Source organism: Oncorhynchus clarkii, chromosome 16, assembly GCF_045791955.1.
Source record: "Oncorhynchus clarkii lewisi isolate Uvic-CL-2024 chromosome 16, UVic_Ocla_1.0, whole genome shotgun sequence".
NCBI classification, from domain to species: Eukaryota; Metazoa; Chordata; class Actinopteri; order Salmoniformes; family Salmonidae; genus Oncorhynchus; species Oncorhynchus clarkii.
In genome coordinates this window covers 69,601,966-69,673,568 of record NC_092162.1, presented here as the reverse complement: position 1 = coordinate 69,673,568, position 71,603 = coordinate 69,601,966, and the positions used below count along the sequence as shown (strand labels likewise).

At 41.2% G+C, this 71,603-nt stretch overlaps 1 protein-coding gene, 19 non-coding genes and 1 pseudogene across 20 annotated transcripts in view; all 21 read right to left on the bottom strand.

Moving 5' to 3' along the window:
* LOC139367775 (aerolysin-like protein) overlaps positions 1–1,940 on the bottom strand; it is a 3,652-nt gene extending 1,712 nt beyond the window's left edge. The window contains exon 1 of the mRNA XM_071106106.1: positions 1,423–1,940. The gene's annotated coding sequence lies outside the window, so the exon portion shown is untranslated. The remainder of the gene's footprint in view (positions 1–1,422) is intronic.
* Positions 1,941–14,896: 12,956 nt separating this feature from the next.
* LOC139367774 (aerolysin-like protein) lies at positions 14,897–16,110 on the bottom strand (annotated as a pseudogene).
* Positions 16,111–33,976: 17,866 nt separating this feature from the next.
* Positions 33,977–34,050, bottom strand: trnat-agu (transfer RNA threonine (anticodon AGU)). Its single transcript has one exon. It is a non-coding gene; the product is annotated as a tRNA-Thr (tRNA).
* Positions 34,051–34,901: 851 nt separating this feature from the next.
* On the bottom strand, positions 34,902–34,975 carry trnat-agu (transfer RNA threonine (anticodon AGU)). The gene has a single exon. It is a non-coding gene; the product is annotated as a tRNA-Thr (tRNA).
* An 856-nt stretch (positions 34,976–35,831) lies between these two features.
* trnat-cgu (transfer RNA threonine (anticodon CGU)) lies at positions 35,832–35,905 on the bottom strand. The gene has a single exon. It is a non-coding gene; the product is annotated as a tRNA-Thr (tRNA).
* An 852-nt stretch (positions 35,906–36,757) lies between these two features.
* On the bottom strand, positions 36,758–36,831 carry trnat-cgu (transfer RNA threonine (anticodon CGU)). The gene has a single exon. It is a non-coding gene; the product is annotated as a tRNA-Thr (tRNA).
* Positions 36,832–37,687: 856 nt separating this feature from the next.
* Positions 37,688–37,761, bottom strand: trnat-cgu (transfer RNA threonine (anticodon CGU)). The gene has a single exon. It is a non-coding gene; the product is annotated as a tRNA-Thr (tRNA).
* Positions 37,762–38,607: 846 nt separating this feature from the next.
* On the bottom strand, positions 38,608–38,681 carry trnat-cgu (transfer RNA threonine (anticodon CGU)). The gene has a single exon. It is a non-coding gene; the product is annotated as a tRNA-Thr (tRNA).
* Positions 38,682–39,563: 882 nt separating this feature from the next.
* trnat-agu (transfer RNA threonine (anticodon AGU)) lies at positions 39,564–39,637 on the bottom strand. The gene has a single exon. It is a non-coding gene; the product is annotated as a tRNA-Thr (tRNA).
* Positions 39,638–40,652: 1,015 nt separating this feature from the next.
* trnat-agu (transfer RNA threonine (anticodon AGU)) lies at positions 40,653–40,726 on the bottom strand. Its single transcript has one exon. It is a non-coding gene; the product is annotated as a tRNA-Thr (tRNA).
* A 1,009-nt stretch (positions 40,727–41,735) lies between these two features.
* Positions 41,736–41,809, bottom strand: trnat-agu (transfer RNA threonine (anticodon AGU)). The gene has a single exon. It is a non-coding gene; the product is annotated as a tRNA-Thr (tRNA).
* Positions 41,810–42,825: 1,016 nt separating this feature from the next.
* On the bottom strand, positions 42,826–42,899 carry trnat-agu (transfer RNA threonine (anticodon AGU)). Its single transcript has one exon. It is a non-coding gene; the product is annotated as a tRNA-Thr (tRNA).
* Positions 42,900–43,897: 998 nt separating this feature from the next.
* On the bottom strand, positions 43,898–43,971 carry trnat-agu (transfer RNA threonine (anticodon AGU)). The gene has a single exon. It is a non-coding gene; the product is annotated as a tRNA-Thr (tRNA).
* A 997-nt stretch (positions 43,972–44,968) lies between these two features.
* On the bottom strand, positions 44,969–45,042 carry trnat-agu (transfer RNA threonine (anticodon AGU)). Its single transcript has one exon. It is a non-coding gene; the product is annotated as a tRNA-Thr (tRNA).
* A 992-nt stretch (positions 45,043–46,034) lies between these two features.
* trnat-ggu (transfer RNA threonine (anticodon GGU)) lies at positions 46,035–46,108 on the bottom strand. Its single transcript has one exon. It is a non-coding gene; the product is annotated as a tRNA-Thr (tRNA).
* A 1,009-nt stretch (positions 46,109–47,117) lies between these two features.
* On the bottom strand, positions 47,118–47,191 carry trnat-agu (transfer RNA threonine (anticodon AGU)). Its single transcript has one exon. It is a non-coding gene; the product is annotated as a tRNA-Thr (tRNA).
* Positions 47,192–48,207: 1,016 nt separating this feature from the next.
* trnat-agu (transfer RNA threonine (anticodon AGU)) lies at positions 48,208–48,281 on the bottom strand. Its single transcript has one exon. It is a non-coding gene; the product is annotated as a tRNA-Thr (tRNA).
* A 998-nt stretch (positions 48,282–49,279) lies between these two features.
* On the bottom strand, positions 49,280–49,353 carry trnat-agu (transfer RNA threonine (anticodon AGU)). The gene has a single exon. It is a non-coding gene; the product is annotated as a tRNA-Thr (tRNA).
* A 997-nt stretch (positions 49,354–50,350) lies between these two features.
* trnat-agu (transfer RNA threonine (anticodon AGU)) lies at positions 50,351–50,424 on the bottom strand. Its single transcript has one exon. It is a non-coding gene; the product is annotated as a tRNA-Thr (tRNA).
* Positions 50,425–51,416: 992 nt separating this feature from the next.
* Positions 51,417–51,490, bottom strand: trnat-ggu (transfer RNA threonine (anticodon GGU)). The gene has a single exon. It is a non-coding gene; the product is annotated as a tRNA-Thr (tRNA).
* Positions 51,491–52,854: 1,364 nt separating this feature from the next.
* On the bottom strand, positions 52,855–52,928 carry trnat-cgu (transfer RNA threonine (anticodon CGU)). Its single transcript has one exon. It is a non-coding gene; the product is annotated as a tRNA-Thr (tRNA).
* Positions 52,929–71,603: the final 18,675 nt, after the last annotated feature.

Below are 71,603 nucleotides of genomic sequence, written 5' to 3'. Positions count from 1 at the left end.
TGGACTAGATTGGGATTGGAATTAAAAAATACAGGACGGTAGCTCTGGTCTAGGGTGAGTAAATCGCTGCACAATCCACAGGTCACTGAGAATGACACGTTCTTAAATTGCTCCTAACTCCTCCTTGTCCTCCACCCTTCTCTGATTTTTATATCTGTATTCATCCGGAATCTATCACACCCATTCCTTCCTCCTCAGCTTGGAACTACAACCTGTTTTTTTGTCGAGATAGCACCAGTCACCTAGTTTGAAAATCGACAACATTTCAGCTACCTTGATGGACTATTGTCAGCAAAGTCTGATTTCTACAGACTTACCTACTGCAGCTTTAACAGGGCAAAATTGCTCACATGAAGTACTTCCTCTCTCATTTCACATTTCCCTGTAGTTCAATCATTTGGAACATGACATTTCAGAACTCAATGCTAGATGTGTCAATCAGTGTATTCAAGGTTAAGAGACAGCTTGATGTAAAGCACTACACTCAACAGTCTACTCACCTCACATTAAACATCATACTAACGTAATACTTTTGAATTCAAAACAGAACAATAGGAGGCTAAAGGCAACCACGTGGAAACAAGGCAAACAGTAAACATGTCGTCCCCCACGAATGACGCACTACCCCCTTATTTATTTCACGATGGCGCCGGAGTGGAGGGCTGCAGTTATTAAAAAGCATGTAAAGATACATATCCTAAAACGTATTTTTAAAGAAAATTTGTATTTTACGATAAAAGGAACATCACATTTTTTGATAGTGGTCTGACTGGTTCTTAATAATAATATTCTTAATATTGGTCTTGTTAGTCAAGTAATTCCTAACCAAGCTATTTTGTTTGTTTTTACATTATGTTTCTGCTATTATGTTATTCTCATCTTACTGTTAAATTTTTTTTAGGTATTTTTTTTCTGAACTGCATTGTTGGTTAAGCGCTCGTAAGTAAGAATTTCATTAAGGTCTACAACTGTTGTATTCGGCGCAATTGACAAATAACATTTGATTTGATTTGGGCAAGTTGAGATATTGCGTGTGACTAAGACATTTCAGTCAATTGCCATAGCTCCCGCCTTGGGCCAATCAGTGTAATTTTGTAAATGTTGGATCTCTATGACAAGATGAATCATTCACCTAAGCTTTGTCAAAATCAGCCCAGTGCTCTCAGAGATCTTGTTTTACTAACGTACAAACAAACGTACAGAGACAGATCCGTAGTCCCCTCCCAAATTTCATTGTGGGGGACAACAAACCCATATCATGTTTGTTCAGATAGACTTTATAACTGATTAAGAAACTGTTTCAGAATTTAGAAAACATTTGTTGCTGAAATGTTTTGTAAATTAGTTGGTAAAAATAGAAATGTAGCTCTCAAACATTCCTCATATAGCAAGAATAGTTATTTAGGGACATTGTGCACTTACGTATAATGATATGCAGGCCTCAGCGTTAAGGATGACTATAGAAGATCTTGATGGAAGAAAACTGATTGGTTCTGAGATTCCGAGTGAAGTTCAATTGTTTAACACCAAAAGATGCAACAGCGGAATATGTGTCTCTGGAGTGGAGAAGCATTCTCTTATATAGCAGCAAAACTCCCCTCACGCCCATACAAAGATATGCATCAGTAGTTTTCTATTGAAATTAACACCAACCCTTTGACCCTGATTAAGACGTTGTATTGTGCTAATCATGACAAACGTGTATCAACAGTTTCAACCACTCTTGGTACCACTTCCTCTTCTTGATGTTGAGCCAGAGAGCATATCGGTAGTTTCCAGTCACTAACCAAAACATGTTCACTAATATGCAACAGCACCTTTCTCTGTAGTTTTGTTCGTCATAACATCCTATAAGTTTAAAGTCTATGTGGTGGAAAATGTCTAATACTGAAGACATAGCAGTGAATTGTACAAGCTGTAATGCATCCTCTGTTCTGTTTATCATGGTTCATGCAGGCGACTGGATAAATACACAAAGGGACACAGTCATAACCTCCCCTCAGACCAATTGGTAGAATGCCCAGTATATGTTCTGGAAGTTAAGAAGCAGTGAATTGTACAAGCTGTATCCATCCTCTGTTCTGTTTATCATGGTTCATGCAGGCGACAGGATAAATACACAAAGGGACACGGTCATAGCCTCCCCCTCAAATCAAATCAAATCAAATGTATTTGTCACATACACATGGTTAGCAGATGTTAATGCGAGTGTAGCGAAATGCTTGTGCTTCTAGTTCCGACAATGCAGTAATAACCAACGAGTAATCTAACCTAACAATTCCAAAACTACTACCTTATACACACAAGTGTAAAGGGATAAAGAATATGTACATAAATATATATGAATGAGTGATGGTACAGAACGCCATAGGCAAGATGCAGTAGATGGTATCGAGTACAGTATATACATATGAGATGAGTAAAGTGGCATAGTTTAAAGTGGCTAGTGATACATGTATTACATAAAGATGCAGTAGATGATAGAGTACAGTATATACATATACATATGAGATGAATAATGTAGGGTATGTAAACATTATATTACATTATATTAAGTAGCATTGTTTAAAGTGGCTAGTGATATATTTTACATCAATTTCCTTCAATTCCCATTATTAAAGTGGCTGGAGTTGAGTCAGTGTGTTGGCAGAAGCCACTCAATGTTAGTGGGGCGGCCTGTCAGGAAGTCCAGTACCCAGTTGCACAGGATGGGGTCGAGACCCAGGGTCTGGAGCTTGATGACGAGTTTGGAGGGTACTATGGTGTTGAATGCTGAGCTGTAGTCGATGAACAGCATTCTCACATAGGTATTCCTCTTGTCCAGATGCGTTAGGGCAGTGTCCAGTGTGGTTGAGATTGCATCGTCTGTGGACCTATTTGGGCGGTAAGCAAATTGGAGTGGGTCTAGGGTGTCAGGTAGGGTGGAGGTGATATGGTCCTTCACTAGTCTCTCAAAGCACTTCATGATGACGGAAGTGAGTGCTACGGGGCGGTAGTCGTTTAGCTCAGTTACCTTAGCTTTCTTGGAAACAGGAACAATGGTGGCCCTCTTGAAGCATGTGAGAACAGCAGACTGGGTCAAGGGTTGAATGAATATGTCCGTAAACACACCAGCCAGCTGGTTTGAGCATGCTCTGAGGGCGCGGCTGGGGATGCCGTCTGGGCCTGCAGCCTTGCGAGGGTTAACACGTTTAAATGTTTTACTCACATCGGCTGCAGTGAAGGAGAGACCGCATGTTTTCGTTGCAGGCCGTGTCAGTGGCACTGTATTGTCCTCAAAGCGGGCAAAAAAGTTATTTAGTCTGCCTGGGAGCAAGACATCCTAGTCCGTGACTGGGCTGGTTTTCTTTTTGTAATCCGTGATTGACTGTAGACCCTGCCACATGCTTCTTGTGTCTCAGCTGTTGAATTGCGACTCTACTTTGTCTCTATACTGACGCTTAGCTTGTTTGATTGCCTTGCGGAGGGAATAGTTACACTGTTTGTATTCGGTCATGTTTCCAGTCACCTTGCAGTGGTTCGGCGCTTTCAGTTTCACGCGAATGCTGCCATCAATCCACGGTTTCTGGTTTGGAATGTTTTAATCGTTGCTATGGGAACGACATCTTCAATGCACGTTCTAATGAACTCGCACACCGAATCGGCGTATTCGTCAATGCTGTTGTTCGTCGCAATGTGGAACATATCCCAGTCCACGTGATGGAAGCAGTCTTGGAGCTTGAAATCAGATTGGTCGGACCAGCTTTGAACAGACCTCAGCGCCGGGAGCTTCTTGTTTTAGCTTCTGTCTGTAGGCAGGGAGCAACAAAATGGAGTCGTGGTCAGCTTTTCTTATATGCGTCGCGGAAGTTAGAATAGCAATGATCCAAGGTTTTACCAGCCCTGGTTGCGCAATCGATATGCTGATACAATTTAGGGAGTCTTGTTATCAGATTAGCCTTGTTTAAATCCCCAGCTACAATGAATACAGCCTCAGGATATGTGGTTTCCAGTTTGCAAAGAGTCAAATTAAGTTCGTTCAGAGCCATCGATGTGTCTGCTTGGGGGGGGAATATATATACGGCTGTGATTATAATCGAAGATAATTGGTAGAATGCCCAGTATATGTTCTGGAAGTTAAGATATGAGACCTTGCTCAATTTATTTGGGAACTGAGCCCTCATGATAACAGCCAGTCGTATGCAAAAACCAACCCATAAATGCCTACATTTCTAAAAAAACGTTTTGCTTTGCCCCTTCAGAGCTTCAGTAGACCTATACCAAGGTATGTGAACCTCTCCGTACATTAAACAAATAATGATCGCTTCATTTGCTTTGTGTTTCTGAGTCCTTAGTAGTACATTTCCACTCCAATTATGGCGTCACAAACTTATGGTTGATTTCTCCGTGGTCCAACAGCGAAGGTCTGGCTTGGAACACCAGAGGTTAACTTCTTGTAACTATGGGGGCGCTATTTCATTATTGGATAAAAAAAAACGTTCCCGTTTTAAGCGCAATATTTTGTCGCGAAAAGATGCTTGACTATGCATATAATTGACAGCTTTGGAAAGAAAACACTCTGACGTTTCCAAATCTGCAAAGATATTGTCTGTGAGTGCCAAAGACACACTGGTTGATTCTTATTTATAAAAACCTATTAGGCCTCACTCCCCCCTATCTGAGATATCTACTGCAGCCGTCATCCTTCACATGCAACACCCATGCTGCCAGTAACATTATGTTAAATGTCCCCAAAGCACACACATCCTTGGGTCGCTTGTCTTTTCAGTTCGCTGCAGCTAGTGACTGGAACGAGCTGCAACAAACACTCAAACTGAACAGTTTTATCTCAATCTCTTCATTCAAAGACTCAATCATGGACACTCTTATCAGACAGTTGTGGCTGCTTTGCATGATGTGTTGCTCTCTCTACCTTCTTGCCCTTTGTGCTGTTGTCTGTGTCCAATAATCTTTGTACTATGTTTTGTGCTGCCACCATGTTGTGCTGCTGCCATGTTGTGTTGCTACCATGTTGTTGTCATGTTGTGTTGCTACCATGTTGTTGTCATGTTGTGTTGCTGCCATGCTATGTTGTTGTCTTAGGTCTCTCTTTATGCTGTGTTGTGGTGTCTCTCTTGTTGTGATGTGTGTTTTGTCCTATATTTTAATTTAATTGATTTATATTTTTAATCCCTGCCCCCGCAGGAGGGCTATTGCCTTTTGGTAGGCCGTCATTGTAAATATGAATTTGTTCTTAAATGACTTGCCTAGTTAACTAAAGGTTAAATAAAATTAAATAAACATTTAAAGACCATGAATTAACAGGGTTAAAAAGTGAATATTATGTAAACACGTAACATACATTACGTTAACACTGAATGTGTGTCTGTGCATATACATGTATGATCGTGTCTGCCTGGTGTGTGTGTGTGTGTGTGTCCGTTTGTGCGTGTGTGTGAGGTGGAGACTGCGTGTGTGTGTGGGTGGGTGGTAACACTTAAATACACCTCCTGGGAGGAATGTGGCTGAGAGCACTCCTCTGCCAATAATAGGCTTCCTCCTCTTCAATCTACCCACTAGTAACACTTAAATACACCTCCTGGGAGGAATGTGGCTGAGAATGGAGTCATCATTACAATACATTTATAACAGTGTTTACCTTTGATGTTATCACTTAGGTAATAGGCAGTCATAACACTTAGGTAATAGGCAGTCATAACACTTAGGTAATAGGCAGTCATAACACTTAGGTAATAGTATATATGTATATATGTATTTATACCTGCGTTTTCTGTTTTTCTGTTGCCAGTTCGTTTTGTATTGTCAGGTCGTCCCAGTGTGTTTACAGTTTTTCCCTGCTCTCTAGTTTTTTGTTTCTAGCTTTTCCAGTTCTAACGTTTCTGCCTGCCCTGACCCTGAGCCTGCCTGTCGTCCAGTACTTGTTGGACTCTGATCTGGTTACGAACCTCTGCCTGTCCTCAAACTTCCTTTTGCCTGCTCCCCTTATTATAATAGATTATCTGAGAACTGAACCATCCGCCTTCTGTGTCTGCATCTGGATCATATCCTGACTCATGATAGGATATTCATTTAATATACACTGCACGTTTGTTATAGTAGATAAGAATAGAGTATAATATAATACCATAGCCATTAGCTATTACAATAGCGTTTTCGTTTTTCATTTTAGCTAAAATAGTGCCATAGTGTTTAAATGAATTTACAAAGTGAAAAAAGTTAGGTTTAGATTTTAGACTATGAAATGAACCTATTATTAGTATTAGTAGTTTTAGACTATGAAATGAACCTATTATTAGTATTAGTAGTTGAATTAAATATACTTTATTCGATGTCAGAATTTCTGAAATTAATAATTATATCAAAACCACAACCTGTCCTGTTTTATTTGTAACTAAGTTCTGTATGTCAAATCCCCAAAATTCTACCTTAAATACAGGTGAAAAAAAACAAATATAAAATTGTCTGCTTCTGTCACGTTCGTCGTATACATAATGAGCGGACCAAGGCGCAGCGCGAGTAGAGTTCCACATATTTATTAAAGTGAACCTTCAAAAAACAACAAAGAATAAACTAATTTAAAGTTCGTAGCGCACATAGCACTAAACCAGAACGAAACAATATCCCACAAACGTAGGTGGGAAAAGGACCACACTAAGTATGATCCCCAATTAGAGGCAACGATCATCAGCTGCCTCCAATTGGGAACCATACTCACACCAACATAGAATTTCAAGACTAGAACACCCCCTCATCACGCTCTGACCTATTGCACCATAGAGAACCCCAAGGGCTCTCTATGGTCAGGGCGTGACACCTTCTCCATTCCACAGAAATCCCAATTATAGTCAATATTCAGCTTGAATCTTTCCAAAACATGTTTCACAGGATAAATTCTATGTAACGTTTTAAATGAAACTTATGGATACAATATTGTTCAGAATTGTTCACGCTTGCCCCCATTGTATATCACCATATATTACTCATCATTAAATATATCAATTCCAAAATAAGTTACCTGGTCTTCAATTGGGATACCATATACTTCCTGTAAAACACAGTCCTTGAGTGAAAATAAGACTGACTTATCGATATTCATTTTCCAACCTGAAACCAAGGAAAAGTCTTCAATACAGGAAAATGCTGTAGAAACCTCATTCCTGTCTTTCAAAAATATGGTGGTGTCATCAGCCAGTTGACTTCGTTTAAATTCCTTGCCAAGTGCTGAAAAAGCTTTAAAATGTCCCTTTCTTGATATAAACAGCTATAACTTGAGTAACCAATAAAAAATATAAAAAAGGACTAATTGGGCAGCCCTGCCTAATGTCACGCCCAATATCAAATCTTTGCAATATCCCATGAGCAAATGCATAAAACCAGATTGTTCTTCATCAATTACTGTATATGATGTAAGCCTTGTTTGAACCTCATAGCAAATACAAGGACAAATAACTTTCCACCATTATTCAACAGGCTAATGGGCCTCCAGTTGTTTATATAAAGTCATCATCACTCTGGGACTGCTCAAAGATGAGATCGGTAGCTCTCAGATTGCATCTTTTACCCGCTCACATTAAACGATGGTCGGTGACGGCCGCATGCCCCGAGTAAGGGCAATGACGTAGGATTTTGTCTCCAATCTGAAAAAACTTGTCTGGGACAGCTAAATCGTGTCCAAAAATGTCTAGTGTACATCTGGCTTTAAACATGAAGAGAACATCTTGACAGGATGTACAGCGCCTTCAGAAAGAATTCACACTCCCCTTTACTTTTTACACATTTTCTTATGTTATAGCCTGAATTTAAAATAGATAAAATTGAGATTTGGTGTTACTGATCTCCACACAATACCCCATAATGTCAAACTGAAATGTCTTGAGCCAGTATGTGTTCAATCCCTTTACTATGGCAAAATAAGTTCAGGAGTAAAAATGTGCTAAACAAATCGCATAATAAATTGTATTGACTCATTCTGTGTTAAATGATAACGGTTAACATGATTTTTGAATTTACTACCCCATCTCTGTATCCCACAATAACATTTATCTGTCGAGTAGTGAATTTCAAGCGAAGATTCAATCATAAAGACCAGGGAAGTTTTCCAGTGTCTCTTAAAGAAGGGCACTGATTGGTAGATGTGTAAAAAATACAAAAAATCAGACACTGAATATCCTTTTAAGCATGGTGAAGTTATTAATGAGGCTTTGGATGGTGTATCAATACACACAGTTACTACAAAGATACAGTACTTCCTACCTCAGTTTCTGGAGAGGAACAAAACTGCTCAGGGATTTCACCATGAGGCCAATGGTGACTTTAAAACAGTTACAGAGTTTAATGGTTGTGATATGAGGAAACTGAGGATGGATCAACAACATTGTAGTTACTCCACAATACCAAAATAAATGACAGAGTGAAAAGAAGGAAACCTGTACAGAATAAACATATTCCAAAGATGCATCATGTTTGCAACAAGGTTTTAAAGTGATACTGCAAAAAATGTGGCAAAGAAACTAACTTTTTGTCCTGAATACTAAGCATTATGTTTGGGTCAAATCCAACACAACACATCACCGAGTACCCTACAACATATTTTCAATCATGGTGGTGGCTGCATCATGTTATGTGTATGCTTGTCATCGGCAACGACTAGGGAGTGATGGTAGGCTTTGAATACAAATTCACGGAATAAGCACATGCAAAATCCTAGAGGAAAACCTGGTTCAGCCTGCTTTCCAACAGACACTGGGAGATGGATTCACCTTTCAAGAGGACAATAACCTAAAACAAAAGGCCAAATCTATACTGGAGTTGCTTACCAAGACGACATTGCATGTTGAGTGTCCTAGTTACAGTTGAGACTTAAATTATCTTGAAAATCTATGGCAAGACTTGAAAATGGCTGTCTAGCAATAATCAACAATCAACTTGACAGAGCTTGAAGAATGTTAAAAATAATAAGGGGAAATTATTGTACAATCCAGGTGTGCAAAGCTCTTAGAGACTTACCCAGAAAGACTCGCAGCTGTAATTGCCGCCAAAGGTGCTTCTACAAAGTATTGACGCAGGGGTGTGAATACTTCTGTAAATAGATATTTCTGTATTTCATTTTCAATAAATGTGCTGTTAATGCCTACAAACATGTTTTCTCTTTGTCATTATGGAGTACTGTCTGTAGATGGGTGAACAAATTCCGTTAATAATGCCTTTTGTCTTCAGGCTGTCTGTGGAAATGTGGAAAAACTCATCGAGTATTAGTCAATGCTGAAGGCAGGTCATTAAGGTCATTAAATGTTGATTCCTTGTTTACTACTGATATGCTGACACTAATTAGTTTCAAATATGCCACAGACACTTTAACAATGAGGATAAAGATATGGGTGTTCGGAATGTTGGACAGCCAGGGCAACTCCAGACGTTCCAGTCTTTCAGCATGTAAAAGCGTCAGAGTATGGTAGTCAGAGATGAATAGAGAGCGTATGCAAGTCTCTCACAGGACTGCAGGCATGTGAAGGTCAAACACATTCCGGATTATGGAGACCCGTGTATGTATTTATTGTACCTTTATTTAACCAGCAAGTCAGTTAAAAACAAGTTCTTATTTTCAATGACAGCCAAGGAACACTGGGTTAACTGCCTTGTTCAGGCTGCAGAACAACAGATTTTGACCTTGTCAGATACGGGGACTCGTTCTTGCAACCTTGTGGTTACAAGTCCAATGCTCTAACCACTAGGCTATCTGCCACATAGGTCTGCCCTATCTGAATATCTCATGGGTGTGGCAGACTTATAAGAAGGAAATGTGACATCTTCGTGGGAAACTGACCAGAGAAGTCCCTAAAGAGGCTACTCTGCTTCATAGAGTCCTTGGTAGACTTTTCAATGACATCATGTGAATGTGAAAAAAACTGAGGCTGTGATCCATATAGTTGTGATTTTGAAACACAAATCACACACACCATACACATACACAATCGCTCTTTGGGTCACTGTGATCACACTGTTCTTCAACTGGTCGTTCAGTAGTGTTTCCTTTGAATGAAACGTTGCACACTATTCTGTCAAACTGGATATTTCCCTGGCAACACAATGCACAGAATGGTAGGTGATATTCAAGTAAAGGTCACAGAGATGAAGAGGAAGGGGGAGTTACTTACCTTCCAAGTAAGATACTTGGACAAACATGTTTTTCTTGTTGCAGGACAACAGTATCTTGTTACATTCGATAGTACCGGTAAAAAAGTATATATATTGAACATTTGTTTGTGGTGGAGGCAAACACACATTCAGGGGCACATTTACTGTAGTGTTTACTGTAGTGTTTACTGTATACTGAAACTTTGATAGTATTGTGATACCATAGTTTGACAAAATGTTCAACATCAGATTTTTATCAGGTTCAGCAAGGTTGGAGCTGGTTTCAGTGACTGCACCCTGTGTTCTGGGTAAAACGTGTGTCCTTTGTGTGTGCATTTCGTGTGCCAATTATGGTACTGTGATACTACTGAAGTTTCTGTTTAACACTTCAGGAAACAAAAGTGTGTGGTGGAGACTCAATGTATACAATAACTTAGTGTTGGTTGAATTAAACTATGATACCTTGGTGCTGCAATCTCTCTCTCTCTCTCTCTCTCGCTCTCTCTCTCTCTCTCTCTCTCTCTCTCGCAGCCTGTCGCCATTAGGCCAACAATGTTGATAGACATGATTGTGATTTTTTGATAATTTAAATATTTTGTGTTTTTTTCATGTGTTTTTTCATCACCAATAGGAAAGACAATTGAAATGAATTCTTTAGGCTCTAATCTTTGGATTTCACATGACTGGGAGTGTTGGTCCCAGATACATAAAACAATGGTACGGTCGTGGATCAGAAAACCAGTCAGTATCTGGTGTGACCACCATTTGATCTATTCAATGTGACATGTTTCCTCCGCATAGAGTTGATCGCCTGTTTATTGTGGCCTGTCGACCCAGAGCATCCCAAACATGCTCAATTGGTGACATGTCTGCTGAGTATACAGGCCATGGGTAAACTGGGCCATTTTCAGCTTCCAGGAATTGTGCACAGACCCTTGCAACAGGCAGTGCATAATCATGCTGAAACATCAGGTGATGGAGGCGGATGAATGGCATGACAATGGGCCTCTGGATATCATCATGGTATCTCTGTGCATTCAAATTACCCTTGATAAAATGCAATTGTGTTAGTTGTCCGTAGCTTATGCCTGCCCATACCATAACCCCACCACCACCATGGGAAACTCTATTTACAATGTTAACATCAGCAAACCGCTCACCCATACACATGGTCTGCAGTTGTGAGGCCAGTTGGACGTACTGCCAAATTCTCTAAAACCACGTCATTCTCTGGCAACAGCTCTGGTGGACATTCCTGTAGTCATCATGCCAATTGCACGCTCCCTCAAAACTTGAGAAATGTTTGGCATTTTGTTGTGTGTCAAAACTGCACATTTTAGAGTGGCCTTTTATTGTCCCCAGCACAAGGTGCACCTATGTAATGATCATACTGTTTAATCAGCTTCTTGATATGCCACACCTATCAGGTGGATGGATTATCTTGGCAAAGGATACATTCTTACTGACAGGGATGTAAACAAACTCGTGCACAAAATTCGAGAGAAATATGTTTTTTTTGTGCATATGGAACATTTCTGGGATATTTTCAGTACAAAAGCTGAAGAACATACGCACATCCAGGTATACTATCCGCAAGTGCTGGTGGTGTTGTCAAACTCGTGGAAAACAGAAAGGAAAACACTGCTGCTTATGCTCCCAGGTGATATTTATTTACAACAACATTATCACCTGGGAGCATGAGCAGCAGTGTGCGGCATTTTCCTTTCTGTTTTCCATCTTTTATTTCAGCTCATGAAACATGGAACCAACATTTTACGTATTGCATTTATATTTTTGTTCAGTGTATTCCCCCACGTGATGCAGTGGGACCAACCCTTTACATGGTGATATATATTATTGTTCAGTGTATTCCCCCACGTGATGCAGTGGGACCAACCCTTTACATGGTGATATATATTATTGTTCAGTGTATTCCCCCAGGTGATGCAGTGGAACCAACACCTTACATGGTGATATATATTAGTGTTCAGTGTATTCCCCCAGGTGATGCAGTGGGATCAACACTTTACATAGTGATATATATTATTGTTCAGTGTATTCCCCCAGGTGATGCAGTGGAACCAACACTTTACATGGTGATATATATCATTGTTCAGTGTATTCCCCCAGGTGCTGCAGTGGGACCAACACTTTACATGGTGATATATATTAGTGTTCAGTGTATTCCCCCAGGTGATGCAGTGGGATCAACACTTTACATAGTGATATATATTATTGTTCAGTGTATTCCCCCAGGTGATGCAGTGGAACCAACACTTTACATGGTGATATATATCATTGTTCAGTGTATTCCCCCAGGTGATGCAAGGGACCAACACTTTACATGGTGATATATATTTTTGTTCAGTTTATTCCCCCAGGTGATGCAGTGTCAAAACGTAATTTCACTCATCCCAACCGTTTTACATTTGGATGTGTTTAGTGATTATTGCATATTAATTTAAACAGTCTTTCACTTCATTTAGATCGTCCCAATGGATATCTGTTTAGTGATTATTGCATATTAATTTAAACAGTCTTTCACTTCATTTAGATAGTCCTGATGCATTTCTATTGAGTGATTAATGCATATTAATTTAAACAGCCTTTCACTTCATTTAGAGATTCCCAATTCATATCTACAGAGAGTTACTAGTATTAGTAAATGCACTGAACATGCTCATCAGTTGATACATAGTTGAATGTGGAGTAGATAATCTGTAGACACAAACTCAGCTCAACTTGTGTTTCACTTTATTTGGAGAGATCCAAATCATATCTACACAGTTAGTAGACTTACAACAAATAAGCTGATAAATTGAAACTGAGATGCTGCTGATATTCTCCACAATTTCTAATCCAATATTTACATGTCTTTTGGGAAAGGGGGAGGGTTTAAGTTGTGCAGTATTTAGCCATTATAATAAGAGTCTGTTAGTAGCAGTTGTGATGTGTGAGTAGCATGAATGTGAGTGACTGCATGTGTGCTAACAAACACATTGGATGATTCTTATATTAAATAATAAATGAATCATGATAAACAATTCTTAAGAAAGAGAACAACTCTGTCAGGACCCGGTTACGAACTCAGGTCTCCGGTGAGAGAAACAGTCACTTAGTAAACTGAGCCACTAATAGTCGGCACAACCCAGAAGATGAGGCAGACACAGCAGTACTAGAGACGGTGATTTATCTATCTATATATACAGTGCCTTGCGAAAGTATTCGGCCCCCTTGAACTTTGCGACCTTTTGCCACATTTCAGGCTTCAAACATAAAGATATAAAACTGTATTTTTTGTGAAGAATCAACAACAAGTGGGACACAATCATGAAGTGGAACGACATTTATTGGATATTTCAAACTTTTTTAACAAATCAAAAACTGAAAAATTGGGCGTGCAAAATTATTCTTTCGCAAGGCACTGTATATATATGTTTTTGAATTTTTATCCCTTTTTCTCCCCAATTTCGTGGTATCCAATTGTTGTAGTAGCTACTATCTTGTCTCATCGGTACAACTCCCGTACGGGCTCGGGAGAGACGAAGGTTGAAAGTCATGCGTCCTCCGATACACAACCCAACCAAGCCGCACTTCTTCTTAACACAGCGCGCATCCAACCCGGAAGCCAGCCGCACCAATGTGTCGGAGGAAACACTGTGCACCTGGCAACCTTGGTTAGCGCGCACTGCGCCCGGCCCGCCACAGGAGTCGCTGGTGCGCGATGAGACAAGGACATCCCCACCGACAAAGCCCTCCCTAACCCGGACGACGCTGGGCCAATTGTGCGTAGAGACGGTGATTTAATAAAGAAAAAAGGAAAAGATCTTCAGGCAAAAATATAAATCCACAACGTCAAAAGTAATTCCAAGATAAAAAAATGTATATCCTCCAAGACACAAGGAAAATCCACAAAGTGGTAAGAACAGCAGGGAAAAAACAAACCTCAAAAGAATAATCCAAAAATAGACAAGAACAAAACCAGAGTACCTCAAGTTCACAGCATGGCTGGGGCTGGATGCTAACATACAAACACAGAACAAAGAACTGAGGAAAACTAAGGGTTTAAATACAATCAAGGGAAACGAGGCACAGGTGCAAATAATAACTGGGAACAAGGGAAAACAAAAGGGTCAAAAAGCACAATGGGGGCAGCTAGTGACCAAAACCGGAACAACCCTGGCCAAATCCTGACAAACTCAACTTAATGATAATTTAAATATTTGTGAATTTTATGAATAGTATATCCAATGGAAGTTGAATAAACTTAACTGGGGATATGGCAAAAGGTTACTGACACACAAGGTAAATAGTTTAACATTCATGAAATTAAGTTACAGTTACATACCATTTTTTTAAATGGTAAATGGGGGTCTAACTGTATAACAAAACATTTTGTAATGAATGTTGTTCAATAATTCACACAAAACATGTGTTAACATGTTATTGGACACAAAAGGCACCGGATTGTGGGAATGACCCACCTGTTGTTATACCCTCTGCTGAGACAGAAATAAAGAGCTGAGTCAACATGGTTCAATTAGAATCACTCAAAGAAGATCATAATAACAGAAAGTGCTGAGTCAACATGGTTCAATTAGAATCACTCAAAGTAGATAATAATAACAGAAAGTGCTGAGTCAACATGGTTCAATTAGAATCACTCAAAGAAGATCATAATAACAGAAAAGGCACACATAGATTTAGTAATGGTGTCACATTCTATCACTGTGCATACTATTCATGATGTCATACACTTGTCTCATGTCTCCTTTGTGGATACCCTCGCTGAAGTGTCAGTCACACCAGTGTAGATGCCGTTGGATAGGAAGACCAGCTGGCTGCCATTCATGCAGGTGACATTCACTGTGGCCCTGTAGTCGAGGTCGATATTTGCTCTCCCCACTGTGATCTCAACATTCATGGTCTTCCCTGGCGGGATCTTCAGGTTGATGGTATCTGATTCTGTTATGGTCTCTGTCTTCTGCAGGCTGGTGGATTGCTCCACTCCCACGGTCAAGCTGAACCCTGATGTCACCTCGACCAGATCCGGGATCCCTGCTTTGACCAACACACTCAAGGTGGATTCTATATTTTTGCTGACGGACCAGGAGGAAGTATTGGTCAGTCTCTTGCTGTATGTAATGGACTCTTCTTGAACCAAGGAAGTGTCGTTGTGGTGAGACATGGACTTCACATATTCTGGGGTCACCTAAAATCAACACACACACAAAGATACAAATTGTTCAGACAAGACAAAGACAATTTAAGAACTAATCATCAGTGAGGAACTGATCAATTGATTTTTAGAAAGCTAACAATATAATCTAATGTGTGTGTATGTGTGTGTGACTGTCCTAGAAATTAGATGCCTGATGAATGTCAACCCCCATATTGGATTATATGTTTTAAAGTGGACAGCCCCCTCAATGTTAGAGCATCGGTAGAGTTTTCCTGAGTCGCCTACACACACCTGGGGTTTGAAGAGGGACAGGGTGGGATACTTCATGTCGGTCAGCTCGGACGACTTGACGGTGTTGATGAAGAGGAAGCCCATGCAGTCGATGTCCGAGCCAGACCTGCCCTCCAGCCCCAGGCAGATTCCGGACCCCACATCTATGGTGTACTCAGTCTTCAGTGGCCAGCTGGTCATTTAAAAAAAAACTGCCGGTTCTTACTCATGGTGAACTTGCCGGCACCCAGACGTGTGCCGATGCCGTTACCCCACAGAGACAGCTTGGTGATGCGCTCGCCGAGGTTGAACTCAAACTCATTGAAAGTGTGTGAATTTCCAAAGGTCTCAACGCGCCCGTCGGTAAGCTCCGCCCGCACAGCTTTGACCTGCCAGCCTTCCACCGCCACTCCGATCTTCTTGAGGGTGGCACCGTTTTTCATGCCGTGGAATTCAAAGGAGCTGCCTCCTCCACCACCGATCAACTGCAGTGTGGTTGCCATGTTGAGAGTTTGAGTGTGCGTCAAGTAAACTGAAATACAAATTTGTACAGATAAATTTAAGAAACCTCCAACTCAAACTCAGGTCTGATTCAGACATTCAAAGCACCAAAAAGCACCTCACTCTTTTGTTTGGGTTACACCCCTGTGTTTCTGTATACGTGTTTGTTTTGGGCTTCGTCCCCGTGCCTTTTCACGACATGTTGTATATTTTGGGTGGAGTATTAAACCCCCCAATTACGAATTCCTGCGCCTATCTCCAATCATTTATACAACAGGTCACATATCAACATTTAGACAGCATAATAAACATATTGCATAACAAATAATGATCACACATTTATCATCCATAGAGATGCACTATACGTGTTACTTCCTGATCTCACTGAATCTGGTTCTAATTCTCCAGTCCCCTTCTTCCTGGCTCCTCTCCAGCTAATGTCATCTGGCTCAGTGCAGCTCACAGTGTAAAAGATAAAGGTCACATGTTTCATTAGTGGTTACAGGATAAGCTGCTGTCTGTGTTTTGCCCTGGGGCAGACGCAGGGGGACAGAGAAGAAGCATTGCCTGAGTTCCAAAATAGCACCCTACTCCATATATGGTGCAAAGGGCCTTAGTAAAAAGTAATGCACTAAATAGGGAATAGGGTGCCAACTGGGAGGATGCCAGAGAGTTGTGAACCTGCTGGTGCTGCAGTGACAGACAGATCCACATCTCTGTAATGTAGCAGACCTGGGTTCAAATAGTATTGCATTTCTTTCAGGTTCATTACATACATAAATCAAATAAATTACAATAAAATGGCGCCGGAAGAAATGGCAGCAGTGTTACGGGCGCCCAACCAATTGTGCTATTATGTGGGGGTTTTCACGATATTTGTAACTTATTTTGTTCATAATGTTTCTGCAACCGTATTTTACGGCAGAAAAGAGCTTCTGGATATCAGGACAGCGATCACTCACCTCGGATTAGACAAAGAGCTTCTGGATATCAGGACAGCGATCACTCACCTCGGATTAGACAAAGAGCTTCTGGATATCAGGACAGCGATCACTCACCTCGGATTAGACAAAGAGCTTCTGGATATCAGGACAGTGATCACTCACCTCGGATTAGACAAAGAGCTTCTGGATATCAGGACAGTGATCACTCACCTCGGATTAGACAAAGAGCTTCTGGATATCAGGACAGCGATCACTCACCTCGGATTAGACAAAGAGCTTCTGGATATCAGGACAGTGATCACTCACCTCGGATTAGACAAAGAGCTTCTGGATATCAGGACAGCGATCACTCACCTCGGATTAGACAAAGAGCTTCTGGATATCAGGACAGAGATCACTCACCTCGGATTAGACAAAGAGCTTCTGGATATCAGGACAGCGATCACTCACCTCGGATTAGACAAAGAGCTTCTGGATATCAGGACAGAGATCACTCACCTCGGATTAGACAAAGAGCTTCTGGATATCAGGACAGCGATCACTCACCTCGGATTAGACAAAGAGCTTCTGGATATCAGGACAGCGATCACTGACCTCGGATTAGATGAAGATTTTTTCTTCAACAAGCAAGATGCACAGGACATTCTCCAAACACCCGACAGGGCCAACATCCCCATTATTTGCAAGAGGAAGCGACGCAGGTACAGAGGACAAAGAGCCAGATGCCTGGTCAGCACCCGGAAAAGGTGAGTGGGAAAGCTACCGTTACCATCAATACTACTCGCCAACGTGCAATCATTGTACAATGTATTAGACGAGGTACGATCACAAATATCCTACCAACGGGACATCAAAAACTGTAATATCCTATGTTTCACGGAATGGTGACTGAATGATGACATGGATATTCAGCTAGCGGGATATACGCTGCACCGGCAGGATAGAACAGCACACGAGGGGGGAGTCGGGGGGTCTGTGCATATTTGTAAACAACAGCTGGTGCACGAAATCTAAGTAAGCCTCTAGATTTTGCTCGCCTGAAGTAGAGTATATTGTTATAAATTGCATGCCACTACTTGCCTAGAGAGTTTTCAGCTATACTTTCGTGGCTGTTTATTTACCACCACAGACAGATGCTGGCACTAAGACCGCACTCAGTCAGCTGTATAAGGAAATAAGCAAACTCACCCAGAGGCGGCGCTCCTAGTGGCCGGAAACTTTAATGCAGGGAAACTTTTATCAGTTCTACCAAATTTCCATCAACATGGTAAATGTGCAACCAGAGGGAAATAAATTCTAGATCACCTGTACTCTACACACAGAGACGCGTAAAAAGCTCTCCCTCGCCCTCCATTTGGTATATCCGACCACAACGCTATCCTCCTGATTCCTGCCTACAAGCCAAAATCTACGCAGGAAGCACCAGTGACTCGGTCTATAAAAAAGTGGTCAGATGAAGCAGATGCTAAACTACAGGACTGTTTTGCTATCACAGACTGGAGCATGTTCCTGGATTTTTCCGATGGCATTGAGGAGTACACAACATCAGTCACTGGCTTTATCAATAAGTGCATCGAGAACATCGTACCCACAGTGACTGTATGTACATACCCCAACCAGAAGCCATGGATTACAGGCAACATCCGCACTGAGCTAAAGGATAGACCTGACACTTTCAAGGTGCGGGACTCTAACCCGGAAGCTTACAAGAAATTCTGCTATTCTGCTAAATTCTGCTACGCCCCCATTCTCATCGATGGGGCTGTAGTTGAGCATGTTGAGAGCTTCAAGTTCCTTGGTATCCTCATTAACAACAAACTAGAATGGTCCAAACACACCAAGACAGTTGTGAAGAGGGCACGACAAAGCCTATTCCTCCTCAGGAAACTAAAAAGATTTGGCATGGGTCCTGAGATCCTCAAAAGGTTCTACAGCTGCAACATCGAGCGCATGGTTGCATGGTTGCATCACTGCCTGGTACGGCAATTGCTCAGCCTCTGACCGCTAGGCACTACAGAGGGTAGTGCGTATGGCCCAGTACATCACTGGGGCTAAGCTGCCTGCCGTCCAGGACCTCTACACCAGGCGTTGTCAGAGGAAGGCACTAAAAATGGTCAAAGTCCCCAGCCACCCCAGTCATAGACTGTTCTCACTACTACCGCATGGCAAGCAGTATCGGAGTGCCAAGTCTAGGGCAAAAAGGCTTCTCAACAGTTTTTACCCCCAAGTCATAAGACTCCTGAACAGGTAATCAAATGGCTATCTGGACTATTTGCATTGTGTGCCACCCCCAACCCCTCTTTTTATGCTGCTGCAACTCTCTGTTTATCATATACACTGCTCAAAAAAATAAAGGGAACACTTAAACAACACAATGTAACTCCAAGTCAATCACACTTCTGTGAAATCAAACTGTCCACTTAGGAAGCAACACTGATTGACAATACATTTCACATGCTGTTGTGCAAATGGAATAGACAACAGGTAGAAATTATAGGCAATTAGCAAGACACCCCCAATAAAGGAGTGGTTCTGCAAATGTTTTGGTCACTTTTGAATGCTGGCGGTGCTTTCACTCTAGTGGTAGCATGAGACGGAGTCTACAACCCACACAAGTGGCTCAGGGAGTGCAGCTCATCCAGGATGGCACATCAATGCGAGCTGTGGCAAGAAGGTTTGCTGTGTCTGTCAGCGTAGTGTCCAGAGCATGGAGGCACTACCAGGAGACAGGCCAGTACATCAGTAGACGTGGAGGAGGCCGTAGGAGGGCAACAACCCAGAAGCAGGACAGCTACCTCCGCCTTTGTGCAAGGAGGAGCACTGCCAGAGCCCTGCAAAATGACCTCCAGCAGGCCAGAAATGTGCATGTGTCTGCTCAAACGGTCAGAAACAGACTCCATGAGGGTGGTATGAGGGCCCGACGTCCACAGGTGTGCCTACAGCCTAAAACTGTGCAGGACGTTTGGCATTTACCAGAGAACACCAAGATTGGCAAATTCACCACTGGCGCCCTGTGCTCTTCACAGATGAAAGCAGGTTCACACTGAGCACGTGACAGACGTGACAGTCTGGAGACGCCGTGGAGAACGTTCTGCTGCCTGCAACCTCCTCCAGCATGACCGGTTTGGCGGTGGGTCAGTCATGGTGTGGGGTGGCATTTCTTTGGGGGGCCGCAAAGCCCTCCATGTGCTCGCCAGAGGTAACCTGACTGCCATTAGGTACCGAGATGAGATCCTCAGACCCCTTGTGAGACCATATGCTGGTGCGGTTGGCCCTGGATTCCTCCTAATGCAAGACAATTCTAGACCTCATGTGGCTGGAGTGTGTCAGCAGTTCCTGCAAGAGGAAGGCATTGATGCTATGGACTGGCCCGCCCGTTCCCCAGACCTGAATCCAATTGAGCACATCTGGGACATCATGTCTCGCTCCATCCACCAACAGGCTGTCCAGGAGTTGGCGGATGCTTTAGTCCAGGTCTGGGAGGAGATCCCTCAGGAGACCATCCACCACCTCATCAGGAGCATGCCCAGGCATTGTAGGGAGGTCATACAGGCACATGGAGGCCACACACACTACTGAGCCTCATTTTGACTTGTTTTAAGGACATTACATCAAAGTTGGATCAGCCTGTACTGTGGTTTTCCACTTTAATTTTGAGTGTGACTCCATATCCAGACCTCCATGGGTTGATAAATTTGATTTCCATTGATAATTTTTGTGTGATTTTGTTGTCAGCACATTCAACTATGTAAAGAAAAACTTATTTAATAAGAATATTGTATTCATTCAGATCTAGGATGTGTTATTTTAGTGTTCCCTTTATTTTTTTGAGCAGTGTATGTCACTTTAACTATACATTCATGTGCATACTACCTCAATTGGGCCAACCAACCAGTGCTCCCGCACATTGGCTAACCAGGCTATCTGCATTGTTTTCCACCCACCACCCACCAACCCCTCTTTTACGCTACTGCTACTCTCTGTTCATCACATATGCATAGTCACTTTAACCATATATACATGTACATACTACCACAATCAGCCTGACTAACCTATGTCTGTAAGTAGCCTACTTTTAAGCCTCGCCGCTGTATATAGCCTGTCTTTTTACTGTTGTTTTATTTCTTTACCTACCTATTGTTCACGTAATACCTTTTTTGCACTATTGGTTAGAACCTGTAAGTAAGCATTTCACTGTAAGGTCTGTTGTATTCGGCGCACGTGACAAATAAACTTTGTTTTGATTTGATACATATACTACATACGGTTTTTGTGAGAAAATACAAGATATTTGAAAGAAGGTTTACGTATTTATATGGGTTGTGAGATGGAACCCCTTTCTCACCAGGGTTGGTCTAAATTCCAAATAGAGCCGAGAATGACAAATAAATTCCAATTCAATTATTGAATTGAAGTAGCAAACACGATACAGAATTTGAATTAAATGAAAGGAAATAGAATTTAATTCAGTGAAATTCAAATTCTTCTTCTATTTTATATAAGGTGTAGTTTATACAAATATACATATTGTACATAAAACATCAAACATGTCGTTAATTACAATATAATGTTGTTGAAACAATAGATTTTTCAGGACAAACTCTTAAAGTGAACGTTCAAGGTAAACTAAACCTGTATGAGAATATTCAAAATTTTTCTATTTCATTATTCACCAAACAAAATCCTGTATTGATCTAAATTCTTCCCAGAATGCATTAGTTTAATGCTCAAATTGACAGTGAGGCCTTCAAAAAGAAGCAAAACAAATTAAATTGTTGTTGGAAATATAATTGGCTATTCTAAGCAGTAAGGTTAAAAGGGTATGTGAACATTGTTTCCAGAGAAAAGTTATGGAATTTTTTGTATCAAATGAAGAAAAGAAACAACACACCACAGCTTCTGGGGAAACACCAGAACATATTCACTCTATCAGCAATCTACTGCCTCCTTCTGGCCAAGTGTTGTAATTACAAGCTAATGGGGAAACACCCGAATATATTCACTCAAGTATGACTCTACTGCCTCCTACTGGTCAAGTGTTGTAATTACCAGTTTTTGGGAGAATCTTTCCATCGGCACTGGAAACTACAGTATTTGACTGAGTAACTTTGTACAGGAGCCATCAACAGTAATTCAACATTTTAAACTGTATTTAATATTATTTCTCCCTATATTTCAAAACTAGAGTAACACCACTTTTTAAATCAACAGTAAACTGTGAGAAGTGTTAAAAAGCATATACACAACATGACCAAAAGTATGTGGACACCTGCTAGTCGAACATCTCATTCCAAAATCATGGCCATTAATATGGAGTTGGTGTCCTCTTTGCTGCTATTACAGCCTCCACTCTTATGGGAAGGCTTTACACAAGATGTTGGAACATTGTTGCAGGGACTTGCTTCCATTCAGCCACAAGAGCATTAGTGAGGTTTGGCGATTAGGCCAGGCTCACAGTCGGCGTTCCAAAAGTGTTCGATGGGGATTGAGGTCAGGGCTCTGTGCAGGCCTGCCAAATTCTTCCACACATTTCTCAGCAAACTATTTCTGTATGGACCTTGCTTTGTGCACAGCACAGGGAGCATTGTCATGGTGAAAAAAGGGCCTTCCCCAAACTGTTGCCACAAAGTTGGAAGCACAGAATTGTCTAGAGTGTCATTGTATACCGTTGCTTTAAGATTTCCCTTCACTGGAACTAAGGGGACTAGCCCGAACCATGAAAAACATTCCCAGACCATCATTCCTCCTCCACCAAACTTTACAGTTGGCACTATGCATTTGGTCAGGTGGCGTTCTGATGGCATCCGCCAAACCCAAATTTGTCCGTAGGACTGCCAGATGGTGAAGGGTGATTCATCACTCCAGAGAACGTATTTAGAATGTTCCAGAGTCCAATGGCGGTAAGCTTTACACCACTCCATCCGACGCTTGGCATTGTTCATGGTGATCTTAGGCTTGAGTGTAGATTTCGGCCATGGAAACCCATTTCCTGAAGCTCCCGATGAACAGTTAGTGTGCTGACGTTGCTTCCAGAGGCAGATTGGAACTCAGTAGTGAATGTTGCAACCGAAGATAAGATGATTTCTTCAGCACTCGGCAGTCCCATACTATGGGCTTGTGTGGCCTACCACTTCGCAGCTGAGCTGTTGTTGCTGCTAGAATTTTCCACTTCACAATAACAGCTCTTGACCACTTGACTAGCAGTGCAGAAATTTGACGAACTGACTTGTTGGACAGGTGGCATCCTATGACGGTGCCACGTTGAAAGTCACTGAGCTTTTCAGTAAAGCCATTCTACTGCCAATGTTTGTCTATGGAGATTGCATGGCTGTGTACTCGATTTTCTACACCTGTAGCTAAAATAACTGGATAACTAAACAACTTTAATCGTTTCATCTGCTTGTCCAGGAGATCTTAAACCCGTTCAGCTCGAGACGCACCAAAGTGTCCACATAGTTTTTAATCTATGGTGGAACGTCGGCTACAGTATGTAGTCTTTTACCAGTGATTCACATTTAAAACATGATTCAATCACTGTGGCACATTATGGGAAATTAAATGAATCCATGTAACATGTAGCCTACAACCTAGCCATAACATTGAGTAGGTGAGAGCTGAGTAAATACTGCACCTGTATAAATACCAACCATGTCATACATTAAATGACACAGTGCACTTCAAATGTGCACTTGACCTCAAGTCAACGTAACGGCGTGGTTTCCCGGATAACGATTAAGCCTAGTCCTGAGCAAGCTCAGTGGAGAATCTCAAACTTGAACATACTTTTCTACTATATACAACTGAAGTGTTTTTTTTAAATAGAAAAACACTACAACAAGAAGAGGCCTCTTAAGAACCTCTCTGGTACAAGTGGAACGGTAGCGTCCCACCTCGACAAAAGCCAGTGAAATTGCAGGGCGCCAAATTCAAAACAACAGAAATACCATAATTAAAATTCCTCAAACATACAAGTATTATACACCATTTTAAAGATAAACTTCTTGTAAATCCAACCACAGTGTCCGATTTCAAAAAGGCTTTACTGCCAAGGCACACCATGCGATTATGTTAGGTCAGCGCCTAGTCACAGAAAACCATACAGCCATTTTCCAGCCAAGGAGAGGGCTCACAAAAGTCAGAAATAGCAATTAAATTAATCACTTACCTTTGATGATCTTCATCTGATGGCACTCCCAGGTCTCCATGTTAGACAACAAATGTTAGTTTTGTTCGCTAAAGTCCATCATACCTCCTTTTTAGACGAAAAGTCAAAAAAGTTCTAATACAGTTTGTAGAAACATGTCAAACGATGTGTAGAATCAATCTTTAAGATGTTTTTATCACGAATCTTCAATAATACTCCAACCAGACAATTCCTTTGTCTTTAGAAATGAAAAGGAATGGAGCTTGCGCTCACGGCCGTGTGCGTGACTAAATTAATGGCTTTCAGCCAGACCCCTGATTCAAACAGCTCTTATTCTCTCCCCCTTCATAGTAGAAGCCTGAAACAAAGTTCTAAAGACTGTTGCCATCTAGTGGAAGCCTTATGAAGTGCAATATGACCCCATAGACACAGTACATTGGATAGGCAATCACTTGAAAAACTACAAACCTCAGATTTCCCACTTCCTGGTTGGATTTTTCTCAGGTGTTCGCCTGCCGTATGAGTTCTGTTATACTCACAGACATCATTCAAACAGTTTTAGAAATGTCAGTGTGTTTTCTATCCAAATCTACTAATAATATGCATATCCTAGCTTCTGGGCCTGAGTAGCAGGCAGTTTAATTTGGGCACGCTTTCATCCACATTTCCGAATGCTGCCCCCTACCCTAGTGAAGTTTTAAGGAATACGAAAGAAAAGACTTTGATGAGTTAGTTTTCACATTGTCCTGTCTAGCGTTAGCAGCTAAGCTACCTCTCCACAGCGGAGTGGACCTGAGAAGCTCTATTCCCTCACTGGAACATATACAAATCAAATCAAAGTGTATTTGTCACGTGCGCCGAATACAACAGGTGTAGGTAGACTTTACAGTGAAATGCTTACTTACAGGCTCTAACCAACAGTGCAATTTTTTAGTAAAACATAGGTATTACATAAACAATAGTAAAGAAATAAAAAAAACAGTAGAATGACAGTGAAAATAACAGTAGCGAGGCTCTATTCAGGTGGTACAGGTACAGAGTCAATGTGCGGGGGGCACCGGTTAGTCGGGCTAATTGAGGTAATATGTACATGAATTTACAGTTAAAGTGACTGTGCATAGATGATAAACAGAGAGTAGCAGCAGCATAAGAGAGGGGTTGGCGGGGGGGATGACGGGACACAATGCAAATAGTCAGAGGTAGCCAATGTGCGGGGGCACCGCTTAGTCAGGATAATTGAGGTAATATCTACATTAATGTATAGTTAAAGTGACTATATATGATAAACAGAGAGTAGCAGCAGGGTAAAAGAGGTGTTAAATAAGAAAATCTGAGAAAAATAATAGAAAAAAACCTAGGAAATGTAGAAACCTGCAGTTTTGTAGGAGCTTGTGGCGAGACGGATCTATTCATCACCACCACACCATTTTATCTAATTCAAAATGGGCACTTTCACCATGACATTGAGTAACACAATGCCATGACCCGGATCTCCTGCAGCCACAACGCAGAGTACTAACTACTATACGATCACGGCGAGCTACCAGAGCATGCTTGTAGAGGCTATTCATGCTGGGACAGTGATGTGTATAAGCTGACTAAATGCTGAGTTGGGTAGTTAGCCAGTTCAGCTAATGCTACAGTTTGTAGTTAGATTAAAAATGTAGATGACGCAGTGCGTTTGAACTTATTCAGAAGGAGCCCTTTTGCCAGGACATTGTGTGCTGCAATGCTCTGACACAGATTTTAAACCTGGGTTGCTGCAGCCACAGCACAAAGTACTAGCGAGTAGCATACAGTGACATGGACATACTCCTCGCGTTCTATCTCCGTCCTATCTCCTCGCCTCTTTCTCAAAACCCATTATATGAGAAAGCCAGAGGTCGATAGAAAATTACATATTTACCTGATTTGTTTAATATTAATAGTTAGCAATTATTTAATTAACAAACGGTGAGATATTTCTGTTCTGTTTAATTCTGTGTTTCTGTAAACAGATGGTTTCCACTCTATCTTCCTGCAGTTAGTCTGGACGTGTGGTAAAGAAATGGGTTTTGCTGGAGATTGCTTGAGCTGATAATGAATGACTTAAAAACCTAAAAGTTGGCATTCAATAGACAAGATGTTGTGTGTGACCCGAGATAGAGATAGCCTGGAAAGGTTTATTGTCTCATCTTCCTGGCATCTGGGAAACTAAGCCAGGTTGGAAGTAAATAAACATCCCATGCAGATAACCAGGACATGAACCAAGATGGCTTATGTGAAGGTTGGAACCAGGCTGACTAAGCATTTTTTTTTTTCTATGGCTATTCTAAGCAGTAAGGTTAAAAGGGTATGTGAACATTGTTTCCAGAGAAAAGTTATGGAATTTTTTGTATCAAATGAAGAAAAGAAACAACACACCACAGCTTCTGGGGAAACACCAGAACATATTCACTCTATCAGCAATCTACTGCCTCCTTCTGGCCAAGTGTTGTAATTACAAGCTAATGGGGAAACACCCGAATATATTCACTCAAGTATGACTCTACTGCCTCCTACTGGTCAAGTGTTGTAATTACCAGTTTTTGGGAGAATCTTTCCATCGGCACTGGAAACTACAGTATTTGACTGAGTAACTTTGTACAGGAGCCATCAACAGTAATTCAACATTTTAAACTGTATTTAATATTATTTCTCCCTATATTTCAAAACTAGAGTAACACCACTTTTTAAATCAACAGTAAACTGTGAGAAGTGTTAAAAAGCATATACACAACATGACCAAAAGTATGTGGACACCTGCTAGTCGAACATCTCATTCCAAAATCATGGCCATTAATATGGAGTTGGTGTCCTCTTTGCTGCTATTACAGCCTCCACTCTTATGGGAAGGCTTTACACAAGATGTTGGAACATTGTTGCAGGGACTTGCTTCCATTCAGCCACAAGAGCATTAGTGAGGTTTGGCGATTAGGCCAGGCTCACAGTCGGCGTTCCAAAAGTGTTCGATGGGGATTGAGGTCAGGGCTCTGTGCAGGCCTGCCAAATTCTTCCACACATTTCTCAGCAAACTATTTCTGTATGGACCTTGCTTTGTGCACAGCACAGGGAGCATTGTCATGGTGAAAAAAGGGCCTTCCCCAAACTGTTGCCACAAAGTTGGAAGCACAGAATTGTCTAGAGTGTCATTGTATACCGTTGCTTTAAGATTTCCCTTCACTGGAACTAAGGGGACTAGCCCGAACCATGAAAAACATTCCCAGACCATCATTCCTCCTCCACCAAACTTTACAGTTGGCACTATGCATTTGGTCAGGTGGCGTTCTGATGGCATCCGCCAAACCCAAATTTGTCCGTAGGACTGCCAGATGGTGAAGGGTGATTCATCACTCCAGAGAACGTATTTAGAATGTTCCAGAGTCCAATGGCGGTAAGCTTTACACCACTCCATCCGACGCTTGGCATTGTTCATGGTGATCTTAGGCTTGAGTGTAGATTTCGGCCATGGAAACCCATTTCCTGAAGCTCCCGATGAACAGTTAGTGTGCTGACGTTGCTTCCAGAGGCAGATTGGAACTCAGTAGTGAATGTTGCAACCGAAGATAAGATGATTTCTTCAGCACTCGGCAGTCCCATACTATGGGCTTGTGTGGCCTACCACTTCGCAGCTGAGCTGTTGTTGCTGCTAGAATTTTCCACTTCACAATAACAGCTCTTGACCACTTGACTAGCAGTGCAGAAATTTGACGAACTGACTTGTTGGACAGGTGGCATCCTATGACGGTGCCACGTTGAAAGTCACTGAGCTTTTCAGTAAAGCCATTCTACTGCCAATGTTTGTCTATGGAGATTGCATGGCTGTGTACTCGATTTTCTACACCTGTAGCTAAAATAACTGGATAACTAAACAACTTTAATCGTTTCATCTGCTTGTCCAGGAGATCTTAAACCCGTTCAGCTCGAGACGCACCAAAGTGTCCACATAGTTTTTAATCTATGGTGGAACGTCGGCTACAGTATGTAGTCTTTTACCAGTGATTCACATTTAAAACATGATTCAATCACTGTGGCACATTATGGGAAATTAAATGAATCCATGTAACATGTAGCCTACAACCTAGCCATAACATTGAGTAGGTGAGAGCTGAGTAAATACTGCACCTGTATAAATACCAACCATGTCATACATTAAATGACACAGTGCACTTCAAATGTGCACTTGACCTCAAGTCAACGTAACGGCGTGGTTTCCCGGATAACGATTAAGCCTAGTCCTGAGCAAGCTCAGTGGAGAATCTCAAACTTGAACATACTTTTCTACTATATACAACTGAAGTGTTTTTTTTAAATAGAAAAACACTACAACAAGAAGAGGCCTCTTAAGAACCTCTCTGGTACAAGTGGAACGGTAGCGTCCCACCTCGACAAAAGCCAGTGAAATTGCAGGGCGCCAAATTCAAAACAACAGAAATACCATAATTAAAATTCCTCAAACATACAAGTATTATACACCATTTTAAAGATAAACTTCTTGTAAATCCAACCACAGTGTCCGATTTCAAAAAGGCTTTACTGCCAAGGCACACCATGCGATTATGTTAGGTCAGCGCCTAGTCACAGAAAACCATACAGCCATTTTCCAGCCAAGGAGAGGGCTCACAAAAGTCAGAAATAGCAATTAAATTAATCACTTACCTTTGATGATCTTCATCTGATGGCACTCCCAGGTCTCCATGTTAGACAACAAATGTTAGTTTTGTTCGCTAAAGTCCATCATACCTCCTTTTTAGACGAAAAGTCAAAAAAGTTCTAATACAGTTTGTAGAAACATGTCAAACGATGTGTAGAATCAATCTTTAAGATGTTTTTATCACGAATCTTCAATAATACTCCAACCAGACAATTCCTTTGTCTTTAGAAATGAAAAGGAATGGAGCTTGCGCTCACGGCCGTGTGCGTGACTAAATTAATGGCTTTCAGCCAGACCCCTGATTCAAACAGCTCTTATTCTCTCCCCCTTCATAGTAGAAGCCTGAAACAAAGTTCTAAAGACTGTTGCCATCTAGTGGAAGCCTTATGAAGTGCAATATGACCCCATAGACACAGTACATTGGATAGGCAATCACTTGAAAAACTACAAACCTCAGATTTCCCACTTCCTGGTTGGATTTTTCTCAGGTGTTCGCCTGCCGTATGAGTTCTGTTATACTCACAGACATCATTCAAACAGTTTTAGAAATGTCAGTGTGTTTTCTATCCAAATCTACTAATAATATGCATATCCTAGCTTCTGGGCCTGAGTAGCAGGCAGTTTAATTTGGGCACGCTTTCATCCACATTTCCGAATGCTGCCCCCTACCCTAGTGAAGTTTTAAGGAATACGAAAGAAAAGACTTTGATGAGTTAGTTTTCACATTGTCCTGTCTAGTGTTAGCAGCTAAGCTACCTCTCCACAGCGGAGTGGACCTGAGAAGCTCTATTCCCTCACTGGAACATATACAAATCAAATCAAAGTGTATTTGTCACGTGCGCCGAATACAACAGGTGTAGGTAGACTTTACAGTGAAATGCTTACTTACAGGCTCTAACCAACAGTGCAATTTTTTAGTAAAACATAGGTATTACATAAACAATAGTAAAGAAATAAAAAAAACAGTAGAATGACAGTGAAAATAACAGTAGCGAGGCTCTATTCAGGTGGTACAGGTACAGAGTCAATGTGCGGGGGGCACCGGTTAGTCGGGCTAATTGAGGTAATATGTACATGAATTTACAGTTAAAGTGACTGTGCATAGATGATAAACAGAGAGTAGCAGCAGCATAAGAGAGGGGTTGGCGGGGGGGATGACGGGACACAATGCAAATAGTCAGAGGTAGCCAATGTGCGGGGGCACCGCTTAGTCAGGATAATTGAGGTAATATCTACATTAATGTATAGTTAAAGTGACTATATATGATAAACAGAGAGTAGCAGCAGGGTAAAAGAGGTGTTAAATAAGAAAATCTGAGAAAAATAATAGAAAAAAACCTAGGAAATGTAGAAACCTGCAGTTTTGTAGGAGCTTGTGGCGAGACGGATCTATTCATCACCACCACACCATTTTATCTAATTCAAAATGGGCACTTTCACCATGACATTGAGTAACACAATGCCATGACCCGGATCTCCTGCAGCCACAACGCAGAGTACTAACTACTATACGATCACGGCGAGCTACCAGAGCATGCTTGTAGAGGCTATTCATGCTGGGACAGTGATGTGTATAAGCTGACTAAATGCTGAGTTGGGTAGTTAGCCAGTTCAGCTAATGCTACAGTTTGTAGTTAGATTAAAAATGTAGATGACGCAGTGCGTTTGAACTTATTCAGAAGGAGCCCTTTTGCCAGGACATTGTGTGCTGCAATGCTCTGACACAGATTTTAAACCTGGGTTGCTGCAGCCACAGCACAAAGTACTAGCGAGTAGCATACAGTGACATGGACATACTCCTCGCGTTCTATCTCCGTCCTATCTCCTCGCCTCTTTCTCAAAACCCATTATATGAGAAAGCCAGAGGTCGATAGAAAATTACATATTTACCTGATTTGTTTAATATTAATAGTTAGCAATTATTTAATTAACAAACGGTGAGATATTTCTGTTCTGTTTAATTCTGTGTTTCTGTAAACAGATGGTTTCCACTCTATCTTCCTGCAGTTAGTCTGGACGTGTGGTAAAGAAATGGGTTTTGCTGGAGATTGCTTGAGCTGATAATGAATGACTTAAAAACCTAAAAGTTGGCATTCAATAGACAAGATGTTGTGTGTGACCCGAGATAGAGATAGCCTGGAAAGGTTTATTGTCTCATCTTCCTGGCATCTGGGAAACTAAGCCAGGTTGGAAGTAAATAAACATCCCATGCAGATAACCAGGACATGAACCAAGATGGCTTATGTGAAGGTTGGAACCAGGCTGACTAAGCATTTTTAGGTTCTATATAACATCTGTTTTTTCATGATCAGTTAAGCACTATGCAACACACTTTGGAGTGTGGGGTCAACGGTTTCATTATTGCAATAATGAATCGATATAAAAAAACAGATGATTGTTTGAAGAAATGACAAAGTCTCTCTCAGTACTGAATTTCCATGACACACTCCCTTCTGAACTTCTCCAGCAATGGGTTTTGAGAAGGAGGAGAGAGGACACGAGGAGTATGCAATTGAGATTCTCTACTTGTGTATCACAATGCTGTGACACGGTACAATAAAATGCTTTAAAACCGTGGTTCTCAACTGGACGGTGCGCAACCTAAATTTGGGTCGCGGGAGTTTTGAATGGGTCACGGGGGTCTGTGTAAAAAAATGAAATAAAATACCACTGGACAGCTTTGTAAATGATACACTTTATGAGTGGAACCTTGCTTCTGTGATTCCAAAGTCTGAGAAATGTACAGTTGAAGTCGGAAGTTTACATACACCTTAGCCAACTACATTTAATCTCAGTATTTCACAATTCCTGACATTTAATTCTAGTAAAAATTCTCTGTCTTAGGTCAGTTAGGATCACCACTTTATTTTAACAATTTGAAATGTCAGCATAATAGTAGAGAGAATTATTTATTTCAGCATTTCTTTCTTTCATCACATTCCCAGTGGGTCAGAGGTTTACATTCACTCAATTAGTATTTGGTAGCATTGCCTTTAAATTGTTTAACTTGGGTCAAATGTTCCGGGTTGCCTTCCACAAGCTTCCCACAATGAATTGGGTGAATTTTGGCCCCTTCCTCCTGACAGAGCTGGTGTAACTAAGTCAGGTTTGTAGGCCTCCTTGCTCGCACACACTTTTTCAAATTTTCTATGGGATTGAGGTCAGGGCTTTGTGATGGCCACTCCAATACCTTGACTTGGTTGTCCTTAAAACTTCTTAGGGATCGGATCCCTCTTGCGGGATCAAAATGTCCAGTGAAATTATGCAAATTGTTGACACTACAACACAGTAAAGACTTGGATACTGTAAGGGGTGCGTACGTACTGGTGGCAGAGAAGTCAGAAGTCAGTACCAACAGCAGTCCCAAAATCTTACCACTACTACACCTGACATCAGCGGAGTCTTGTCTGGCAGAGAAACAGTTAATTCACCCTTATTTACTGCCTTTTAAAAAACATAGCTGATATCGCAGACTTGCTTAAACAAATGTGGTTTCTAATGACAATTGAGATGTATGAACTATGACGCATTCAATATAACTATTTGTTTAGCACTTTTGAAATGTACAGTGACAGAATTCAAAACATGGGTCGTTCTTATAGTGTTCTCCTTGTACACCAAGTCAGAACCATAGGATAAATAAAAGGGGCATATAAGCAGACAATTAAAGCTCTTACAATGTTCAATAACTAAATTTCTCTAAAACAGGTTATAGGCTACATGTGCACTAACAAGTCAGAACAGTAGGTGAAATGAAGAGGGGTAAATAGACCAAATTATTAAGGGGTGAGGCTCATGGGCTACTAACATCTTACTTCACAACTTTAATTTACTTTCTTAGCTACAGTATACATATCTCCCTGGCATATTACATAATTTATGCAGTAGCATACAATACGTTTTTCGACTCACCTTGTTGTGCTGTCCACACTTCAACAGGAAGGTGATGTGGCAGTCCTTCATGGGCTAATTTTGTCATCAGTCTGGCATTCTCTGGATTTATGGTGCATTCAAAACAACTGGGAACTCGGAAAAAAACAAGGTCGAATCATAATGACGTCAATGATCTTCAGGTCGTAGCTCTAGAAAGAGGCCGGATTTACAATTCCAAGTTGGATGATCGTTCATAATGTAGTTTCCTAGTCGGAGATTGTTTATTCCCGACATCCCAGTTGTATGGAACTCACTGAAGTCAAGTTTTCACAGTTCCAAGTTAACAGTTGTTTTGAGGGCGGCATAAATCATGCTTCATTGACAGCATGGCCAATGCTGAATGTTTATCATTTTAAAATTGGAAATTAATCCCAGATTTGTGACCACACAGACACACCACTGAATAGCAGGCTAGTGATTGCTTTGCAATAATTGCAGTTAGCCACTGTCACTGATTCCTTCCTAACAACTCATTGTTGAATTTACGATTTCCAACTTGTTGTGTTTCGAGATGAATAAACTCAAGAACCTCTGACATGGATTCTTAAACTATGATTTGGGACCCAAAGCAGTTATTAACATGTCATAGGTGGGTCGCAAGATATGAGTAAACATTCAGAATCATACACTATTTCTTCACAATGTTGGTCGTTCGAGGACACTGCATTTCTCATTTGGCTCTCGAGCTTAAAAATGTTAAAAACCTCTGAAACAGCAGATGAATCAGTTCATGTAAGTAATTAACCTACGATATGCTGGGTAACTTTGTCAAAAGGCAGAGTTGCTGAGTTTCTAAGCTAAGCTAAGTCTTAACTTGTTAAAAAAAAAAACTTCTGAAAGTACATTGCAGTGCCGTGAACCGGATTCGAACCAGGGTTGCTGCTGCCACAACGCAGAGTACTAACCACTATACTATCACGGCTGGCTACAAGAGGTGGCTTTGTAAAGCCTACATAGGCTGTGAAAGTGATGTGCACAAGCTGGATAAACACTTTTCATATTGGTCTCGATAATGAATAAAGTGAAGAAACAGTCGAGCTATACACATTCAAAAAGTGCTCATTTTCCGTGACATTGGAATATCTCAATTGCATCCTCCTCACATCATCTCTAATTCTCTAAACCGATTGGTGAGAAAATCTGAGTGCCCTCCCCTCTGACCTTCTCCACCAATGTGTACAATAAAATGCTTGGAAAGATACTGCTGAGATTTGAACTCAGGATCTCCTGTTTACTAGACAGGCACTTTAACCAACTAAGCCACAGCACCCATGAAAGAGATATATTTTGCAGATGTGAACACCTTCACCTATTTGAATCAAACCAGTCTGATTAATTTAACCCACATCTCTGTCTAGCAAAATCACATCACAAAAGAGATGTATTTTGCTAATATTGGTCATTCGAGGACAGTACATTTTTCACTTGGGTTTCGAGATGAATAAACTCAAGAACCTCTGACATGGATTCTTAAACTATGATTTGGGACCCAAACCAGTAATTAACATGTCATAGGTGGGTCGCGAGATATGAGTAAACATTCAGAATAATACACTATTTCTTCATAATGTTGGTCGTTCGAGGACACTGCATTTCTCATTTGGCTCTCGAGCTTAAAAATTGTAAAAACCTCTGAAACAGCAGATGAATCAGTTTGTGTAAGTAATTAACCTACGATATGCTGGGGAACTTTGTCAGAAGGCAGAGTTGCTGAGTTTCTTAGCTTTCAGAGTAAGTCTTAACCTGTTCAAAAAACAACCCTTCTGAGATTACATTGCAGTGCCCCGGATTCGAACCGGGGTTGCTGCTGCCACAACGCAGAGTACTAACCACTATACGATCACGGCTGGCTAAAAGAAGTGGCTTTGTAAAGCCTACATAGACTGTGAAATTGATGTGCACAAACTGGCTAAACACTTTTCATATTGGTCTCGATAATGAATAAAGTGAAGAAACAGTTGAGGTTTACACATTCAAAAAGTGCCATTTTTCCGTGACATTGAAATATCTCAATTGCATCCTCCTCACATCATCTCTAATTCTCTAAACAGATTGGTGAGAAAACCTGAGTGCCCTCCCCTCTGACCTTCTCCACCAATGTGTACAATAAAATGCTTGAAATGGTACTGCTGAGATTTGAACTCAGGATCTCCTGTTTACTAGAAAGGCACTTTAACCAACTAAGCCACAGCACCCATGAAAGAGATATATTTTGCAGATGTTAACACCCACACCTATTTGAATCAAACCAGTCTCATTAATTTATCCCACATCTCTGTCTAGCAAAATCACATCACAAAAGAGATGTCTTTTACTAATATTGGTCATTCGAGGACAGTACATTTTTCATTTGGGTCTCGAGATGAATAAACTCAAGAACCTCTGACATGGATTCTTAAACTATGATTTGGGACACAAAGCAGTTATTATTATGTCATAGGTGGGTCGCGAGATATGAGTAAACATTCAGAATCATACACTATTTCTTCATAATGTTGGTCGTTCGAGGACACTGCATTTCTCATTTGGCTCTCGAGCTTAAAAATGGTAAAAACCTCTGAAACAGGAGATGAATCAGTTTGTGTAAGTAATTAACCTACAATATGCTGGGGAACTTTGTCAAAAGGGAGAGTTGCTGAGTTTCTTAGATTTCAGAGTAAGTCTTAACCTGTTCAAAAAACAACCCTTCTGAAATTACATTGCAGTGACGTGACCCGGATTCGAACCGGGGTTGCTGCGGCCACAACGCATAGTACTAAGCACAGTACTATCACGGCTGGCTACAAGAAGTGGCTTTGTAACGGCTACATAGGCTGTGAAAGTGATGTGCACAAACTGGATAAACACTTTTCATATTGGTCTCGATAATGAATAAAGTGAAGAAACAGTTGAGCTTTACACATTCAAAAAGTGCCCTTTTTCCGTGACATTGGAATATCTCAATTGCATCCTGCTCACATCATCTCTAATTCTCTAAACCGATTGGTGAGAAAACCTGAGTGCCCTCCCCTCTGACCTTCTCCACCAATGTGTACAATAAAATGCTTGAAAAGGTACTGCTGAGATTTGAACTCAGGATCTCCTGTTTACGAGACAGGGACTTTAACCAACTAAGCCACAGCACCCATGTAACAGATATATTTATCAGATGTGAACACCCACACCTATTTGAATCAAACCAGTCTCATTAATTTATCCCACATCTCTGTCTAGCAAAATCACATCACAAAAGAGATGTCTTTTACTAATATTGGTCATTCGAGGACAGTACATTTTTCATTTGGGTCTCGAGATGAATAAACTCAAGAACCTCTGACATGGATTCATAAACTATGATTTGGGACCAAAAGCAGTTATTAACATGTCATGGGTGGGTCGCGAGATATGAGTAAACATTCAGAATCATACACCATTTCTTCATAATGTTGGTCGTACGAGGACACTGCATTTCTCATTTGGCTCTCGAGCTTAAAAATGGTAAAAACCTCTGGAACAGCAGTTGAATCATTTCGTGTAAGTAATTAACCTACGATATGCTGGGGAACTTTGTCAAAAGGCAGAGTTGCTGAGTTTCTTAGCTTTCAGAGTAAGTCTTAACCTGTTCAAAAAAACAACCCTTCTGAGATTACATTGCAGTGCCCCGGATTCGAACCGGGGTTGCTGCTGCCACAACGCAGAGTACTAACCACTATACGATCACGGCTGGCTAAAAGAAGTGGCTTTGTAAAGCCTACATAGACTGTGAAATTGATGTGCACAAACTGGCTAAACACTTTTCATATTGGTCTCGATAATGAATAAAGTGAAGAAACAGTTGAGGTTTACACATTCAAAAAGTGCCATTTTTCCGTGACATTGAAATATCTCAATTGCATCCTCCTCACATCATCTCTAATTCTCTAAACAGATTGGTGAGAAAACCTGAGTGCCCTCCCCTCTGACCTTCTCCACCAATGTGTACAATAAAATGCTTGAAATGGTACTGCTGAGATTTGAACTCAGGATCTCCTGTTTACGAGACAGGCACTTTAACCAACTAAGCCACAGCACCCATGAAAGAGATATATTTTGCAGATGTTAACACCCACACCTATTTGAATCAAACCAGTCTCATTAATTTATCCCACATCTCTGTCTAGCAAAATCACATCACAAAAGAGATGTCTTTTACTAATATTGGTCATTCGAGGACAGTACATTTTTCATTTGGGTCTCGAGATGAATAAACTCAAGAACCTCTGACATGGATTCTTAAACTATGATTTGGGACACAAAGCAGTTATTATTATGTCATAGGTGGGTCGCGAGATATGAGTAAACATTCAGAATCATACACTATTTCTTCATAATGTTGGTCGTTCGAGGACACTGCATTTCTCATTTGGCTCTCGAGCTTAAAAATGGTAAAAACCTCTGAAACAGGAGATGAATCAGTTTGTGTAAGTAATTAACCTACAATATGCTGGGGAACTTTGTCAAAAGGGAGAGTTGCTGAGTTTCTTAGCTTTCAGAGTAAGTCTTAACCTGTTCAAAAAACAACCCTTCTGAAATTACATTGCAGTGACGTGACCCGGATTCGAACCGGGGTTGCTGCGGCCACAACGCATAGTACTAAGCACAGTACTATCACGGCTGGCTACAAGAAGTGGCTTTGTAACGGCTACATAGGCTGTGAAAGTGATGTGCACAAACTGGATAAACACTTTTCATATTGGTCTCGATAATGAATAAAGTGAAGAAACAGTTGAGCTTTACACATTCAAAAAGTGCCCCTTTTCCGTGACATTGGAATATCTCAATTGCATCCTGCTCACATCATCTCTAATTCTCTAAACCGATTGGTGAGAAAACCTGAGTGCCCTCCCCTCTGACCTTCTCCACCAATGTGTACAATAAAATGCTTGGAAAGGTAATGCTGAGATTTGAACTCAGGATCTCCTGTTTACGAGACAGGCACTTTAACCAACTAAGCCACAGCACCCATGTAACAGATATATTTATCAGATGTGAACACCCACACCTATTTGAATCAAACCATTCTCATTAATTTAACCAACATCTCTGTCTTACAAAATCACATCACAAAAGAGATGTCTTTTACTAATATTGGTCATTCGAGGACAGTACATTTTTCATTTGGGTCTCGAGATGAATAAACTCAAGAACCTCTGACATGGATTCTTAAACTATGATTTGGGACCCAAAGCAGTTATTAACATGGGTGGGTCGCGAGATATGAGTAAACATTCAGAATCATACACCATTTCTTCATAATGTTGGTCGTACGAGGACACTGCATTTCTCATTTGGCTCTCGAGCTTAAAAATGGTAAAAACCTCTGGAACAGCAGTTGAATCAGTTCGTGTAAGTAATTAACCTACGATATGCTGGGGAACTTTGTCAAAAGGCAGAGTTGCTGAGTTTCTTAGCTTTCAGAGTAAGTCTTAACCTGTTCAAAAAACAACCCTTCTGAGATTACATTGCAGTGCCCCGGATTCGAACCGGGGTTGCTGCGGCCACAACGCAGAGTACTAACCACTATACGATCACGGCTGGCTAAAAGAAGTGGCTTTGTAAAGCCTACATAGACTGTGAAATTGATGTGCACAAACTGGCTAAACACTTTTCATATTGGTCTCGATAATGAATAAAGTGAAGAAACAGTTGAGGTTTACACATTCAAAAAGTGCCCTTTTTCCGTGACATTGGAATATCTCAATTGCATCCTCCTCACATCATCTCTAATTCTCTAAACCGATTGGTGAGAAAACCTGAGTGCCCTCCCCTCTGACCTTCTCCACCAATGTGTACAATAAAATGCTTGAAAAGGTACTGCTGAGATTTGAACTCAGGATCTCCTGTTTACGAGACAGGCACTTTAACCAACTAAGCCACAGCACCCATGTAACAGATATATTTTTCAGATGTGAACACCCACACCTATTTGAATCAAACCATTCTCATTAATTTAACCCACATCTCTGTCTAGCAAAATCACATCACAAAAGAGATGTCTTTTACTAATATTGGTCATTCGAAGGACAGTACATTTTTCATTTGGGTCTCGAGATGAATAAACTCAAGAACCTCTGACATGGATTCTTAAACTATGATTTGGGACCCAAAGCAGTTATTAACATGGGTGGGTCGCGAGATATGAGTAAACATTTAGAATCATACACTATTTCTTCATAATGTTGGTCGTTCGAGGACACTGCATTTCTCATTTGGCTCTCGAGCTTAAAAATGGTAAAAACCTCTGAAACAGCAGATTAATCAGTTCTTGTAAGTAATTAACCTACGATATGCTGGGGAACTTTGTCAAAAGGCAGAGTTGCTGAGTTTCTTAGCTTTCAGAGTAAGTCTTAATCTGTTCAAAACACAACCCTTCTGAAAGTACATTGCAGTGACGTGACCCGGATTCAGACCGGGGTTCCTGCGGCCACAACGCAGAGTACTAAACACTATACGATCACAGCGAGCTACCAAAGATTGCTTGTAAAGCCTACTCATGCTCTGACAGAGACCTGTACAAGCTGGCTGAACTCTTCATTTAGCGCTCAAAATGAATCAAATGAAGAACCAGCTGAAGTTGAGACAGTTGGTACGTTGTAATTCTTTGAAAAAGTTCCCTTTTTCTGTGAAATTGGAATATCTCAATTGCATCCTCCTCACATCTTTTCTCCTCTCATCACTCCAAATTCTCAAGACTCATTGGTTGAGAAAAGCAGAACACTCTCCACTCTGACCTTTCCACCAATGTGTTCAATGACATGTTTGAAAAGGCTCTGCTGAGATTCGAACTCAGGATCTCCTGTTTACTAGACAGGCGCTTTAACCAACTAAGCCACAGCGCCTGTAGATGCCAAGTATGTTCCAGGTAAGAACACCGCCACACGTATTTATATCAAACATGTCTCATTCATTTAACCCATATCTCTGTCTTGCAAAATCACGTCACAAAACAGATGTTATTTACTAATATTGGAATCGATATGGACTCCTTCAATTGTCTAGCAACAGGGTTTCTTAAGCTATGTTTTGGGACCCAAAGTGGGCCTGAGTATGTGAGAGGTGGGCAGCGCGATATCAGTAAACATTTTGAGTCACAAGCTATTTCTTCTTAATTTCGGTCATCCGAGGACAGTAAATTTTTCATTTGGGTCTCGAACTGAATAAACTCAAGATACTCTGACCTGGATTCTTAAACTATGGTTTGGGACCCAAAGTGGGAATATCGCGAGATATGAGTAAACATTCAGAATCATACACGATTTCTTCATCATTTTGGTCGTTTCGGGGAAACAACATTTCTCAGTTGGATCTCGAGATTAAAAATGTTAAAACCTAAGAAAAAGCAGATGAATCAGTTAATGTAAGTAATTAACCTACCATGAGATAGAGACTTTGTCAAATGGAAGAGTTATTGAGTTTCTTAGCTCACACAGGAGGTTTCAACTCATTCAAAATACAACCCTTTTGAAATGGCAATTCTTTGCCGTGACCCGGATTCAGACCGGGGTTCCTGCGGCCACAACGCAGAGTACTAAACACTATACGATCACAGCGAGCTACCAAAGATTGCTTGTAAAGCCTACTCATGCTCTGACAGAGACCTGTACAAGCTGGCTGAACTCTTCATTTAGCGCTCGAAATGAATCAACTGAAGAACCAGCTGAAGTTGAGACAGTTGGTACGTTGTAATTCTTTGAAAAAGTTCCCTTTTTCCGTGAAATTGGAATATCTCAATTGCATCCTCCTCACATCTTTTCTCCTCTCATCACTCCAAATTCTCAAGACTCATTGGTTGAGAAAAGCAGAACACTCTCCACTCTGACCTTTCCACCAATGTGTTCAATGACATGTTTGAAAAGGCTCTGCTGAGATACGAACTCAGGATCTCCTGTTTACTAGACAGGCGCTTTAACCAACTAAGCCACAGCACCTGTAGACGCCAAGTATGTTCCAGGTAAGAACACCGCCACACGTATTTATATCAAACATGTCTCATTCATTTAACCCGTATCTCTGTCTTGCAAAATCACGTCACAAAACAGATGTTATTTACTAATATTGGAATCGATATGGACTCCTTCAATTGTCTAGCAACAGGGTTTCTTAAGCTATGTTTTGGGACCCAAAGTGGGCCTGAGTATGTGAGAGGTGGGCAGCGTGATATCAGTAAACATTTTGAGTCACAAGCTATTTCTTCTTAATTTCGGTCATCCGAGGACAGTAAATTTTTCATTTGGGTCTCGAACTGAATAAACTCAAGATACTCTGACCTGGATTCTTAAACTATGGTTTGGGACCCAAAGTGGGAATATCGCGAGATATGAGTTAACATTCAGAATCATACACGATTTCTTCATCATTTTGGTCGTTTCGGGGAAACAACATTTCTCAGTTGGATCTCGAGATTAAAAATGGTAAAAACCTAAGAAAAAGCAGATGAATCAGTTAATGTAAGTAATTAACCTACCATGAGATAGAGACTTTGTCAAATGGAAGAGTTATTGAGTTTCTTAGCTCACACAGGAGGTTTCAACTCATTCAAAATACAACCCTTTTGAAATGGCAATTCTTTGCCGTGACCCGGATTCAGACCGGGGTTCCTGCGGCCACAACGCAGAGTACAAAACACTATAGGATCACAGCGAGCTACCAAAGATTGCTTGTAAAGCCTACTCATGCTCTGACAGAGACCTGTACAAGCTGGCTGAACTCTTCATTTAGCGCTCAAAATGAATCAACTGAAGAACCAGCTGAAGTTGAGACAGTTGGTACGTTGTAATTCTTTGAAAAAGTTCCCTTTTTCTGTGAAATTGGAATATCTCAATTGCATCCTCCTCACATCTTTTCTCCTCTCATCACTCCAAATTCTCAAGACTCATTGGTTGAGAAAAGCAGAACACTCTCCACTCTCCACCAATGTGTTCAATGACATGTTTGAAAAGGCTCTGCTGAGATTCGAACTCAGGATCTCCTGTTTACTAGACAGGCGCTTTAACCAACTAAGCCACAGCGCCTGTAGATGACAAGTATGTTCCAGGTAAGAACACCGCCACACGTATTTATATCAAACATGTCTCATTCATTTAACCCATATCTCTGTCTTGCAAAATCACGTCACAAAACAGATGTTATTTACTAATATTGGAATCGATATGGACTCCTTCAATTGTCTAGCAACAGGGTTTCTTAAGCTATGTTTTGGGACCCAAAGTGGGCCTGAGTATGTGAGAGGTGGGCAGCGCGATATCAGTAAACATTTTGAGTCACAAGCTATTTCTTCTTAATTTCGGTCATCCGAGGACAGTAAATTTTTCATTTGGGTCTCGAACTGAATAAACTCAAGATACTCTGACCTGGATTCTTAAACTATGGTTTGGGACCCAAAGTGGGAATATCGCGAGATATGAGTAAGCATTCAGAATCATACATGATTTCTTCATCATTTTGGTCGTTTCGGGGAAACAACATTTCTCAGTTGGATCTCGAGATTAAAAATGGTAAAAACCTAAGAAAAAGCAGATGAATCAGTTAATGTAAGTAATTAACCTTCCATGAGATAGAGACTTTGTCAAATGGAAGAGTTATTGAGTTTCTTAGCTCACACAGGAGGTTTCAACTCATTCAAAATACAACCCTTTTGAAATGGCAATTCTTTGCCGTGACCCGGATTCAGACCGGGGTTCCTGCGGCCACAACGCAGAGTACTAAACACTATACGATCACAGCGAGCTACCAAAGATTGCTTGTAAAGCCTACTCATGCTCTGACAGAGACCTGTACAAGCTGGCTGAACTCTTCATTTAGCGCTCGAAATGAATCAACTGAAGAACCAGCTGAAGTTGAGACAGTTGGTACGTTGTAATTCTTTGAAAAAGTTCCCTTTTTCTGTGAAATTGGAATATCTCAATTGCATCCTCCTCACATCTTTTCTCCTCTCATCACTCCAAATTCTCAAGACTCATTGGTTGAGAAAAGCAGAACACTCTCCACTCTGACCTTTCCACCAATGTGTTCAATGACATGTTTGAAAAGGCTCTGCTGAGATTCGAACTCAGGATCTCCTGTTTACTAGACAGGCGCTTTAACCAACTAAGCCACAGCGCCTGTAGATGCTAAGTATGTTCCAGGTAAGAACACCGCCACACGTATTTATATCAAACATGTCTCATTCATTTAACCCATATCTCTGTCTTGCAAAATCACGTCACAAAACAGATGTTATTTACTAATATTGGAATCGATATGGACTCCTTCAATTGTCTAGCAACAGGGTTTCTTAAGCTATGTTTTGGGACCCAAAGTGGGCCTGAGTATGTGAGAGGTGGGCAGCGCGATATCAGTAAACATTTTGAGTCACAAGCTATTTCTTCTTAATTTCGGTCATCCGAGGACAGTAAATTTTTCATTTGGGTCTCGAACTGAATAAACTCAAGATACTCTGACCTGGATTCTTAAACTATGGTTTGGGACCAAAAGTGGGAATATCGCGAGATATGAGTAAGCATTCAGAATCATACATGATTTCTTCATCATTTTGGTCGTTTCGGGGAAACAACATTTCTCAGTTGGATCTCGAGATTAAAAATGGTAAAAACCTAAGAAAAAGCAGATGAATCAGTTAATGTAAGTAATTAACCTTCCATGAGATAGAGACTTTGTCAAATGGAAGAGTTATTGAGTTTCTTAGCTCACACAGGAGGTTTCAACTCATTCAAAATACAACCCTTTTGAAATGGCAATTCTTTGCCGTGACCCGGATTCAGACCGGGGTTCCTGCGGCCACAACGCAGAGTACTAAACACTATACGATCACAGCGAGCTACCAAAGATTGCTTGTAAAGCCTACTCATGCTCTGACAGAGACCTGTACAAGCTGGCTGAACTCTTCATTTAAGCGCTCAAAATGAATCAACTGAAGTTGAGACAGTTGGTACGTTGTAATTCTTTGAAAAAGTTCCCTTTTTCCGTGAAATTGGAATATCTCAATTGCATCCTCCTCACATCTTTTCTCCTCTCATCACTCCAAATTCTCAAGACTCATTGGTTGAGAAAAGCAGAACACTCTGACCTTTCCACCAATGTGTTCAATGACATGTTTAAAAAGGCTCTGCTGAGATTCGAACTCAGGATCTCCTGTTTACTAGACAGGCGCTTTAACCAACTAAGCCACAGCGCCTGTAGATGCCAAGCATGTTCCAGGTAAGAACACTATCACACGTATTTATATCAAACATGCCTCATTCATTTAACCCATATCTCTGTCTTGCAAAATCACGTCACAAAACAGATGTTATTTACTAATATTGGAATCGATATGGACTCCTTCAATTGTCTAGCAACAGGGTTTCTTAAGCTATGTTTTGGGACCCAAAGTGGGCCTGAGTATGTGAGAGGTGGGCAGCGCGATATCAGTAAACATTTTGAGTCACAAGCTATTTCTTCTTAATTTCGGTCATCCGAGGACAGTACATTTTTCATTTGGGTCTCGAACTGAATAAACTCAAGATACTCTGACCTGGATTCTTAAACTATGGTTTGGGACCCAAAGTGGGAATATCGCGAGATATGAGTAAACATTCAGAATCATACACGATTTCTTCATCATTTTGGTCGTTTCGGGGAAACAACATTTCTCAGTTGGATCTCGAGATTAAAAATGGTAAAAACCTAAGAAAAAGCAGATGAATCAGTTAATGTAAGTAATTAACCTACCATGAGATGGGGACTTTGTCAAATGGAAGAGTTATTGAGTTTCTTAGCTCACACAGGAGGTTTCAACTCATTCAAAATACAACCCTTTTGAAATGGCAATTCTTTGCCGTGACCCGGATTCAGACCGGGGTACCAGCGGCCACAACGCAGAGTACTAAACACTATACGATCACAGCGAGCTACCAAAGATTGCTTGTAAAGCCTACTCATGCTCTGACAGAGACCTGTACAAGCTGGCTGAACTCTTCATTTAGCGCTCGAAATGAATCAACTGAAGTTGAGACAGTTGGTACGTTGTAATTCTTTGAAAAAGTTCCCTTTTTCCGTGAAATTGGAATATCTCAATTGCATCCTCCTCACATCTTTTCTCCTCTCATCACTCCAAATTCTCAAGACTCATTGGTTGAGAAAAGCAGAACACTCTGACCTTTCCAAAAATGTGTTCAATGACATGTTTGAAAAGGCTCTGCTGAGATTCGAACTCAGGATCTCCTGTTTACTAGACAGGCGCTTTAACCAACTAAGCCACAGCGCCTGTAGATGCCAAGCATGTTCCAGGTAAGAACACTACCACACGTATTTATATCAAACATGCCTCATTCATTTAACCCATATCTCTGTCTTGCAAAATCACGTCACAAAACAGATGTTATTTACTAATATTGGAATCGATATGGACTCCTTCAATTGTCTAGCAACAGGGTTTCTTAAGCTATGTTTTGGGACCCAAAGTGGGCCTGAGTATGTGAGAGGTGGGCAGCGCGATATCAGTAAACATTTTGAGTCACAAGCTATTTCTTCTTAATTTCGGTCATCCGAGGACAGTAAATTTTTCATTTGGGTCTCGAACTGAATAAACTCAAGATACTCTGACCTGGATTCTTAAACTATGGTTTGGGACCCAAAGTGGGAATATCGCAAGATATGAGTAAACATTCAGAATCATACACGATTTCTTCATCATTTTGGTCGTTTCGGGGAAACAACATTTCTCAGTTGGATCTCGAGATTAAAAATGGTAAAAACCTAAGAAAAAGCAGATGAATCAGTTAATGTAAGTATTTAACCTACCATGAGATAGAGACTTTGTCAAATGGAAGAGTTATTGAGTTTCTTAGCTCACACAGGAGGTTTCAACTCATTCAAAATACAACCCTTTTGAAATGGCAATTCTTTGCCGTGACCCGGATTCAGACCGGGGTTCCTGCGGCCACAACGCAGAGTACTAAACACTACACGATCACAGCGAGCTACCAGACAGAGACAGAGACCTGTACAAGCTGGCTGAACTCTTCATTTAGCGCTCGATATGAATCAACTGAAGAACCAGCTGAAGTTGAGACAGTTGGTACGTTGTAATTCTTTGAAAAAGTTCCCTTTTTCCGTGAAATTGGAATATCTCAATTGCATCCTCCTCACATCTTTTCTCCTCTCATCACTCCAAATTCTCAAGAGTCATTGGTTGAGAAAACTAGAACACTCTCCACTCTGACCTTTCCACCAATGTGTTCAATGACATGTTTGAAAAGGCTCTGCTGAGATTCGAACTCAGGATCTCCTGTTTACCAAACAGGCACTTTAACCAACTAAGCCACAGCGCCTGTAGATGCCCAGTATGTTCCAGGTAAGAACACCGCCACACGTATTTATATCAAACATGTCTCATTCATTTAACCCGTATCTCTGTCTTGCAAAATCACGTCACAAAACAGATGTTATTTACTAATATTGGAATCGATATGGACTCCTTCAATTGTCTAGCAACAGGGTTTCTTAAGCTATGTTTTGGGACCCAAAGTGGGCCTGAGTATGTGAGAGGTGGGCAGCGTGATATCAGTAAACATTTTGAGTCACAAGCTATTTCTTCTTAATTTCGGTCATCCGAGGACAGTAAATTTTTCATTTGGGTCTCGAACTGAATAAACTCAAGATACTCTGACCTGGATTCTTAAACTATGGTTTGGGACCCAAAGTGGGAATATCGCGAGATATGAGTTAACATTCAGAATCATACACGATTTCTTCATCATTTTGGTCGTTTCGGGGAAACAACATTTCTCAGTTGGATCTCGAGATTAAAAATGGTAAAAACCTAAGAAAAAGCAGATGAATCAGTTAATGTAAGTAATTAACCTACCATGAGATAGAGACTTTGTCAAATGGAAGAGTTATTGAGTTTCTTAGCTCACACAGGAGGTTTCAACTCATTCAAAATACAACCCTTTTGAAATGGCAATTCTTTGCCGTGACCCGGATTCAGACCGGGGTTCCTGCGGCCACAACGCAGAGTACAAAACACTATAGGATCACAGCGAGCTACCAAAGATTGCTTGTAAAGCCTACTCATGCTCTGACAGAGACCTGTACAAGCTGGCTGAACTCTTCATTTAGCGCTCAAAATGAATCAACTGAAGAACCAGCTGAAGTTGAGACAGTTGGTACGTTGTAATTCTTTGAAAAAGTTCCCTTTTTCTGTGAAATTGGAATATCTCAATTGCATCCTCCTCACATCTTTTCTCCTCTCATCACTCCAAATTCTCAAGACTCATTGGTTGAGAAAAGCAGAACACTCTCCACTCTCCACCAATGTGTTCAATGACATGTTTGAAAAGGCTCTGCTGAGATTCGAACTCAGGATCTCCTGTTTACTAGACAGGCGCTTTAACCAACTAAGCCACAGCGCCTGTAGATGACAAGTATGTTCCAGGTAAGAACACCGCCACACGTATTTATATCAAACATGTCTCATTCATTTAACCCATATCTCTGTCTTGCAAAATCACGTCACAAAACAGATGTTATTTACTAATATTGGAATCGATATGGACTCCTTCAATTGTCTAGCAACAGGGTTTCTTAAGCTATGTTTTGGGACCCAAAGTGGGCCTGAGTATGTGAGAGGTGGGCAGCGCGATATCAGTAAACATTTTGAGTCACAAGCTATTTCTTCTTAATTTCGGTCATCCGAGGACAGTAAATTTTTCATTTGGGTCTCGAACTGAATAAACTCAAGATACTCTGACCTGGATTCTTAAACTATGGTTTGGGACCCAAAGTGGGAATATCGCGAGATATGAGTAAGCATTCAGAATCATACATGATTTCTTCATCATTTTGGTCGTTTCGGGGAAACAACATTTCTCAGTTGGATCTCGAGATTAAAAATGGTAAAAACCTAAGAAAAAGCAGATGAATCAGTTAATGTAAGTAATTAACCTTCCATGAGATAGAGACTTTGTCAAATGGAAGAGTTATTGAGTTTCTTAGCTCACACAGGAGGTTTCAACTCATTCAAAATACAACCCTTTTGAAATGGCAATTCTTTGCCGTGACCCGGATTCAGACCGGGGTTCCTGCGGCCACAACGCAGAGTACTAAACACTATACGATCACAGCGAGCTACCAAAGATTGCTTGTAAAGCCTACTCATGCTCTGACAGAGACCTGTACAAGCTGGCTGAACTCTTCATTTAGCGCTCGAAATGAATCAACTGAAGAACCAGCTGAAGTTGAGACAGTTGGTACGTTGTAATTCTTTGAAAAAGTTCCCTTTTTCTGTGAAATTGGAATATCTCAATTGCATCCTCCTCACATCTTTTCTCCTCTCATCACTCCAAATTCTCAAGACTCATTGGTTGAGAAAAGCAGAACACTCTCCACTCTGACCTTTCCACCAATGTGTTCAATGACATGTTTGAAAAGGCTCTGCTGAGATTCGAACTCAGGATCTCCTGTTTACTAGACAGGCGCTTTAACCAACTAAGCCACAGCGCCTGTAGATGCTAAGTATGTTCCAGGTAAGAACACCGCCACACGTATTTATATCAAACATGTCTCATTCATTTAACCCATATCTCTGTCTTGCAAAATCACGTCACAAAACAGATGTTATTTACTAATATTGGAATCGATATGGACTCCTTCAATTGTCTAGCAACAGGGTTTCTTAAGCTATGTTTTGGGACCCAAAGTGGGCCTGAGTATGTGAGAGGTGGGCAGCGCGATATCAGTAAACATTTTGAGTCACAAGCTATTTCTTCTTAATTTCGGTCATCCGAGGACAGTAAATTTTTCATTTGGGTCTCGAACTGAATAAACTCAAGATACTCTGACCTGGATTCTTAAACTATGGTTTGGGACCAAAAGTGGGAATATCGCGAGATATGAGTAAGCATTCAGAATCATACATGATTTCTTCATCATTTTGGTCGTTTCGGGGAAACAACATTTCTCAGTTGGATCTCGAGATTAAAAATGGTAAAAACCTAAGAAAAAGCAGATGAATCAGTTAATGTAAGTAATTAACCTTCCATGAGATAGAGACTTTGTCAAATGGAAGAGTTATTGAGTTTCTTAGCTCACACAGGAGGTTTCAACTCATTCAAAATACAACCCTTTTGAAATGGCAATTCTTTGCCGTGACCCGGATTCAGACCGGGGTTCCTGCGGCCACAACGCAGAGTACTAAACACTATACGATCACAGCGAGCTACCAAAGATTGCTTGTAAAGCCTACTCATGCTCTGACAGAGACCTGTACAAGCTGGCTGAACTCTTCATTTAAGCGCTCAAAATGAATCAACTGAAGTTGAGACAGTTGGTACGTTGTAATTCTTTGAAAAAGTTCCCTTTTTCCGTGAAATTGGAATATCTCAATTGCATCCTCCTCACATCTTTTCTCCTCTCATCACTCCAAATTCTCAAGACTCATTGGTTGAGAAAAGCAGAACACTCTGACCTTTCCACCAATGTGTTCAATGACATGTTTAAAAAGGCTCTGCTGAGATTCGAACTCAGGATCTCCTGTTTACTAGACAGGCGCTTTAACCAACTAAGCCACAGCGCCTGTAGATGCCAAGCATGTTCCAGGTAAGAACACTATCACACGTATTTATATCAAACATGCCTCATTCATTTAACCCATATCTCTGTCTTGCAAAATCACGTCACAAAACAGATGTTATTTACTAATATTGGAATCGATATGGACTCCTTCAATTGTCTAGCAACAGGGTTTCTTAAGCTATGTTTTGGGACCCAAAGTGGGCCTGAGTATGTGAGAGGTGGGCAGCGCGATATCAGTAAACATTTTGAGTCACAAGCTATTTCTTCTTAATTTCGGTCATCCGAGGACAGTACATTTTTCATTTGGGTCTCGAACTGAATAAACTCAAGATACTCTGACCTGGATTCTTAAACTATGGTTTGGGACCCAAAGTGGGAATATCGCGAGATATGAGTAAACATTCAGAATCATACACGATTTCTTCATCATTTTGGTCGTTTCGGGGAAACAACATTTCTCAGTTGGATCTCGAGATTAAAAATGGTAAAAACCTAAGAAAAAGCAGATGAATCAGTTAATGTAAGTAATTAACCTACCATGAGATGGGGACTTTGTCAAATGGAAGAGTTATTGAGTTTCTTAGCTCACACAGGAGGTTTCAACTCATTCAAAATACAACCCTTTTGAAATGGCAATTCTTTGCCGTGACCCGGATTCAGACCGGGGTACCAGCGGCCACAACGCAGAGTACTAAACACTATACGATCACAGCGAGCTACCAAAGATTGCTTGTAAAGCCTACTCATGCTCTGACAGAGACCTGTACAAGCTGGCTGAACTCTTCATTTAGCGCTCGAAATGAATCAACTGAAGTTGAGACAGTTGGTACGTTGTAATTCTTTGAAAAAGTTCCCTTTTTCCGTGAAATTGGAATATCTCAATTGCATCCTCCTCACATCTTTTCTCCTCTCATCACTCCAAATTCTCAAGACTCATTGGTTGAGAAAAGCAGAACACTCTGACCTTTCCAAAAATGTGTTCAATGACATGTTTGAAAAGGCTCTGCTGAGATTCGAACTCAGGATCTCCTGTTTACTAGACAGGCGCTTTAACCAACTAAGCCACAGCGCCTGTAGATGCCAAGCATGTTCCAGGTAAGAACACTACCACACGTATTTATATCAAACATGCCTCATTCATTTAACCCATATCTCTGTCTTGCAAAATCACGTCACAAAACAGATGTTATTTACTAATATTGGAATCGATATGGACTCCTTCAATTGTCTAGCAACAGGGTTTCTTAAGCTATGTTTTGGGACCCAAAGTGGGCCTGAGTATGTGAGAGGTGGGCAGCGCGATATCAGTAAACATTTTGAGTCACAAGCTATTTCTTCTTAATTTCGGTCATCCGAGGACAGTAAATTTTTCATTTGGGTCTCGAACTGAATAAACTCAAGATACTCTGACCTGGATTCTTAAACTATGGTTTGGGACCCAAAGTGGGAATATCGCAAGATATGAGTAAACATTCAGAATCATACACGATTTCTTCATCATTTTGGTCGTTTCGGGGAAACAACATTTCTCAGTTGGATCTCGAGATTAAAAATGGTAAAAACCTAAGAAAAAGCAGATGAATCAGTTAATGTAAGTATTTAACCTACCATGAGATAGAGACTTTGTCAAATGGAAGAGTTATTGAGTTTCTTAGCTCACACAGGAGGTTTCAACTCATTCAAAATACAACCCTTTTGAAATGGCAATTCTTTGCCGTGACCCGGATTCAGACCGGGGTTCCTGCGGCCACAACGCAGAGTACTAAACACTACACGATCACAGCGAGCTACCAGACAGAGACAGAGACCTGTACAAGCTGGCTGAACTCTTCATTTAGCGCTCGATATGAATCAACTGAAGAACCAGCTGAAGTTGAGACAGTTGGTACGTTGTAATTCTTTGAAAAAGTTCCCTTTTTCCGTGAAATTGGAATATCTCAATTGCATCCTCCTCACATCTTTTCTCCTCTCATCACTCCAAATTCTCAAGAGTCATTGGTTGAGAAAACTAGAACACTCTCCACTCTGACCTTTCCACCAATGTGTTCAATGACATGTTTGAAAAGGCTCTGCTGAGATTCGAACTCAGGATCTCCTGTTTACCAAACAGGCACTTTAACCAACTAAGCCACAGCGCCTGTAGATGCCCAGTATGTTCCAGGTAAGAACACCGCCACACGTATTTATATCAAACATGTCTCATTCATTTAACCCATATCTCTGTCTTGCAAAATCACGTCACAAAACAGATGTTATTTACTAATATTGGAATCGATATGGACTCCTTCAATTGTCTAGCAACAGGGTTTCTTAAGCTATGTTTTGGGACCCAAAGTGGGCCTGAGTATGTGAGAGGTGGGCAGCGCGATATCAGTAAACATTTTGAGTCACAAGCTATTTCTTCTTAATTTCGGTCATCCGAGGACAGTACATTTTTCATTTGGGTCTCGAACTGAATAAATTCAAGATACTCTGACCTGGATTCTTAAACTATGGTTTGGGACCCAAAGTGGGAATATCGCGAGATATGAGTAAACATTCAGAATCATACACTATTCCTTCATAATGTTGGTCGTTCGAGGACACTGCATTTCTCATTTGGCTCTCGAGATTAAAAATGGTAAAAACCTCTGAAACAGCAGATTAATCAGTTCGTGTAAGTAATTAACCTACGATATGCTGGGGAACTTTGTCAAAAGGCAGAGTTGCTGAGTTTCTTAGCTTTCAGAGTAAGTCTTAACCTGTTCAAAAAACAACCCTTCTGAAAGTACATTGCAGTGCCGTGAACCGGGGTTCCTGCGGCCACAACGCAGAGTACTAACCACTATACGATCACGGCTGGCTACAAGAGGTGGCTTTGTAACGGCTACATAGGCTGTGAAAGTGATGTGCACAAACTGGATAAACGCTTTTCATATTGGTCTCGATAATGAATAAAGTGAAGAAACAGTCGAGCTTTACACACTGCATTTCTCATTTGGTTCTCGAGCTTAAAAATGGTAAAAACCTCTAAAACAGCAGATGAATCAGTCGTGTAAATAATTAACCTACGATATGCTGGGGAACTTTGTCAAAAGGCAGAGTTGCTGAGTTTCTTAGCTTTGAGAGTAAGTCTTAACCTGTTCAAAAAATACCCGTTCTGAGATTACATTGCAGTGCCGTGACCCGGATTCGAACCGGGGTTGCTGCGGCCACAACGCAGAGTACTAACCACTATAAGATCACGGCTGGCTACAAGAGGTGGCTTTGTAAAGCCTACATAGGCGGTGAAAGTGATGTGCACAAGCTGGATAAACACTTTTCATATTGGTCTCGATAATGAATAAAGTGAAGAAACAGTCGAGCTTTACACATTCAAAAAGTGCCCATTTTCCGTGACATTGGAATATCTCAATTGCATCCTCCTCACATCATCTCTAATTCTCTAAACCGATTGGTGAGAAAACCTGAGTGCACTCCCCTCTGACCTTCTCCACCAATGTGTACAATAAAATGCTTGAAAAGGTACTGCTGAGATTTGAACTCAGGATCTCCTGTTTACGAGACAGGCACTTTAACCAACTAAGCCACAGCACCCATGAAAGAGATATATTTTGCAGATGTGAACACCCACACCTATTTGAATCAAACCAGTCTCATTAATTTAACCCACATCTCTGTCTAGCAAAATCACATCACAAAAGAGATGTCTTTTACTAATATTGGTCATTCGAGGACAGTACATTTTTCACTTGGGTCTCGAGATGAATAAACTCAAGAACCTCTGACATGGATTCTTAAACTATGATTTGGGACCCAAAGCAGTTATTAACATGTCATAGGTGGGTCGCGAGATATGAGCAAACATTCAGAATCATACACTATTTCTTCATAATGTTGGTCGTTCAAGGACACTGCATTTCTCATTTGGCACTCGAGCTTAAAAATGGTAAAAACCTCTGAAACAGCAGATGAATCAGTTTGTGTAAGTAATTAACCGGGGAACTTTGTCAAAACCGGGGAACTACTCATTCAAGGGTTTTTCTTTATTTGTACTATTTTCTACATTGTAGAATAATAGTGAAGACATCAAAACTACGAAATAACACATATGGAATCATGTAGCAACCGAAAAAGTGTTGGATGGTTGAGGAGCAGCACTTGGGGATCTTGGAGGGCTGGTGCCCTGGTCGTTGGGAGCTCGGGTAAGTAGCTGATTGGTCACTGGTTCGGGTCCCTGTTTTTGACCTTGTGGGAGATCTGTCGATGTGCCCTTGAGCAGGGCGTTGACCCTGGTTTCTTCTGTGGGTCGCTCTGGATGGGAGTCTGTTAGATGACTGAATGTAATGGAAATGTTGAGCAGCTTCAATGCAAGTAAATTGTCTGTTTTAATATTCAAAAAGAAAAAAAAAGAAGAAAAAAAAAGAAAACAGTCCTAATATAATTTAATATTTAATCTATAGAAATTACAGAAGGACAAGGCAGGAAGGAAATACATTTCGTAATGAAAATGACTCCCTTCATAATATTATGATAAATATGTCCACTAACTCAAATTGTCCACTAGATGTCAATATACGACAGGAAAATGTCTCATGTTCCTGTAAAACAGTCCATGGCAATGGAAAACACTACAATATCACCTCCCCCTTTAGCAGCTGTGTGAAGATACATCCCCTGACAATTCTCTCTCTCTCTCTCTCTCTCTCTCTCTCTCTCTCTCTCTCTCTCTCTCTCTCTCTCTCTCTCTCTCTCTCTCTCTCTCTCTCTCTCTCTCTCTCTCTCTCTCTCTCTCTCTCTCTCTCTCTCTCTCTCTCTCTCTCTCTCTCTCTCTCTCTCTCTCTCTCACACACAACAGCTTCTAGCCATAAGACTGCGAAATAGCTAACAGAATGGCTAAATGGACTATCTAAGTTGACTCGGCGCTGCAGATTTAATTTCACCTTTATTTAACCAGGTAGGCAAGTTGAGAACAAGTTCTCATTTACAATTGCGACCTGGCCAAGATAAAGCAAAGCAGTTCGACACATACAACGACACAGAGTTACACATGGAGTAAAACAAACATACAGTCAATAATACAGTATAAACAAGTCTATATACGATGTGAGCAAATGAGGTGAGATAAGGGAGGTAAAGGCAAAAAAGGCCATGATGGCGAAGTAAATACAATATAGCAAGTAAAACACTGGAATGGTAGATTTGCAATGGAAGAATGTGCAAAGTAGAAATAAAAATAATGGGGTACAAAGGAGAAAAATAAATAAATAGATTAAATACAGTAGGGAAAGAGGTAGTTGTTTGGGCTAAATTATAGGTGGGCTATGTACAGGTGCAGTAATCTGTGAGCTGCTCTGACAGTTGGTGCTTAAAGCTAGTGAGGGAGATAAGTGTTTCCAGTTTCAGAGATTTTTGTAGTTCGTTCCAGTCATTGGCAGCAGAGAACTGGAAGGAGAGGCGGCCAAAGAAAAAATTGGTTTTGGGGGTGACTAGAGAGATATACCTGCTGGAGCGTGTGCTACAGGTGGGAGATGCTATGGTGACCAGCTAGCTGAGATAAGGGGGGACTTTACCTAGCAGGGTCTTTCTTGTAGATGACATGGAGCCAGTGGATTTGGCGACGAGTATGAAGCGAGGGCCAGCCAACGAGAGCATACAGGTCGCAATGGTGGGTAGTATATGGGGCTTTGGTGACAAAACGGATTGCACTGTGATAGACTGCATCCAATTTGTTGAGTAGGGTATTGGAGGCTATTTTGTAAATGACATCGCCAAAGTCGAGGATTGGTAGGATGGTCAGTTTTGCAAGGGTGTATGGCAGCATGAGTGAAGGATGCTTTGTTGTGAAATAGGAAGCCAATCCTAGATTTAACTTTGGATTGGAGAGGTTTGATATGGGTCTGGAAGGAGAGTTTACAGTCTAACCAGACACCTAAGTATTTGTAGTTGTCCACGTATTCTAAGTCAGAGCCGTCCAGAGTAGTGATGTTGGACAGGCGGGCAGGTGCAGGTAGCGATCGGTTGAAGAGCATGCATTTAGTTTTACTTGTATTTAAGAGCAATTGGAGGCCACGGAAGGAGAGTTGTATGGCATTGAAGCTTGCCTGGCGGGTTGTTGTGTCCAAAGAAGGGCCAGAAGTATACAGAATGGTGTCGTCTGCGTAGAGGTGGTTCAGAGAATCACCAGCAGCAAGAGCGATCTCATTGATGTATACAGAGAAGAGAGTCGGTCCAAGAATTGAACCCTGTGGCACCCCCATAGAGACTGGCAGAGGTCCGGACAGCAGACCCTCCGATTTGACACACTGAACTCTATCAGAGAAGTAGTTGGTGAACCAGGCGAGGCAATCATTTGAGAAACCAAGGCTGTTGAGTCTGCCGATGAGGATGTGGTGATTGACAGAGTCGAAAGCCTTGGCCAGATCAATTAATACGGCTGCACAGTAATGTTTCTTATCGATGGCAGTTAAGATATCATTTAGGACCTTGAGCGTGGCTGAGGTGCACCCATGACCAGCTCTGAAACCAGATTGCATAGCAGAGAAGGTATGGTGAGATTCGAAATGGTCGGTAATCTGTTTGTTGACTTGGCTTTCGAAGATCTTAGAAAGGCATGGTAGGATAGATATAGGTCTGTAGCAGTTTGGGTCAAGAGTGTCCCCCCCTTTGAAGAGGGGATGACCGCAGCTGCTTTCCAATCTTTGGGAATCTCAGACGACACGAAAGAGAGGTTGAACAGGCTGGTAATAGGGGTGGCAACAATTTCGGCAGATAATTTTAGAAAGAAAGGGTCCAGATTGTCTAGCCCTGCTGATTTGTAGGGGTCCAGATTTTGCAGCTCTTTCAGAACATCAGCTGAACGGATTTAGGAGAAGGAGAAATGGGGAAGGCTTGGGTGAGTTGCTGTGGGGGGTGCAGTGCTGTTGACCGGGGTAGGAGTAGCCAGGTGGAAAGCATGGCCAGCCGTAGAAAAATGCTTATTGAAATTTATCAGTGGTGACAGTGTTTCCTATCTTCAGTGCAGTGGGCAACTGGGAGGAGGTGTACTTATTCCCCATGGACTTTACAGTGTCCCAGAACTTTTTTGAGTTAGTGTTGCAGGAAGCAAATTTCTGCTTGAAAAAGCTAGCCTTAGCTTTTCTAACTGCCTGTGTATAATGGTTTCTAGCTTCCCTGAACAGCTGCATATCACGGGGGCTGTTCAATGCTAATGCAGAACGCCATAGGATGTTTTTGTGTTGGTTAAGGGCAGTCAGGTCTGGGGAGAACCAAGGGCTATATCTGTTCCTGGTTCTAAATTTCTTGAATGGGGCATGTTTATTTAAGATGGTTAGGAAAGCATTTTTTTAAATATCCAGGCATCCTCTACTGACGGGATGAGATCAATATCCTTCCAGGATACCCCGGCCAGGTCGATTAGAAAGGCCTGCTCGCTGAAGTGTTTCAGGGAGCGTTTGACAGTGATGAGTGGAGGTCGTTTGACCGCTGACCCATTACGGATGCAGGCAATGAGGCAGTGATCGCTGAGATCTTGGTTGAAGACAGCAGAGGTGTATTTAGAGGGCAAGTTGGTTAGGATGATATCTATGACGGTGCCCGTGTTTAAGGCTTTGGGGAGGTACCTGGTAGGTTCATTGATAATTTGTGTGAGATTGAGGGCATCAAGTTTAGATTGTAGGATGGCTGGGGTGTTAAACATGTTCCAGTTTAGGTCGCCTAGCAGCACGAGCTCTGAAGATAGATGGGGGGCAATCAGTTCACATATGGTGTCCATAGCACAGCTGGGGGCAGAGGGTGGTCTATAGCAGGCGGCAACGGTGAGAGACTTGTTTTTAGAGAGGTGGATTTTTAAAAGTAGAAGTTCAAATTGTTTGGGTACAGACCTGGATAGTAGGACAGAACTCTGCAGGCTATCTTTGCAGTAGATTGCAACACCGCCCCCTTTGGCAGTTCTATCTTGTCTGAAAAGGTTGTAGTTTGGGATTAAAATGTCTGCATTTTTGGTGATCTTCTTAAGCCAGGATTCAGACACAGCTAGAACATCCGGGTGGGCAGAGTGTGCTAAAGCAGTGAATAGAACACACTTAGGGAGGAGGCTTCTAATGTTAACATGCATGAAACCAAGGCTATTACGGTTACAGAAGTCGTCAAAAGAGAGCGCCTGGGGAATAGGAGTGGAGCTAGGCACTGCAGGGCCTGGATCCACCTCTACATCGCCAGAGGAACAGAGGAGGAGTAGAATAAGGGTACTGCTAAAAGCAATAAGAATTGGTCGTCTAGAACGTCTGGAACAGAGAGTAAAAGGAGGTTTCTGGGGGCGATAAAATTGCATCAAGGTATAATGTACAGACAAAGGTATGGTAGGATGTGAATGCAGTGGAGGTAAACCTAGGTATTGAGTGATGAAGAGAGAGATAATGTCTCTAGAAACATCATTGAAACCAGGAGATGTCATTGCATGTGTGGGTGGTGGAACTAATAGGTTGGATAAGGTATAGTGAGCAGGACTAGAGGCTCTACAGTGAAATAAGCCAATAAACACTAACCAGAACAGCAATGGACAAGGCATATTGACATTAAGGAGAGGCATGCTTAGTCGAGTGATCAAAAGGGTCCAGTGAGTAGAGAGGTTGGTTGGGGGTCACGGCGATTTAGACAGCTAGCCAGGCCATCGGTAGCAAGCTAGCATAGGATGGAGGTCTGTTATTAGCCACCTCTTGCGTTCCGTCAGTAGATTAGTGGGGTTCCATGTGGTAGAGGGGATTAATCCAAATCACACAACAACAAAAAAAACAACAACAATAGATATAGTTATAGAGGCCCAAGAAGAAAAATAATAATAATAATAATAATAATAATACAAATAAATAAATTGTCCGATTGTCTATTCAGATAACAGCCGATAAGACATTTAACGGTTAGCTGGCCGCAGATTTGGCGTTCAGGTAACGTCGCGACGGAGGAGCCAGCCGGATAACTCCTTCGGGTAGATAACTTCGGCAGTCCAGTTGTGAAGGCCCGGTGGGGCTCCGCGTAGGCAGTAAAACGGGTCCGGATAGGTGATTGTAGCCCAGGAGTGATTGATGGAACTCTTCAGCTGGCTAGCTTCGGAATAATTTATGTTTGCTCCGGAATCGACGAAAGCCGATAGTCACACGGATAGCAGCTAGCTAGCTGTGAGATCCAGGTATGAATGTCCAGAGTTAGCGGTTGAAATCCAGGGACATGGAGAGAAAAATTGGTCCGGTATGTTCCGTTCCGAGCCGCGCTGCGCCGTACAAAACTGGCGATAGATTTTCGAGCTAAAGGATAGCTGATGACCACAAACCGTGGTTAGCTGAATACTAACGATTAGCCAGTAAAGAAGCTAACTAGCTTCTGATTAGCTTCTGATTAGCTTCTGGATTAGCTTCTGGCTAGCTTCTGGCTAGCCCCTGGCAAGCTTCTGGCTAGTTTCTGGCTAGTTTCTGGCTAGCTTCTTGGAGGATTACAGATTTCAGGTAAATAACACTTTTTTTATAAATATAAATTGGTGAGGCGGGTTGCAGGAGTGTTTTGAAGATGAGTTTATGGAAAATTAAAAAATATATATAAAAAGGTATGTGAAAAAAGTTGTAAATATATATATATATACGGGACACGACAAGACGAGGACAAAAGACTTCTGAACTGCTATGCCATCTTGGAATGAATGTTTAAGTCTAAGGCACAGCATCTCAGTGCAAGAGGCATCACTACAATCCCTGATTTGAATCAAGGCTGTATCACATTGGGAGTCCTGTAGGACAGTGCACAGTTGGTCTAGAGTCATCTGGGGGTAGGCTGTCATTGTTAAAAAATAATTTGTTCTTGACTGAAATGCCTAGTTAAATGTAAAAAAATAAAAAATAAAAAAAACACTGACACTCCAACATGCACACACATTTACTCTGTTTATCATGTATCCTGATGCCTAGTCAGCTGACCCATATACATATCTACCTCGATCACTCCAGGATCCCTGGACGGTTTAAATATGATATTGGAACGGACCCTGTACAGCTTTTCTTACTTTCTTATTTTTACTTCTCAGTGTGTTTGCTCTACCTTATGTTATGTTTAGTACTACATTGATATTGATTGCTGCATTGTTGGGTTTGGAGATGGCAAACAGCTGGCGCTGTCAAGATTTCACTGTACACTGCAAGTGATATTAAAAATCAAGAAACACACACACCCACACAAAACAGGATGTTCCGGACCCATAGTAATCATTAAGAAGTATAATATTCCTAGTGACACACCTATTGCTTTGCTAGGCCTAGGCAGTATTTAACACGTTCCAACTGACCAAAACTTAGCTTAGCATACTACCAAATATGGTATAGTAGGAAGATCTACAATAGAAATCCCTAATCACATTTGTAGGCGGTGTCATGGCGATATTGGCTAGCAACGATCGTAGGAACTGTACAGTGTACATTCCGAGGCAGAGCTCATGCGTAGAAACATGTCATCTTGTCTAATAGTGTAGGCCTTCAAATGCGCTCCTTTGATATAAAGTTGTTTTTGACGAAAATGAAAATGTGTCAGTAACATGGTGAACTACTTAACCCTTGTGTGGTGTTCATGTTTTTGTTATTCACCCAATGTTCGCGGGTCTAATGGACCAACAACGTTATTTGGTTTTTAAAACAATACAGCCATATCAATTTACGTAAAAATACTTAATACTTAGAAGTTGACTTATATCAATTACAAGAAATATAGACAGCGTACATGGTTAGTATTTGCCATTTACCTCTGCTAGATCACATTTATCAATAAAAGTGCTATTTTCACAAAAAAAAAAAGTATATATAAAATGTGATTTTTATGAACAAAAATCAATTATTTTAATTTTTTATTTTTTTATTTTTTTTATTTCACCTTTATTTAGCCAGGTAGGAAAGTTGAGAACAAGTTCTCAATTACAACTGCGACCTGGCCAAGAATGAAGCAAAGCAGTTCGACACATACAACAACACAGAGTTACACATGGAATAAACAAAACATACAGTCAATAATACAGTTGAAGAAAATCTATATACAGTGTGTACAAATAAGGTAAGAAAAGGGAGGTAAGGCAATACATAGGCCGCAGTGGTGAAGTAATTACAATATACCAATTAGACACTAGAGTGATTGATGTGCAGAAGATGAATGTGCAAGTAGAGATACAGGGGTGCAAAGGAGCAAGATAAATAAATACAGTATGGGGATGAGGTAGTTGGATGGGCTAATCAAGACATGGGTGGAATTAATCCTGTTTATCTTGAACAAATATAAATGAAACAAGGTTTTCATCACTACTGACGTTTATTGCTTTGAACTGAACAAATTAGAAGGACGGTATTTTATGTACAGTATTTTATGGAAATGATAAATGAGCCAAATTGAACACAAATTAAGGCTGGTCTACACACCACATGAGGGACAGAGTTGTACTGTGTGTGTGTTGCAAATGTATTTCTTGCACTTGATGCATGTGTACCCTGTCTTCCTGTCCTTCTTGGGTCCACACGCATTGCAGAGCTTCTTCTTGTTGCTACCGGCTGCAATCTAGAATGATGAAAACACTTAGTTCAGGAGTTTTACTAACATGTCACTCACTCACTCACATATATAGTTACAGCAGGCCAAGGTAGGAGAGTCAGACACACACATGCAACAACATCACTCACACTTAGTTCCGGTATTGAAGTTGTTGGTTCTGTGGTTTCTGGCGAATGGGGCACCAGCATCCTCCTCCTGATTCCTCCTTACAATGGCTGCAGAAGCTGGGGTCCTTGGGATATGTTGCCTCCTCTTTCCAATGCCTTACCCAGCTCCTCGAGAAAGAGCCGTCTCCTCTGGAGCTTCCCTCTGTTCCAATCTGGGTTCAGCGCCATCCAGATGACAAACACGTTCTACACCAAGATGTCCAAGATGTTGAAGAATATCACAAGATGCCAGCGTAGGGTTCTTCTGTTGCAGCTGTAGTCAGTCACCAGCTTGTCTAAATTGTCCACACTTTCTTTTGTGGCATTGTAATCCATTACGATTTCTGGTTTTTGATATTCCTGGCCACAGATTCCCCAGTCCCTATTCAGCCGACTCATTTGCTATTTTCTTTGGAAAGTAGGACATTAGGGACGTGTTGGCCGTGAACAAACTTAAAGGAATTGATAGGCCTGTTCCTTGTATTTTTTATACATATTTTTAACTAACCTTTATTTAAGTAAGCAAGTCAGTTAAGAGCTCATTCTTATTTACAATGACGGCCTACCACAGCCAAACACAGACGACGCTGGGCCAATTGTGAGCTGCCCTATGGGACTCGCCATCACAGCCGGATGTGATACAGCCTGGAATCAAAGCAGGGACTGTAGTGACACCTCTTACACTGAGATGCAGTGCCTTAGACCCCTGCGCCACTCGGGAGCCTCAGGAGCCCCCAATATTCAACTGCTGAGGTGGGAGCTCTGGCTTGTTTTTTCGTACTGTTCCTACCATCGTCAACTTCCCCTTGAGGAGCTCCTGTCCCAGCTTGTGCAAAGTAAAAAAGTTATTGCATGTCACGTCCAGGACAACCTGCATCCGTTGGTCCTTCTCAGGAGCTCCTCCATCTGGCTTCCCTGTATACACTTGCAAGTTCCACGAATATAATGAAGCAGCATCACAGGCAGCCAAGATCTTGATTCCATATTTTGTGGGTTTAGACGGTATGTATTGCCTGAAGGGGCAGAGGCCCCTAAATGGCATAAGCTGCTCATCAACAGTAACTTTGGGCCCGGGGTTGTAAAACACGGGAAGGCGGTCCACCCACTTGTCACACACTGACCTGATTGTGTAGCCGGTGCTATACTACACCGCTGTAACTCTGCGTTGTGTGTGGTTGATAGAGACCATAAACGTGGACTTTGGAGATCAGGTAGTTTTAATCAAGCAGAACTGACTCTCTGCATCTTGCATCTGCATCCAAAAGGAAATAAAACATTTGTAGAGCACATCTGTTCTGAGAATCGTCGCCTCTTTCTCTCTCAGTGCATCAAAATGATTTTTGGAATACAAAAATTAATACACTCTCTCCTTATTATACATAACATATTTTACATTGATAAAACCACATACCTGCATCCAAAAGGAAATAAAACATTTGTAGAGCACATCTGTTCTGAGAATCGTCGCCTCTTTCTACAACAGATGCACAATAGGAGGGACTGGGATCATTCGAGGAGCTAGCCATCGTTCACACATACAATAGCCTGCTAATACCTTAGCTAGCTATTAACCACATGTTGAATTCAGAATGTTGATATCATCCTAAAAAGTACAATTACAAGTGCATCTTAACAATACCATCCACTTATGAGTAACCTCTAAATATACATCATTATTCATGAACAAAACATTGTGTGTATGACTTTGTACTTAAAAGAATCAAACTTTTCTGAAGACAGAAAAAGCGTGCCTACCTCTCTCAGTGCATCAAAATGATTTGAGCACGAGCACGCCGGGCAAAACTTAAGTACACACTCCCCTTCTCCCAGGATGCAGGCATGCATAACAAATCAACACAACATATTGATATATGAACCTGGTGAAATTCACATAGTACTTTAACAACTGTTACAATTGCAGCTAGCTTGTCTCTCTGCACTGACCTGATAGCAGCTAGCTTGTCTAACTGCACTGACCTGATTGCAGCTAGCTTATCTCTCTGCACTGACCCTATTGCAGCTAGCTTGTCTCTCTGCCGCCGAGCTGGTCTGGTGTCTCGGTTATCGAAGCGGATAATCCAGGAGACATTGTTGCATGTTTCATTTTTACTTGTTTTCAACACACACACACTTTTCCACACTTGTATTACCTTCGGGTCCAGCGGACCTGAAACACACATATGTTTTATAAATGTGTATGTATATACGTACAGTGTGCATTCAATGAAAATGTGTTCTTTTACATGTTCTTCACAGAAAATGAGCCAAGGCCAACGAGTGAGTCTCAGGTTGAATTTATTTTTTTCATTTTTCTGTTAGTAAACATTGAAAATGGGTCCCACAGAACCGAACACCACAAGAGGTTTAAGATATTGGCTCAAATCTAGGTTGTGCCTTTTTAGATTTTGAGAAATGTAATTTATTTGTCGAACCCCAAACCCAATAAAAATATCCAGTAAGTCTGCAGTTTTAAAGTAAAATACTTTGTGCCTATTATTTCTCAGTAGTTTTTGTGAAGCATTTAATGTTGACAAGGTATCGGTCAACTTTGTCACACTTTGATAATGTGTTCAATTAATTTGTTTTACAGACATTCATATTTCAACTAAATGTAATACATTTCACACAGAATTTGAAATAAAGTGTTTGAACTAAAACAACCAATAGCGGCCTGCGTTTCAAGTTCCTGCTACTGCGCTAATATGTCTTCACAACACTCTCTCAGAGTAGAAGAAAAACATTTCTTAAAGATATAACAGGCCATGAAATATTTCTGTCGCCCTGATTTTGTATGGCACTGCAGTGAATAATTGATTGTTTTGGGGTACGTGGGAAATACGTATTTTCAGCATCCAACTGTTCCCTTTATTGGAGAACAGATTCACATGCTGCTTTGACTGTCATCCAATGTGTCGTTGTTTCACAAGAGTCCCGCCACTGAATTAAATAGAACAGAAATTATATTAGGCTATGACATGTATCATATTGTATCTCTATGGCCTTTGCTTATATGTTTGCTGGACCCCAGGAAGAGTAGCTGCTGCCTTGGCAGGAACTAATAGGGATCCATAATAAACCCCAGGAACAGTAGCGGCTGCCTTGACAGGAACTAATGACGATCCTTAATAAACCCCAGGAAGAGTAGCTGCTCCCTTGTCAGGAACTAATGGGGATCCATAATAAACCCCAGGAACAGTAGCGGCTGCCTTGACAGGAACTAATGACGATCCTTAATAAACCCCAGGAAGAGTAGCTGCTGCCTTGGCAGGAACTATTGAGGAGACATAATGAATTGAATTTGTTCAACTCCTGCGTCCTCTGTCTTCCATCATCTCTCACCTCCTTTTGAAAAAGGTCAAGAGGTGGTGAGGAGCGGGAACGTGGAAGAAAAAGCACTTATATGAAATGAGTCTCCATCTCCACTCGAGCGTTATCAGGCAAATCACATTTACAGGGGTGGATCCCAAAATAAATGTGTAAAGTTATAAAAACAAATTAAGTTAGCTGTGCGAGACGTTTTATAGATAAAAAAAAAAAGATAAGTAACATTATTGTTTTTAAATGTGTGCATTCCTTTCTCCGACGACAAAACAAACGCTGATTCAATGAGGGTGTGGCAGTTTTCCAAACGCTTCCACAGAGGATGAAAGGTGGCTATTCAGGACGGGAGGACACTCTTCTGTTCGCCTACTAACAAAATGACATCTCCTCGACTACTTATCGGTTTCCAGGTCCCAGAGGAGAGAGGAAGGACTTTTTTCCCAGATTAGAAAAGGCCTATGGGTTCAACAACAATTACAAGAGGCTTGAAATGTTGACTGTTGCTTATTATGAGGATCGTCAATCAGCCCATGTAAAAAAAGATTACTTTAACAGTTGTTTAGATTTTTTCCACACACATACACACACACACACACAAACAGAACAGACACAAACAAATACAAAGAATCACAAATGCGACCCTGTTCCCTATTGCACTACTGTTGAATAGAGCCATATGTGTTATGGTGTACACTTGGTTGGCTGATTACCTTGCTTTTTTGTGTTCTGTTGGACTTCTTCTGTTTAGCAGCTGTGAATTTGTGTGTGTGCATGTGCGGAAAGGAGTGAATATGTCAATGTGCTCTATTCAACACTTCACATTTCTCTCTCTCTCCGTCAGTGAGGCTGTCATGTATTTTTGGTAAAGCAGTTCTAGACCAAACCGGTACTGTCCTATGGAGATGAGGTTAGGGCCCAGCAGTGTTTCCTGTGGCTGAAGCAGCAGGGGCAGAATATATATACACACACACACACACACACCTGGGTCAGGACACGCTCTATGCTTTATTTATGACTCCTCCGGACCAAATCAAAGGCCTTACTGAGGTAGATCAGACAAGCTCCTAAACCAATTTAGTGGTGCATTAATATCATAGCATGAATTTTCACTTCATCCTGCCCAGCTCAAGGCATATTATCCTGGTAGGATGAAGGGGTGGATGGAGGGATGTTGGATCTCCTTCAAATGGGCAGGGATGAAGGGAATTGTAAAGCACGGAGGGATGGAGGTTGGAGCTTCTTCAAAGGGAAGAAATATTGATCTGAATCATATGACCGGCCAGGGAAGTTGAAAGACAAACTTAAAAGAGCTCTTACGTCTACCACAGGCAAGGTATTCATCCCATAATGCTTTAAGTGAGGATAGAAATATTATTATTATTGTATTAGCAGCAGCATACCACCCTGCATACCACTGCTTGCTTGCTTCTGAAGCTAAGCAGGGTTGGTCCTGGTCAGTCCCTGGATAGGAGACCAGATGCTGCTGGAAGTGGTGTTGGAGGGCCAGTAGAGGGCACTCTTTCCTCTGGTCAAAAAAAAATGCCCCAGGGCACCCTACACTGCGTAGGGTGCTGTCTTTCAAATGGGATGTTAGACGGGTGTCCTTACTCTCTGAGGTCATTAAAGATCCCATGGCACTTATCGTAAGTGTAGGGGTGTTAACCCGGTGTCCAGGCTAAATTCCCAATCTGGCCCTCAAACCATCACAGTCACCTAATAATCCCCAGTTTACAATTGGCTCATTCATTCCCCTCCTCTCCCCTGTAACTATTCCCCAGGTTGTTGCTGTAAATGAGAATGTGTTCTCAGTCAACTTACCTGGTAAAAAAGAATAACATTTGTATTATTTTAAAGCTGATATGTTTTGTGTGTCAGAGTGAACAAAAGCTCAGGAATCATCGCACTGTCGTGAGCAATGCCGAAGCCCAAAATAACACACCGACAATTATGTAACTGTTTAGTTTGACATGAAGATTGAGGTGAGTACAGCCTTTTCCTTGGTGTAACTAAAACAACAAAATGGTAGAAAAGACACAGAGACAAAGGTTATTTAGGTGTGCAGGCCAGAAGGCCATTGACTTTGACCTGACAGCGCTACAGATCCATCGACATGATAGAGCTAACAGATCCATTGACTTTGACATGATAGAGCTAACAGATCCATTGACATGACAGAGATAAAAGATTTTAAAAAACAGCTACAGATGCAACAGGTACTGGCTGAAAGAACAAAGCACAGCCTGGCTGAAAGAGTTGATTTGACTTCTCACACATCTTGAGTCCTGAAAAGTGAACTCCAAAAGTATTGGGACAGTAACACATTTTTATTGTTTTGGCTCTGTACTACAGCACTTTGGAGTTGAAACGATACAATGGCTATGAGTATAAGGGCACAAGGGGAGACCCAGATGCAGACACGGTAGACAGATGGTTTGAGTCTTGATATTTATTCACTTCTTGATGCACCCATCCCGTTAGCGGGATCATTTTCATCAACCACCGCTGAATTGCAGAGCCAAATTCAAATTAAATCACTAAAATATTTCATTTTCATGAAATCACAAGTGCAATATAGGAAAACACAGCTTAGCTTGTTGTTAATCCACCTGGCGTGTCAGATTTCAATAAAGCTTTTTGGCGAAAGCATACCAAGTGTTTATGTAAGGACATCTCTCTCAGTAGGCAAAATATTACAAACAGCTAGCTGCCAAGTAGATTGGTCACAAAAGTCAGAAAAGCAATAAATTAAATTGCTTACCTTTGATGATCTTCGGATGTTTGCACTCACGAGACTCCCAGTTACACAATAAATGTTCCTTTTGTTCCATAAAGATTATTTTTATATACAAAATACCTCCATTTGGTTGGCGCGTTATGTTCAGAAATCAACAGGCTCGAGCGGTCACAACATCGCAGACGAAAATTCCAAATAATATCCGTAATGTTCATAGAAACATTTCAAACGTTTTTATAATCAATCCTCAGGTTGTTTTTCCAATATATAATCGATAATATATAAACCGGGAATGTAGCTTCTTCAATAGGAGAGAAAATGGCTGCTCCAAGCTGTTGCGCATACAAAACGCTGCTGACACCCGGCCATACAATGATCTTTCTCTCTCATTTTTCAAAATAAAGACTGTTCACACCATGGGGAAGGAATAGGAAAGGGAATCTGGTTGATATCCTTTTAAATGGAGCGAAGGCAGACTATGGAACATGGAGCTTTCAAAATAGTGGCCACTTCCTGGTTTGATTTTCCACAGGTTTTCGCCTACAATATCAGTTCTGTTATACTAACAGACAATATTTTGACAGTTTTGGAAACTTTAGAGTGTTTTCTATCCTAATCTGACAATTATATGCATATTCTAGATTGAGGGCCTGAGAAATAGGCAGTTTAATTTGGGTACGTTTTTCATCCAAACATCAAAATACTGCCCCCTACAATCCAAAAGGGGTAGGCAAGAGATGTTCATGGACAGACAAAAGGTCATAACCAGTTCAGAGTCCAGGAGGTACAGAGTGGCAGGCAGGCTCGAGGTCAGGGCAGGCAGAAAGGTCAGGCAGGCGGGTACGGAGTCCAGAAAACAGGCAAGGGTCAAAAACCAGGAGGACTAGCAAAAAGAGAATAGAAGCAGGAGTACGGGAAAAACACGCTAGTTGACTTGAAAAGCATACAAGACGAACTGGCACAGAGAGACAGGAAACACAGGGATATATACACCAGGGATAATAAGCGACACCTGCAGGGGGTGAAGACAGTCACAAGACAGGTGAAACAGATCAGGGTGTAACAATGAGTTTGAAGTGCAAACTGTCAGCTTCAATGCATTATTTATCATTCATTTCTATTGGGCACAAAATAATCTGAAACACAACCAAAACAAACAGCAAATGCATCCAACAAATCCGTAACGTCACAATCTTGATGTAATCATTACATGCTAGGAATATGGGACCAAATACTAAACTTTTGACTGACTACTTTAATATGCATAAAAGTGAATTTTTCCCAATAATTTTGGTCTCCTAAAATGGTTGGACTATGTCCAAAATGTTCTGTAATTTGTAAATGGTTCATAGATGACGAAACCCTAAAATTAAAGCTGACAGTCTGCACTTTAACCTCATAGTCATTGTATCATTTCAAATCCTAAGTGAAGGAGTACAGAGCCAAAACAACAGCAAAGGGTCACCAATACTGTTGGAGCTGTACATTATCTCTGTATATGTCTCACTGTATTTCTGGCAATACTGTATCTTTATATATATCTGCCTGTTTTTTGACTGCTCCAACACCTGTTTACTGTTTACCACGACGTCGTCATTTATTTATTTTTTCCCTGGGTACGATATTGTTGGATTCCTGTCATTGTTGTTGAGCACCCCTCATTTTGAGAACTTTCTGCTGTTTGCCAGAGCGCGACGGCCTACCTGAACTCAATTTTCTCTTGTGTTTACATGCTTTAACGCTTCAATGCTTTGAACACCGAGGAAGTAGCTGAAAACTTTATCCTGTTGAAAATCATGCTCACTGGTGTGATGATGAATGGACTGTTTTTGCAACTCTTGTTCATATTTTGTAATTACTCTTCCCCTTCATAAATTAGAACAATTGGACCCATCATGGTTTTATTTTTCAGCTGCTATCACCTCTTATTGATCGACAGTGAACTGTGGGTAATGTGAAATATGACTTTCTCTCTCTCTCTGTGGGAGGGAGCTATACATAATTCATGGAGAGGAAGTCATTAGGATGTGTGAAATGCATTATTCCTGCTAGGGTTGGATGTGTACGTGGAGAAAGCACAGAGGATGATTAATATGCATTGATGTGATGAAGTTTGATGTGATGAAGTTTGGACAGGATTTTTCTTAATTTGTACTCTTTTCTACATTGTAGAATAACAGTGAAGACATCAAAACTATGAAATAACACATATGGAATCATGTAGTAACCGAAAAAGTGTTCAACAAATCAAAATAGATTTTATATTCTTCAAAGTAGCCACCCTTTGCCTGGATGACATCAGTGGTACCAGCAGGTCACTATCTAATACCTGTGTTGACACTAACATAGCCTTGACCTTGTGGAATGCCTGCTCCTGTGGGTCGCCCCACATCCACTCTGTCTCTTTTTTTCAACAGCTCAGTGATGGGGTGTGGCACTGATGACAGAACCGGCAAGAATTTGCCCAAGTAGTTCAGCAGTCAGTGATGTTAGTTGGACTGGGCATCTTCGGAGACGGCTTTCACTTTGCTGTCATCCGGCTTTATCCCATCCGCTCCGATCACATGACCGAAGTACTGGATCTCCGACTTCCCAAAGTGACACTTGTCTTTGTTCAGCTTTTAGTCATGACTCTTTGTTGGTCTGTAGCACTTTGCTCAGATTCCTGTTGGGTTCTTCCTTGTTCTCACCGTAGACCAGTATGTCAACCATCACAACGACTGTGGCCTTATGTCCTCTCAGGAGCTCATCTCCCTCTGAAAGATTCTCTGGCACGCTGATTATTCCAGAAGCAGAATCTTCCCACAGCGAAAGTTGTCAGTTCTCTGCAGTTCTGTTCAAGCGGTATCTGATAAAAACCGCTAGATGCATCGAATGCCCCGAATGGGGTGAAGACACTCGCCCCGGATAGGTTTGGTGCTATATCCTCCAAAGTAGGTAAAATAAACCTATCCCGTTCTGGTGCTTCGTTGAGTCGTTTTAAGTCTACACATGTTCTCACTTTGCCACCAGCATCATGGGAGCACTCCGGTCTGTAGGCTTGGTTACTCCCTCGATGAGGCTATTTTTTTCCCATTCTGTCCAGTTCTTCCTCCGCTTTTGCTTTTGGAAAGAGTGGAAAAGGAATTCTGCGTGGCAAAGTCAGAGAATAGGGGACTGCATCAGGCCTAAGCTCAATCTTGACTGGTTCAGTAGCCCCATCTCTCCAAACACATCTGTGCTGATCTCATCTGCTCTGAGGACCATGCAGCGGTTCTGCTATTAGCATATACTTTTCTCCTTTTCTTTTACTTTTCTTTTACTTGTGGAATTTCCCCATATAATCAATCCTGCCACCTTGACTGTGAACGTCAGTTTCAATGTTAACCAGCAGGCGGTGCTGTGGAAACTCTGGTAAGTGCTCTGAAACGTCACTATACAGTGCCTTGCGAAAGTATTCTGCCCCCTTGAACTTTGCGACCTTTTGGCACATTTCAGGCTTCAAACATAAAGATATAAAACTGTATTTTTTTTGTGAAGAATCAACAACAAGTGGGACACAATCATGAAGTGGAACGACATTTATTGGATATTTCAAACTTTTTTAACAAATCAAAAACTGAAAAATTGGGCGTGCAAAATTATTCAGCCCCCTTAAGTTAATACTTTGTAGCGCCACCTTTTGCTGCGATTACAGCTGTAAGTCGCTTGGGGTATGTCTCTATCAGTTTTGCACATCGAGAGACTGAAATGTTTTCCCATTCCTCCTTGCAAAACAGCTCGAGCTCAGTGAGGTTGGATGGAGAGCATTTGTGAACAGCAGTTTTCAGTTCTTTCCACAGATTCTCGATTGGATTCAGGTCTGGACTTTGACTTGGCCATTCTAACACCTGGATATGTTTATTTTTGAACCATTCCATTGTAGAATTTGCTTTATGTTTTGGATCATTGTCTTGTTGGAAGACAAATCTCCGTCCCAGTCTCAGGTCTTTTGCAGACTCCGTCAGGTTTTCTTCCAGAATGGTCCTGTATTTGGCTCCATCCATCTTCCCATCAATTTTAACCATCTTCCCTGTCCCTGCTGAAGAAAAGCAGGCCCAAACCATGATGCTGCCACCACCATGTTTGACAGTGGGGATGGTGTGTTCAGCTGTGTTGCTTTTACGCCAAACATAACGTTTTGCATTGTTGCCAAAAAGTTCAATTTTGGTTTCATCTGACCAGAGCACCTTCTTCCACATGTTTGGTGTGTCTCCCAGGTGGCTTGTGGCAAACTTTAAACAACACTTTTTATGGATATCTTTAAGAAATGGCTTTCTTCTTGCCACTCTTCCATAAAGGCCAGATTTGTGCAATATACGACTGATTGTTGTCCTATGGACAGAGTCTCCCACCTCAGCTGTAGATCTCTGCAGTTCATCCAGAGTGATCATGGGCCTCTTGGCTGCATCTCTGATCAGTCTTCTCCTTGTATGAGCTGAAAGTTTAGAGGGACGGCCAGGTCTTGGTAGATTTGCA